The sequence below is a fragment of the Mobula birostris genome, chromosome 3, assembly GCF_030028105.1.
Source record: "Mobula birostris isolate sMobBir1 chromosome 3, sMobBir1.hap1, whole genome shotgun sequence".
Lineage (NCBI taxonomy): Eukaryota > Metazoa > Chordata > Chondrichthyes > Myliobatiformes > Myliobatidae > Mobula > Mobula birostris.
In genome coordinates, this window is record NC_092372.1 from 98,756,390 (window position 1) to 98,828,478 (window position 72,089).

Here is a 72,089-nt window from a genome sequence, read left to right on the forward strand (position 1 = left end):
TAATGACAAAATATCTAACTTCTTCTGCAGAGTACTTAAGGCTTCCAGAGATGTGCAAATACCAAAATCAACACAAGAACCTTCTGGCAGTATCCATTTGAATCCCAGAGTCTGCCTTAATGTCAACATGGCAGACTCAGCAGTAGCAGCAAAAGTAAAAAGCCAAGGAAGTGGGGTTGGCCCTTGTCCTCCAACAGCTTGCTCCTTGTGTGGTGTGGCAGCTGAAAAACAGCAAGTACGGCAGACATGCTGGGAATATGAGAGCTTCCCAGATACATGGCATTGACACTGACAAGGTGAGAAATCTTTTCTCATGGTCATATGTGAATCAGATATTCAAAGAATGATAGACGTCGAGCTCCAGGCACTATAAGGGAGCTCAACACACTGCAAATGCACTCTTTTTCACCATGAGAATGTCACAATCCTCACAAGTTTGCTCTGTTTAGGCTGATTCTTCTTTTCCATGGGCAGAGGTGACAATTTTTTCCATTGAAAGTCCTTCCTAATACCACAGTGGGCAGCAACCTATGGTGTAGCTCAGCCAGAGCCCCTACCTGGAATGATCTGGAGACATAAAGTTTCAAGCTGCAGTGCCTGATCAGGAAATCTCACACCTAGGTGTAGGATTGTAGATCTTCCTGCAGATCCCAGTCACCACTTGCTTGGAACTTAAATCTTTTTTTTTGTTAATTGTTTTCAAGATATAGGTATCACTACAAGGCCATCATTAATGTCCGTCTCAATCATCCTTGACCCGACTACCAGCCTGTTACAGAAGGGATTTAATTATTAACCACATTGATAGCTCTGGAGTCACATGCAGACCTGACCAGATAAAGACGTCAAATGTCTCTCCCTGTTGGGCCTTTATGAACTAAATGGCATTTTAAAAATTAATCTAATAATTTCATGGTCATTGGCAACAATGACACATCTTTTTTAAAAACATCCAAATTATAAACTAAGTTTAAATTTGAAATTTGTACTCAGGTTTCTGGATCAATGATCCCTCTAATTTGTTTTCCGGCGGGGTGGACCAACCATTGCACTGAGCAGGAAATTTTTACATGGCCTGAAAACTGCATGGCACTTTAATAAAACGTTATAGAAAATTTCAGCCATACTGCAACAAAGGCTACCTATGCAGGAACTTTCAGTTACTGTGTAGCCACACACCCGTGCAGCTTAGAGTGAACAGTGCTCTGAATTACTAGTTCAGTAACAACTGCTGTATCACCATCTTACCCCATTGTCCCTCACAACGCTAAAGATAGCAGCATGGTGCATGTGAAAACTCTTTGGGAATGAAATCTGCATGAATCACTGTAAAACCCATATGCTACAGTGTCTTTGCCAATGTTTGCCCTATGTCTGTTGCCCCTTCCTGCATTTCAGATATGAGCAACATATTCAGTATGAGTACCACAGAAGCAACAGTAAAAGAAGTAACTTCAGACATCGTCCACTCATTCACTTCAGAACCTTCTACTTCCAGACAATACACACAATATGCTGGAGGAACTCAGCAGGCCAGGCAGCAACTATGAAAAAGAGTATAGTTGATGTTTCACCAGTCCTGGTGTGTGTTGCCAACATCTGCAGATGTTCTCTTTGCGATTGGACTTTCAGACAATGTTCCAGTAAGTATAACAATGACTTTGTTAGCCATTAAGAAATTAAAAATTAACAAAACAGCCAAATTAAATGAGCAAAGGACAGTGGAAGTAGACAAAACAAATGGTTTTTGTTGTTGCCATGTGGTAGAAGGTATGGAGGTCACTATTTTGTGAGATTGTTCTTGTGACAAACATTTTGCGAATTAATTCTTGGACGGATCCTTGCTCAGGGTTAGTGGATTAAAGCAATTGGAAGAGGACAAAGATAGCAAAGCCCTTCCGATAACCTATAGCAGACTGTTGGAAGAGCATTGTGTGTCTGTGAACTGATTGTAGTTATCCCCTTTGCTCAAGAGCCTGATGGTTGAGGGATAGTAACCTCAATCGGGCTCCTGAACAAAGGGGATCACTACACTCACTTGCGCATCTATTAGATTTTCTCACAACCAATAACCTCACTTTATCTTGTTATCTGATGTTCTCAATATTTACAATAAGGATATATAAATTTGCGTAAATTACAATAAGAGCATATATTTGCATAAATTACAATAATAATATTAAAAAACAGATTAGTGCAAAAGGAGAGCAAAGTACTGGAGAGCAACAGTTCTGGACTGTTCTGAAATCTGATGGCAGAGGGGAAGGAGCTATTCCTAAAATGTTAGAGGCCAAGCCACTGCACTACACTCTGCATTCAAAGTGCAGCGATGTGAATGGGTGACAAAGGTCATCTGGAGTCCAGGCTTCTTCTCTGTGCTTGAAGACCAGCAATGTGGACGGGTCATGAAGGACACCCCTGGATGTCAGATTGTCCCCGGATGGTGGGTTACAGGATTGGCAGACTATGCGATCAAGAGACTTGAGAAGGCACGAAGGCTGGTCAGTCAGCGTGCCCAGAGGTTGAATCTGGAGTTTGGGGTCCCGTTATCTGTTAGTCTGGGAGCCAATACCAAAGATCGAAGTCAGGTCAATCAGAAGTCTGAAAGTAAAAGCATAATGGTTGAAGCCTGGAAACTGGAGGTCTGTCCTGGAGTTGGACGACTACCTGTGTGTGTGCGTGGGTGAATTGAATTAAATTGACTTTATTACTTACATCCTTCATATACATGAGGAGTAAAAATCTTTATGTTACGTCTCTGTCTAAATGTGCAATGTACAATTATAGTAATTTATAATAAATATTATGTACAACTGGATAGTCAATATAACATAGAAATATAGTTGCGTCAGCATGAATTAAGCAGTCTGATGGTCTGGTGGAAGAAGCTGTCCCGGATCTTGTTGGTCCTGGCTTTTATGGTATGGTACCATTTCCCGGATGGTAGCAGCTGCATCGGTTTGCGGTTGGGGTGACCTACGTCCCCAATGATCCTTTGGGCCCTTTTTACACACCTGTCCTTGTAAATGCCCTGAATAGTGGGAAGTTCACATCTACAGATGTGCTGGGCTGTCCGCACCACTCTCTGCAGAGTCCTGCGATTGAGGGAAGTACAGTTCCCATACCAGGCAGTGATGCAGCCAGTCAGGATGCTCTCAATTGTGCCCCTATAGGATGTTCTTAGAATTTGGGGACCATACCAAATTTCTTCAACCATCTGAGATGAAAGGGGTGCTGTTGTGCCTTTTTCACCACACAGCTGGTATGTACAGACCACGAGATCCTTGGTGATGTTTATGCCGAGGAACTTAAAGAGTGAGGAAAGTGGTATGTTTTGCTGTCCATTGCTTTGCTGCTTATTGTGTTCTGTTTTGTTGTGTTCCATGTTGTTTTGGCCAAGTACTGTGGACATGCTATGTTGGCAACACTTGTGGCTGTCCCCAGTATATCCACATGTCCGTCAACTGTTAATGCAAATGATGCCCTTCACTGTGTGTTTCGATGTACATGTGATAAGTAACTGAATCTGAATAAATCTGAGTGTGCATCTTCAGGCTCCTGTACCTTCTCCTTAATGGTAATAATGTGAAGCGGACCTGGTGAAGGTACTTCTGACCAATACTGCCTTCCTGAGGCAATGTCTTTTGAAGATGAATTTGATGATGGAGAGGTTAGTGCCCATGATGGAACTGACTGAGTTTACAATCCTCTGAAGCTTTTTCCAATCCTCTGCATTGGTGCCACCATACCAGACTGTGATGCCAGCCAGAATGATCTCCACAGTACATCTGTAAACATAACAAGAGATTCTTAAACACAAGAGATTTTGCAGATACTGGAAATCCAGAGTAACACACACAAAATGCTGGAGGAACTCAACAGATCAAGCAATTCCATATTCTGCCTCCCTTTTTACCCTTCCCTTCTTCTAACCTGCCCATCGCCTCCCTCTGGTGCCCCTTCTTCTTCCCCTTTTCCAATGGTGAACTCTCCTCTCCTATCAGGTTCTTACCTCTTCTGTCCTTTGCTTCTTTCACCTATCACTCCCCATCTACTCACCATCCCTCTCTCTCCCCCCACCCACCTTTCCCCTTACTCGATTTCACTTGTCTCCGGCCAGCTTGTACTCTTTCCCCTCCCCCACTATCTTATTCTGGCTTCCTTTCCAGTCCTGATGAAGGTCCTCAGCCTGAAACGTTGACTGTTTATTTCCCTCCATAGATGCTGCCTGACCCGCTGATGTACTCCAACACTTTGTATGTGTTGTTGTGAAATAACTTCATTCTGTACATAACACGTGCTGAAAAGTATGTACTGCATATATGTGAGCACATATGACTGCAGAGAGTTCTAAGTTAAATTTTGCAATTGTGCAATTCTTACAAAGTAAATGTCTGTGTTAATGTGTTTTCCATCCCATAATCATCAATTCATCAATTGCTTTTCACACAAACACGTGCAAAACAGCAAATTTTATAAGCCATTGTTCTGGAGAAATCTCTTCAGATTGCAGAGGCTTTAGAGAAGATAAAGGTACATGTTGCAAAAAAAGAAATCAATTGTCATCAGATTTCATGAGGAACATAAACAATAGGGAAAAAGTAGTTGGACAAAAGTCAATTTTAGAAGTAGAACTTCAGTTACTAATAACATTAAAGTTACTAAGGCTGGTCAGTCACTATTTTAAAACACCCAGTGAAAATTGTCTCGGGAGGATTTAAGATCAGGCTGCTCATTTAGCAGTTCAGCTTACACTTCATTTTCCTCAACTCTTATACTCTAGTTTCCTGCTCTAGCCTGGTAGGATCTCTGTCAAGATCAAAGGATATGGCTTCGTGATTTTATACTTGCTAAGATTGTTTGTCATGCCAGAACATATTTTTGAAACATAGAGGGAGGATACTCAGCGCATTGAATTTATGCTGGTTCTTAGAGCAGTACCAAAAATCCGATTCTCTCTTTAATCTATTTTCTATCTAATGCCCACCAACTCTCCTACAATGCTTCTGTGCTCGGGATAATTCACAGCAGACAATTCAGCTAACAACCAGCATATTTGTGGAATCTAGGAAGAAACCCACACAGTCAAGAGAGAATGTGCAAACTCCTCATACACAACACTAAAGGTTTGAATCAAATCAGTTTCCTAGAACTTATCTCGGCGTGTCATCACCTTGTCATGGTGGAGAGGATTGTGAGTTCCTATGATCCCAAAGGAGCAATGCCCTCTGGAGTTTAGCTACTGGTAAGGTCACCCTTGGTGGTAAGTCAGAGGGGTTGGTTCCAGACAAAGAGTGATCCAACCAAGACTTCAGTGGCAGAGCTGGTGGAAAATGATAACTCATCACAATGGCGGTGAAGATGGAGAAGGGCTACAGCAGTGAGGGGACCCAGCCGTCCTGCACTCCATGGCACCGGACCCTGACCCTGAGCTGTCAAGAACCGTGAGGTGACTCCCCATGTTAAACAAAGTCACACACAGCCATTCTCCATTAAGGGAATCCACCCTAACATCCTGGATACGTGGATCCTCCATCAGTCCCTACAGCCACCTGAGAGCCCACAAATCGACTTTAGGAGAACATCATACTCTTCTGGGGTGATCTCACTACTACGAATTGCTGAGAAGTGATCAATAAAAGTTAACACAGTTGGGTGACAGAAAAGAGATAAACATTAAAAAACAGCTAATGATGAGACAAGAGAGATAAATAATAGCTGCCACTTTGGATCTGACCTATGTTAAACGAAATAAAGGAATTCTGACACTGTCAGGGGAAGAGAAAAAGTCCACATTGGTTACATTTTTAAGTAACACAAAACATACTGATGCAAATCTTAAATCTATCATTGATTGACAAAAGAATAGAAAAAAAAACAATTTGATATGCTATCCTGGTAGTACACTAAACAATCAGATCTTACAAGTATAAATCAAACCATGGCTTTTATGATACTTAATTTAATATTTCTGACAGTTTATGGGCCAACATTAGAAATAGGGCAAAAAATTACAATGTGAGATAATTATAAAAACACAGATAGTTTATTATTGTTCGTTCCTAATTGATGAAATTTTGTGGAAGTCCAGTATGATGTTAGATGGCTGACTTCTAATAATCTTAGAGAAAATCAGAGAGGTAATTAATGCTGCCCTGCAAAGTTGTAAAAATCCATAGAACCAATGAAAACACTTAAGAAAATTACTTTGAGCTTAAATTCTAATGAGCAAGGCTGCCATCTAGTGAAGGCGGACTCAATTGAATTATTCAAAATGATGACAGTTCCTGGTTCATTAAAAGTACTGAGTTTGGTTCCAAAACTGCAGAAGGAGAAAAAAAATCAAAACCAAGTAAAGCCACCGTTTTTACTACTCCTGCATAACTTGATATCTGAGCAACACACACAAAATACTGGAACATCGACTGTACTTTTTTCCATAGATGCTGCCTGGCCTGCTGAATTCCTCCAGCATTTTGTGTGTGTTGCTCCAGCAGCTACAGATTTTTCTTGTTTGTAACTTGTATCTGCCTTGCTCCAAGATGTTCTGTGACTACACTGGACAACAAAGATTTTGTTTGCTGAATGCATTTGGATGTACCTTATGGATTTTGGGTTGCTGATCATAAAACTCATCATGAAATTTCCCTACCACGCACCATTTTTTGAAATCACCTTAATTTGTTATTTCAATTCATAATTCATTTCAGAGTAACTGATGCCAAGATTAAGGAAGGCATTTTTATTGGTCCACAAATCAAACAGGTCATCAATGACAGGCAACTCAAAGAGCTTCTAGTGGGACCAGACAAGATTACGTGGAAGGCATTCAAGGATGTTGTTGAAATTTTTCTTGGCAACTAAAGCATTAAACTATGTGCATCTGGTTGACAACATGTTTCAAGCATAAAAAGTCATGAAGTGCAACATGGCACTAAAGATTCATTTTCTGCGTTCCCATTTAGACTTCTTCCCTGCAAATCTTGGCACTGTTCATAATGAGCATGGTGAAAGGTTTCACCAGGACATTGTAATCAATGAGAAACAGTACCCGGGCAACTGGAATCCATTAATGCTGACTGATACTGTTCGACACTTAAGCGAGATGCCTCAGAAACAAAGTACAAATGAAAACCATCAACTAAACATTATTAGCTTAGTTGAACTATTTCAAAGCGTCAGCACTGTTATGCAATTAAACACATTATATTCAATAAAAGTTAATTACTTGTTTCTCCAAATTCCTGTGTGATACAAGTAGTCTGAAGTTATAATTGTGTTCAGCTTCAAGTGGTCTATCATAAACCAAAACAAAAATTCTGAGGTAACAACACTTTTGAAAAATTTGTTGTCCAGTGTTATTTGAAACAATGTTATTTCTCCTAAATCACACCTATTCCAGATGCAAAACATGCCTAAAATACCTTTCAAAGAGATATATAATGATGTGAATATGTATTATCACTTTTTTTTTCTATGGTTAGAACACAAAATTGAATTTATAGAGCAAAGAGCTGACTACTCTGAAATTACTCTTAATTTGTTATTATGCACCACAGCCTTTGCAATAATGCCCTCGCATGCGGAACAAGCCCAAAAGAGATGCAAAAAATTCTGAACAGCGACTACAACATGAATCCTACGCACTATAAACATTTTGTACCTTAAATGCAGTCAAATAATATCAGTCTTCTTGAAATTGCTGTAGTCCAGATGACAGGATTAGTTTGGTATAATTAATTAATTACATTATAACCAACAGGATTGTAGAAAATTAACTATCTGCACATTGATCTGTATGGTCCTATCTATGTTGCCTGGAACTTAGATATTTCAGTAGGAGTCTCTGCCTAATATAAATATGATTGACGAGGTTTGCAGTGACTAGGAAGGGGAAGAGCAATTGCGACCAAAAGTTATCCCAGGTCTTGTTTCCATATCCAAAGCCTGGAATTATGACAATGGGTGCATCAATAGCAGTTGTGGTCCTGCTATGAAACTGAGCTGAGGTTCATTTGTGAAGAGGTCTGGATTGCAGCCTGAATGATCAAAGAATTGAAAATCGTTAATAATCTTTATCAAAAACTTCTTCAATTCTGTTCCTGAAAAGGCCACTGCAGCAGGTAAGCATGACTGGATTTTCTGGTATTCTAGCTCTATAAGCCACTTGTGATGCCACACTGTGTGGCACATTGGGTGGCAACCTCGCCATTTCTTTAGCATTTGTCTGTTTTTGACGAGGCCAGGTTGCTAGCTTGACGCTCAACACAGCACGGGTGGAAAGCATGCAAGGAGTCAGCCCCGGGATCGTTCATCATGAAGTCCGGTGCAGATGCCACTACACCACTGGCTGGCTCACTATGATGCACACATAAACATAACTATAAATAGGATTACTTTAATCTGTATATTTTGGGAGCAGTCAGTGTTTTTTATTTAATATTTCAATAATAATTGAATAATATTGTAAATATATTGTTTGGTTAAGCATTCTTTATTGTTTACATAGTTCATTACATAAAAGTACATGAATGCCACACATCATTATGTCAACATGTCATATGTGTGCATCATTATGCCACCATGTCATAAGTGTGCACCTTGCTAAAAAGTAAAAACAAAGTTCACATACATCTTTTGGGCTCCCTTGTTTTCTTTTGATTAGTTTTATGTTTTGGAGTTACAAGTTTGTGAGGGACACTGATGTTGTTCGAGGTCTTTTTTGGCAGGAGCTGGGAGAGGACAGGAGGGAAGATGGCCGAGGATGCTGTCCCTTTTGCACAAGGTGCTTTGTGCGCGTGAATGGCTTCAAGGAGGAAAGACCAATAGTCCCATGGGAGACCCATTTGTTCAAGATGGATTTTGAGTGACATTCGGAAGGTGGTGTGTGATTTGACACAAACCGAGGGTCCAGCTCGTGAGTGACAGACAGGTTCAAGATGAGTTCCAAATTAAATACACATTTGACTGTTTAAGAATAATGGACTCTTTTTGCTTTTTTCTTTCCTTCCTTTAATAACTGTTTGCTTTAGTTATGTTCTTAAATATACTTCTTTATAATTGTATGGAGTGTACTGTTATTTCTTTCCAAAGGGTGATTGCTGGGGGCAGTAAATCATGCAGCATTCACACAAACCAGGGTTTAGGTGGGCAAGACTTCTCAACCTCAGGGATTTGACAGGACCAAAGTTGTATACACCCTAGACATACAAAGCCTGAGAAAGGTGGGCTTCTCGTCGTAGAGTCCAGTGGCTGTTAGTGAGGGTCTAACGAGTCGCATTTCTAGAGATGCCAATAAAAAGGGAGTCCCAGGTGAAACTTGGAGAAAATGCAACCAAGTAGGACATATACAAAGAGGATATCAGGCAGACAAAAATAAACAGTCTGCTTGGGGAAGAGAAAAAGATACAGTCAAGTTGCAGTTGCAAAAGGACCGTGCTGTTGATGAAAAATTTGATAATGGTGAGAGTGACGCAGAACTGAGCAACCTTGAGATTTGCCATGTGAAAACTAACAAGAGACAAGCAATATGGCTTACACCAGAACTAAACGGCAAATAAATTAAAGTGGAATTGTACACCGACTCGACTAATTCAGTCACTCCACAAAGTGAGTTTGAATGGCATTTCAAAGGTACTGAAATGAAGCCTGAAGATATCCTTCTAAGAACTTATACTGGAGAAAGACAACTCCTGTGGGAAAGACAAGCATAACAGTTAAACACAACAACCAACATGTCACATTGGGCTTGTATGTGGTAAAAACAGGAGGGCCAGCATTGTGAGACCATAAATGGCTGAGACAATTACAACTTGATTGGAGATCCATTCACCTCCCCTGAAATAGAGACAACAGAAGGCAACTTAAGAAAGGTGCTGGGTGGTGCCCCAGCAAAGTGTTCAAGGATGGTACTGGAAAACTCAGACATATGGTGTTAAATGAAAATGCCACACTGAAGTTGTACAAAATCTGTTTGGTTCCTTATATCATTCATGATAAACCAGGAGAACAGATTAATGTAACACTGAATGAACTTCAGTCATCAGAGAGAGAAAGCTGGTTTTCCAAGTATTCACCAAGAATGACAGGAATTTGAAATCTAATCATAATGGTGGAATATGGATTACAGTAGACCTAGGGCCATTTGTCCCATGAGTGTGCCAATGGCACTGCAGGGTTTAGGCGTTCTGTCCTCCCTTACAATGTTAGGAATTCTTCTGCCGATACAAATTCTCATGCAATATCCTTGTCTTTTCCCATAAACAGTTTTCTTAAATTAAAGTCACTCCTGTTGGGACAGGGTAGCCAGGACTAGAACACGTTGTGGGCATGCAGCATGGACATCTGCTTCCCCTTCCAATAGCCAGGTGGCAATCGTAGGGGAAGAGGTGTGCAGCCAAGATAGCAGCTGAGTACAATGAGTAAATTAAATTATAAAATGCATAATATTTAATTTAGTGTTTTATTAACTTTCTCTATATGAAGGGCATTTTATGTTCAGATATATAGATTTGTAATTTAGCTATTTTAATGCTGAATAAAGTATTTGTTAAATCTTCACCGTGCAATGGAAAGGAAAAAAAAACTACAGGATAATGAACAGCTTAGTAGAGGTGTCCTGATGGATTTCACACCACGCATTAGCGTCTTATTGTCATCCACAGCATTCCATTCAGACTACACAAAATGCAACTAAGTGCCAATCATTGCTGCTAATTTATTTACTTTCACCAGTATGAGACACAGCTTCATCCTTGAAGTCAAAGTCAAAGTCAAAATGAAGATTATTGTCATAGGCACAGGAATACGTATGCACCAGTGCAGTGAAACACATACTGCAGCAGCAACACAAGCATGGAGCATCATACAAGTAGCAAAATATAAACATAAATTACACACAAGTTTCTACAAAAAAATACAATTAGAACAAAAAGTAGTCTATTTTATTGCAAAGTGGTCAAGGTGTTTAACTGCAGTAATTAGGGTTTTGCGGGTCGATCGAACAACTGAATGGTTGAAGGGAAATGACTGTTCTTGGACCTGGTGGTATAAGGACTTCAGGCTTCTGTACATTCTGCCCAATGGTAATTACAAAAAGATGGCGTAGGCCAATGGTGGGGATCTTTGATAATTGATGTTGTCTTCTTGAGTTTCGGGCAAATGGGGCTCTTCAGCTGTGGTTGGCAGCTCACCTAGGAGAAGAAAAACTCTGGTCTCAAACCTCCACTGCCTTGTTGCTCTAGCCACACATGAAGAGGCTTTGGGAGTAAACCCCGAGGAACAATCCAGCGCTGGAGTTCCTAATGCAACACTGGCTGGCAACTCCTGTGCCGCTGGTGCCAAACTGTTTCCGTCTCTGCTTTTTCTTCAGGTTCATCAGCTGCATGGAGAGGGGGAGCCTGCTACATGGCCAATAGCTTGCTCTCCATATCATACTGCCCTGGCTTACATACTGGCTTGCATATCACGTAGAGAGCAGGGACGCAACATTCATGGTCAATCCCAATTAACGGAGGGCCTTAAACCTCCTTGAGGCAGTGCTTCTTGTATATACCACCAGTGGTGGGGAGGGATGATGCAGACTACAGCTTCTTATGTTCCTGCATATTTGAACTGATGTACCAGACAATAATGCAACCAATCAGTTTGTTGGGGTGATTGATGATAAGCCAAATCTCTTTAACCTCCTATGAAAGTAAAGACACCGGCACTTTCCTTACAATTGTATCTATGTGCTGGGCCCAGTGCAGGTCATCCAATAAGTGAAGACCCAGGAATTGTAACAGTGTGGCAACTGATGGGGGAAGCACAAATGTTTTAAATTTCACGTGTGCGGAAGGTTGAATACACTCACAGGAAAGACAAAGCCTGACTCTGGCCTCGATCTTTGCATTCCATTTCTGATAAATATGGAAGCTTTCACTCAGGAAGGGTTGTGCAAGACCTGTTTATTGGTGAATACATGTTACTTTGTCTCTCAATGTGCATAAAGATACTATGTTTTGTATAATCAGACTGCATATGGACATCAACTGTTAGGACTCTACCTCTTTGAGGTAACCATTTGAATAAATGTGTTTTGCTTTGACCTGTGAACACACAATGTGCGTGATTCTCTTGCTCCACATAAAAAATAATCCATTTCTGTTACCCTTGCTTGCATTTTGTTTGTAGGTGCAGACATACAAATGAATAGTCTGCTAAGATCACTATGTCTTGGATCTTGCCTCCGATTTTAAATGATCTCATGCAGCTATTCAAGCTACATATTTGACAATTGAATGGATCAGCATCTGTCCATTACGCGAATCTCAAGAGAGAATTAAGAGCACTTGTGAAAATGACCCTCGCAATACAGCATGAAGCCAAATTTACTGTGCGCCTTCAAATATCCCAGAGACATAAATATGAATAGATGCTTAAGGAAAGAAGTCTTTGCCATCCAAGGATTGAGAGATAGGAAAGTCTAATTTTGAGTAGGCTAATGGTTAGTTTCAAGTCCGTATTATTGTCGGAGACCCATTTATCTCTATGTTTTGCTATGATAGCCTGGAACTTAGGGGTTAGCTAGCGACCCCTGCCTCCCCTCCCCTCCTCCACATCCGTTCATCAGGGCAGTATGTCTCCTGAGGAAAGGCGGAGCTCTGCGAGCTCCCAGGGTGCCTTGCATTCACCGCAACAAACTTTAAATGACTGGCAGCCTTACACTTCAGGAAGTGCTCCAGGTTCTGTACTTGAACTTGAAGTGCCACAACAATAACCCAAACATTGGCAAAAGCAGCAATGCTACAAATTCAAGCTTTTTAGTCTCACCATGTTCTGTGCAAAAGTAGGAGAGGGAGTAATTTGTAGCACTGGACATCAGTAGCCTTAGCACTGTTGCAGGAGTAGCAAGCTGAAAGATACAATGCAGCCATATGGAATGACCCAGAAACTAAGAAAATGAGAGTGACGATGATGTCAACCCTGAATGCACAGGTACTAATGAAAGCCTGAATGTAGATTCCCTTCAAGCTGCTTGGTTTTGCTGACAATGCTCTGTAGAGTGCTTGATTTAGGAAGGCAAGTCATTTAAGAACACTGGAATTGGATAAGGAGTACCAAATAGTAACGAGCCCTTCTATATTTTCTCCCTCTGGGACCCTGGCCTTTGTGTTTATCCAATCTCAGGTCTTTGAGCCACATTACTAGTTGCTTAAAATCTGCAATGGAGGTAAAAGTCAGTAGATACAGTATCTTAATTGTGATTTTGAATACATGTTAAAACTCTCTGGTTCAACATTCTGAAGTCCAGCAGCTTCTGTGTTCTGTTGAATCTATTAGACAGATCTATATTGATAAACTAATTCTGACCATTATTGAAGGTTATCTAAGATCTGTATAACTTGTACACAATTAATATACCATGCAATTAACTTGTTTTGCAATCTCAGCCAACAGTGTTTCTGACTTATGGAAACTTTGGTTAAGGCATACCTACCAGAACCCTAACATGACCTGTGAGATGCCTATACTTGAAAAGAAAAGTTCTTCTGCTCAGAGGATGATGCCTGGGGACAATTTCTGTGATCTGGGGTTTTTATGTCTTGGTTCCAGTCAGATTCCAAAGATGCTGGACTAGAGAGTTTCAATCACTTAACTAATTAACTGGTAACCTTTAGTGCTGTGGAACTGAATGGAGAAATTGCAAATGAGACAAAATGCATGCCTTTAAATTGTGTGGTTGTAGCATTAACAACATTGTGAAAATTTGTTTGGTTGGTGGTTGACTGATAGGTGAGTTCCAGTTAAAATGCAACTCAATTTCACCTGTCAATGTTGAAAAATAAGGTGGCATGAAGATTGAGATAATGATGTGTACATCTTGTGCTAAAAATCTAACACCCTTGCAATCAGAAACCAGTCCAGGTCAACTTTCTAAAGTAACTCAGAACAACCTGGAAAATATAGTTTTTCCTTCCCCCTTCAGAAAAAAATTGGATTGTCATTGCTTGACAATGTTGAATTTCTAGGCCTACGTGAGTAGCTATTGTACCAGTATTGAGACAGTGCTGTTTCCACAATGATGTTTTAACAGGCTCATGATCCCATTACATTTCTCTTTACTGGAACAGAATAGCAGCTGGAGATGCAGAAACACAGGATCCTCATTGCTGCCTGAGTGATTTATTCCTTAGAGATTGTTGCTATTCATCTAAAGCAAAACAAGGCCTTCTCCAACATGTGATTTCAAGCAATGTACAGTAAGTTCCATTTCAATTTTTGACATGCACTTAGCTAATTAATGGTTCAAGAATCAAGATTGTTTAATGTAATTTCCATTACACAAGTGCAAAGGAGAACAAAATTATTATTACTCTTAATCCAGTGCAGCACAAAAAACACAATAAGAAAAAGAACACAATAATAAAGAACAATAAATATAAATACATTTCTTATATAGAAATTGATTGCATGTACATAAAGTAACACTAGGCACAAGCGAGTCTGTATGTCAGGTGACTCTGACAGGACATGATAAAGCAGTGGCAGTGGGTGGGCTGGGTTAGTGGGTAGAGATGTTGATCAGCTTTACAGATTGGGGAAAGTTTTGAGTCTGGTCGTTCTGGTATGGATGCTACTTAGCCTCTTCCCTGGTGGCAGTGGGACAAACAGTCCAGGAGCAGGGTGTGTGGGATCCTTTATGATGTTACCGGCTTTTCTAGTACCTTTCTGTGTGTATGTCCCTGATGGTGGGGAGGGCTGGTGATACATTGGGCAGTTCTGACTATCTGTTGCAGAGCCTTCCTGCCTGGCACTGTGCAGTTTCCATACCATTCAGCATGTTAGGGTGCTGTAAACTGCGCAGCTGTAGAAGGACATGAGTATAGATATGCAAATTCCAACTTTCTTCAGCAGAAAGTAGAGATGTTGATGAGCTTTCCTGACTGTGTACAATGTGATCTGGGTCCGTGAGTGGTTGTGTGAAATGTGCGCTCCCAGCAGTTTGAAACTGCTCGCAGTTGCCACTGCTATGTCGCTGACATAAAGAGGAATATGAGTGGTGAGTGTTCTGAAGTTGAAAACTGTCTCCTTTGTTTTATTGACTTTGAGAAGAGGCTATTTGCCTGGCACCAGGTCTCGAGCTCTTCCACCTCCTCTCCATAGGCTGTCTCATTGTTGTTGGTGATGAGATCGTGCCATCATCAACATCGTGCTATCCTGACAATGTGAATAGGTGTTGGCCATGCAGTCGTGTGTGAGCGGAGTGTACATTAATGTCCTCAGCACACAGCCCTGGAGGCAGGGGTGTGCAGTGTTGTGGATCATGGGGAGGGATGAGTGATGGTGCATCCTGACTGTCTGAGGTCCGTTGTTAGGAAGTTCAACATCCAGTTGCACAGTGGTGCACTTAAACTGAGGAGTAAGAGTTTGTTCACCAACATCTGTGAGACAAGTGTTGAATGTTGAACTGAAATCTGAAAACAGCATTCTAACATGTGTCCTTGTTTTCTAGGTGTGACAGGGCCAGATGCATGAGCGGTTCTGTCAGTAAGCATATTGTTTAGTGTCCAGTGTGGCAGGGATGGAGTTTTTTATGTGCTACGTTACCAGCCATTCAGAGCACTTCATGATGATTGGCATCAGTGCCACTGGGTAGTAGTCATTTAGAAACATACAAACATAGAAAACCTACAGCACAATACAAGCTCTTCGGTCCACGATGCTGTGCCGAACATGTACTTACTTTAGAAATTACCTGGGGTTCCCCTTAGCCCTCTATTTTTCTAAGTTCCATGTGCCTAACCAGGAGACTCTTAAAAGACTCTATCATATCCACCTCTACCACCATCGCCGGCAACGTTTTCCATGCACTCACCATTCTCTGCATAAAAAAACTTACCCCTGACATCTGCCCTGTACCTACTTCCAAGCACCTTAAAACTGTGCGTTCCCATGTTAGCTATTTCAGCCCTGGGGAAAAAGCCTCTGACTATCCATACAATCAATGCCTCTCATCAGCTTGCACACCTCTGTCAGGTCACCTCTCATCCTCCATCGCTCCAAGAAGAAAAGGTCAAGTTCACTCAACCTATTCTCATAAGGCATGCTCCCCAATCCAGGCAACATCCTTGTAAATCTCCTTGCACCCTTTCTATAATTTCCACATCCTTCCTGTAGTGAGGTGACCAGAACTGAGCACAGTACTCCAAGTGGGGTCTGACCATGGTCCTATACAGCTGTAACATTACCTCTCGGCTCTTAAACTCAGTCCCACAGTTGATGAAGGCCAATGCACCGTATGCCTTCTTAACCACACAGTCATCCTGCGTAGTAGCTTTAAGTATCCTATGGCCACAGACCCCAAGAACCCTCTGGTCCTCCACACTGCCAAGAGTCTTGCCATTAATACTAAATTCTGCCATCATATTTGACCTACCAAAATGAACCACCTCACACTTATCTGGGTTGAACTCCATCTGCCACTTCTCAGCCCAGTTCTGTATCGTATCGATGTTCCTCTGTAACCTCCACACTATCCACAACACCCTCAACATTTCTGTTATCAGCAAATTTACTAACCATCCCTTCACTTCCTCATCCAGGTCACTTATAAAAATCACGAAGAGTAGGGGTCCCAGAACAGATCCCTGAGGCACACCACTGGTCACCAACCTCCAAGCAGAATATGACCTGGCTACAACCATTCCTTGCCTTCTGTGGGCAAGCCAATTCTGGATCCACAAAGCAAGGTCTCCTTGTATCCCATGCCTCTTTACTTTCTCAATAAGCCTTGCATGGAGTACCTTATCAAATGTCTTGCTGAAATCCATATACACTACATCTACTGCTCTACCTTCATCAATGTGTTTAGTTACATTGTCTGTTACATACCTCCTGGGTATCTGGTGACTGTCTTATGACCATGATGTAATTGAGTTTCTTGTGATGGTAGAGTGATGTAATTTTCCCGCCAGTGTGAGGTCACATGATGGCATGTTCTCAACAGGTATATAACCGGAAACCCCTGTAGTTACGCAGTTGATTTGTTGTTTAATTCATCAGTTACTCCGTTATGCTGCGTATTCGTCTCATGATGCAGTTTCGTTTTAAAGTGGAGTTTTACTTTCTATTGTAAGTCTAGTATTGGAGAGTGAAGATCTTACTAAAGTACGGGAACTTGAAGGATTGAATAAAGTTGGTGTCGTTCGGCGGTTTCATAAAGGGTTGACCTTATTGAATCTTCATTCAGAAATAGTGACCTACATCTGAGATAACTCCTGTAATATCAGGAAGGTTTTTGCAATGTTCATTCGCCAGGAAAAGGTCAGTTCCTTTAAGCCATTTTATTTCCTTCGTCGTGAATCCTTTGGACGGGATCAGCAGTAACGTCATGTCTTCGAAGAAATCTGTTTCCAAAGAAGTCTCTGCTTATTGACTGTGTAAATCACTTGGACTATCAGATTTACTATTTAAAGACAGTGTTTGAATTTACCACTTTAAGAACTGTTCTAGAGTTGCCGTATAGCAGTTAAATTCCGGTTAAGTTAGTCGTTTAACTACTTTTCGCTATTGTTGAGCTGAGTTTAATAAATGTTTATGTTTGTTTTTAAAACCTGACTCAATTCTATATTCATTGTTGCTGGTCACGTGACACCTCAAAAAATTCAGTCAGGCTGGTAAAGCATGACCTGTCTTTGGCAAAGCAATGCTGACTTCCGAATTATATTACGCCTCTCCAAATGTTCATAAACCCTGCCTCTCAGGATCTTTTCCACCAACTTACCAACTGCTAAAGTAAGACTCAATGGTCTATAATTTCATGGGCTATCTCTACTCCCTTTCTTGAATAAGGGAACAACATCTGCAACCCTCCAATCCTCTGAAACCTCTCCTGTCCCAATTGATGATGCAAAGATCTTTGCTAGAGGCTCAGCAATCTCCTCCCTTGCCTCCCACAGTAGCCTGGTCTCGGTGACTTATCCAACTTGATGCTTTCCAAAAGCTCCAGCACATCCTCTTTCTTAATGTCTATATAGTCAAGCTTTTCAGTCCACTATAAGTCATCCCTACAATTGCCAAGATCCTTTTCCTTAGTGAATACTGAAGCAAAGAATTCATTAAGTACTTTTGCTATCTCTTCCGGTTCCATGCACACTTTTCCACTGTCACACTTGACTGGTCCTATTCTCTCACGTCTTATACTCTTGCTCTTCACATACTTGTAGAATGCCTTGGGGTTTTCCTTAATCCTGCTTGCCAGGCCTTCTCATGGCCCCCTCTGGCTCTCCTAATTTCATTCTTAAGCTCCTTCCTGCTAGCCTTATAATTTCCTAGATCTCTATCATTACCTAGTTTTTTGCACCTTTCATAAGCTTTTCTTTTCTTCTTGACTAGATTTTCAACAGCCTTTGTACACCATGGTTCCTGTATCCTACCATCCTTTCCCTGCAGAACACCAAGCAAATATCCCCTGAAATTTACCACATTTCTGCTGTTCATTTCCCTGAGAACATCTGTTCCCAATTTATGCTTCCAAGTTCCTGCATGATAGCTTCATATTTCCCCTTACTCCAATTAAATGCTTTCCTAACTTGTCTGTTCCTATCCCTCTCCAATGCTATGGTAAAGAAGATAGAATTGTGATCACTACCTCCAAAATGCTCTCCCACTGAGAGACCTGACAACTGACCGGGTTCAATTCCCAATACCAGATCAAGTACAGCGTCTCCTCTTGTAGGCTTATCTACATATTGTGTCAGGAAACCTTCCTGAACACACCTAACAAACTCCACCTCATCTAAACCCTTTGCTCCAGGGAGATGCCTATCAATATTGGGGAAATGAAAATCTCCCACATTGACAACGCTGTTATTATTGCATCTTTCCAGAATCTGTCTCCCTATCTGCTCCTCAATGTCCTTGTTACTACTGGGTGGTCTATAAAAACCACCTGGTAGAGTTATTGACCCCTTCCTGTTTCTAACTTCCACCCACAGAGACTCAGTAGACAATCCCTCCATGACTTTCTCCTTTTCTGCAGCCATGACACTATCACTGATCAGCAGTGCCACACCCCCACCTCTTTTGCCTCCCTCCCTGTCGTTTCTGAAACATCTAAAGCCTGGCACTCTAAGTAGCCATTCCTGTCCCTGAGCCATTCAAGTCTCTGTAATGGCCATAACATCATAGCTCCATGTACTGATCCACACGCTATGGTCATCCACTTTCTTCATGGTACTCCTTGCATTAAAATAGACACATCTCAGACCATCAGTCTGAGTGTATCTCTTCTCTATCACCTGCCTCTCACACTGTCTACAAGCTTTCTTGATTTGTGAGCCAAACGCCCCTTCCTCCGTCTCTTCAGTTCGGTTCCCACCCTCCAGCAATTCAGTTTAAATTCTCCCCAAGAGATTCTAGTTTGAACTCTCCTGAAGGTGTGGAGTTCTTTGGTACGGGGATGATTGTGGCTGATTTGAAGCATGCGGGGACAGCAGCCTGGATGAGTGAAGTGCTGAAGTTGTCCATGAAGATGTTAGCGAGCTAGTGTGCACACTCCCTGGGTACTCATCCTGGGATGTTATCTGGTCCAGCCGTTGTACTGGGGGTTGACTCTCTGCAGAGTCCTTCTCACGTCTGCTGCTACAGACGGTGGCTGCTCACCTGGGAGAGGGGTAGCTTTCATGGCTAGAATTGCGCTGCCTGCCTTGCAGTATGCATAAATGTTGATTAACGCATCAGGGCATCAGTGGTACAGCTGACACTGTGAAGTGCCAGGAGCGGAAGGGTGATGTGGGTGCAGACACATCCAGTCCTGAGAAGCCAGGCAACATCATTTGTTTCCAAACAGTTGGTTTATTGATCATTGCATAATGACCCTCTGGTGTTTCCCCACTCCCTCCCCTCTCCCTTACCCTTTTCCCAACCATGATATGATATACATGCCTCCAAACAGTAGCCAGGATGTGGGCTACAAAATACAATGGGAGATAGAAAACACGTCAAAGGGCAAAATTAGGATAGTCACGGAGATTTCAATATGCAGGTAGATTGGGAAAATCAGGTTGGTACCTCGATCCCAAGAAAGAGAATTTGTTGAATGCCTACGAGATGGCTTTTTAGAAAAGCTTGCGGTTGAGCCCACCAGGGGAAAGGATATTCTGGATTGGGTGTTGTGTAATTAACCGGATTTGAATAGGAGATTATGGTAAAGGGCCCCATAGTGATCATAAAATGATAGTCTTCACCCTGCAAATTGAGATGCAGAAGCTAAAGTCAGATGCATCAGTATTACAGTAGAGTAAAGGAGATTATAGAGGCATGAGAGAGGAGCTGGCCAAAGTTGATTGGAAAGGGGCACTAGTAGGGATAACGGCACAGCAGCAATGGCTGAAGTTTCTGGGAGCAATTCGGAAGGTGCAGGATAGATACATCCCAAAGATGTGGCATTCAAAAACAACATAAAAGCAAAATAGAGGGCATATAATAGAACAAAAATTAGTGCAAAGTTAGAGGATTGGGAAGCCTTTAAAAACCAATGGAAGGCAACTAAATAAGCCATAAGGAGGAAAAGATGAAATGTGAAGGTATGTTAGCCAGTAATATCAAAGAGGATATCAAACCTCTTTTGGATATATAAAGAGTAAAAGAGAGAAGAGCGTAAATATTGGACCACTGAAAAATGACACTGGAGCAATAGCAATGGGGGACGTGGAAATGGCGAATGAACTAAATTAGTATTTTGCATCTGTCTTCACTGTAGAAGACACAAGCAGTATGCTAGAAGTTCGAGACAGTCAGGGGCAGAAAATAATTCACTGGACTAGATGTACTACACCACACGGTTCCGAAAGCAGTAACTGAAGAGATTGTGGAGGTACTAGTAATGATCTTCCAAGAATCACAGGATTCTGGCACAGTTTCTTGATTTGTGAGCCAAACGCCAAAGTTACGAAAGCTTATGGGGTGTTAGCTTTCATAAGTGAGGGATAGAGTTTAAGAGTCGCAATGTAATGTTGCAGCTCTATAAAACTCTGGTTAGGCCACACTTGGAGTACTGTGTCCAGTTCTGATCGCCTCACCATAGGAAGGATGTGGAAGCATTGGAAAGGGTACAGAGGAGATTTACCAGATTGCTGCCTGGCTTAGAGAGTATGGATTACGATCAGGGTTAAGGGAGCTAGGGCTTTACTCTTTGGAGAGGAGGAGGCTGAGAAGAGACATGATAGAGGTGTACAAGATATTAAGAGGAACAGATAGAGTGCTTAACCAGCGCCTCTTCCTCAGGGCACCACTGCTCAATACAAGAGGACATGGCTTGAAGGTAAGGGGTGGGAAGTTCAAGGGGGATATTAGAGGAAGGTTTTTTACTCAGAGAGTGGTTGGTGCGTGGGATGCACTGCCTGAGCCAGTGGTGGAGGCAGATACACTAGTGAAGCTTAAGACACTACTAGACAGGTATATGGAGGAATTTAAGGTGGGGGGTTATATGGGAGGCAGGGTTTAAGGGTTGTCGCAACATTGTGGGCCGAAGGGCCTGTAATGTGTTGTACTATTCTATGTTCTATGTTTCAGGGGATTGGAGAATTAAAAATGTCACTCCACTCTTTAAGGGAGGGAGGCAGAAGAAAAAAAATATATATGCCAGTTAGCCTGACCTCAGTGGTTTGGAAGATGGTGGAATTGATTGGTAAGGATGAGGTCTAAGGGTACCTAGAGGCACATGATAAAATAGGCCAAAGTTAGCATGGTTTCCTTGAAGGAAGGCCTACAAATCTGTTGGAATTCTTTGGGGAAACAACAAGCAGCATAGACAAAGGAGAATTGGTGGGCTCTGTGTACTTTGATTTTCAGAAGACCTTTGACAAGCTGCTGCACCTGAGGCTGCTTAACAAGATAAGAGCCCATGTATTACAAGAAAGATATTAGCATGGATAGAAGATTGGCTAACTGGCAGGAAGCAAAGAGTGGGAATATAGGGAGTCTTTTTTGATTGGCTGCCAGTGATTAGTGGTGTTCCATAGGGATCGGTGTTGGGACTGCTTCTTTTTACATTATATGTTAATGATTTGAATGATGGAATTGATGGTTTTGTGGTCAAATTTGTTGATTAGATGAAGAAAGGATGAGGGGTAGATAATGTTGAAGCAGAAACTGCAGAAGGACTTAAGACAGATTAGGAGAATGAGCAAAGAAGTGGTAGATGGAATACAGTGTAGGGAAGTGTAGAAGAAATAAAACCGAAACGTCGACTGTACCTCTTCCAATAGATGCTGCCTGGCCTGCTGCGTTCACCAGCAACTTTTATGTGTGTTGTTTCAAATTCCAGCATCTGCAGATTTCCTCGTGTTTGCGGAAATAAAAGTATAGTCTGTTTTCAATATGGAGAGACAATTCAAAAATCTGAGGTTCAAAGGGACTTGGGAGTCCTCATGCAGTCAGTGGTGAAGAAGGTAAATGCATCTGCAGAATTCCTCGTGTAAGGTAAATGGAATGTTAACATTCGTTTTGAGAGGACGAAAATACAAAAATAATGCTGAGGCTTCACAAGGCACTGGTGAGGCCTTTGGAGTATTGTGAGCAGTTATCTAAGAAAAGATATGCTGACATTGGAAAGGGTTCAGAGGAGGTTCACGAGAATGTTTTGGGTAAGAAAGGATTATCACAGAGGAGAGTTTGATGGTTCTGTGCCTGTACTCCTTGGTATTTAGAAGAATGAGGGGAGGATCTCCCTGAAACCTATTAAACATTGAAAGACGTAGATAGAGTAGATGTGGAGAGGATATTTCCCATAGAGAGGGAGTCTAGGACCAGAGGGCACAGCCTCAGATTAGAGGGGCTCAGATTTGGAACAGAGATGAGGAGGAATTTCTTTAGCCTGAGAGTAATGAATCTGTGGAATTCATTGCCAAAGGTAGCCGTGGTGTTCAGGTCATTGGGCATACTTAAGGCAGAGGTTGATAGGTTCTTGATTTGTCAGGGAGAGAATGGGGTGATGAAATGGTAGAACAGACTCGATGGGACAAATGGCCTAATTCTGCTTCTATCTCTTATGGTCTAATTTTTTGTATACAATAATTTGAGCTAATATAGCATTATTAATGAGGCCAAATTTAATACAATGGATACAGTTAATTGGGCTATCGGTTAATCAGGGCAGCCATTTAAGAACAAAAACTAAATTGAGAAAATAGCCAGGATTCCCTTCATTTATTTGGGACTCTATGTCACTTATTCGGTGCAGGGCAGGAGAGAGTTGCTAGATTCTAACTAGTGTCAGTCACGTGCACTTGGATGCTCATTAGACACTACTCCATGCTTAGAGAGATCCCTTTTTAAACAGCATCAGGTGCCTGTGTGTGTGTGTGTTCAAAACACAGTGATTTTTGTCACTGATATGTTGGCGAGAAATAAGCAGCAAGACAATTCCAAACTATTTCACTCACCGTGGATTCAAGCATTCAGGCTTGGAGAGGCAAAAAATGGCTGGAAGTGGAAGGACTTGCACAAACCTTCTTCATGTCAAGCCACGTAACAAATTGCCACTGCTGTTTTTTTAGTGTTGAGTTAACACTTCAAACATCGGTCAATCATTTGCTTTAAATTACTATTGCAAAGTAACAACATTTCATGCAAAAACAAGGCTGAAGCATTGGCAACCATCTTCAACTAAAAGTATCAATTGTAAATTCACTTTAGCCTCTATCACTACTGGTGTTACCGTTCAGCCAACTTGCCTAATAAGAGTGGATCATCTGAAAAAGTGGATGATGCATAGAAACAACCAAGACTCTGCCCTGACAATATCTCAGCTGTAACATCAAAGATATGGTCTAGAATCAAGTACAATTCCATTCCAGCTACCTTTACATTGGGAAATGTAGCAATTCAAGTAGGAAGCCCAGCACCAACTTCAACTGTGCTTACCCTATTAAGGAATTAAGGATAGCGTCCATGCTAGCGTTTTTAATTGTGCTGCATTGGATCAGGAGCAACAAAAAAACCCACAAAGAACAAAGAACACCATAATAAAAAAACACAATAAAAATAAATATATAACTTATATAGCTAGATCGATCGTATGCTAGGTATAGGAGTGTCCCTACATAAGGTGACTGACAGGAAATGATAAAGTAGAGGTAATGGGCAGTGTGGAGGGGTTAGTAGCTGGAGCTGTTGATCAGGCTTGCTGCTTGGGGAAGTGACTTTTTTCCGAGTCTGGTGCTCTTGGCGTGGATGCTACCAAGCCTCCTTCCTGACGGAAGTAGGCCAAACAGTTCATGAGCAGGATGGGTGGGATCCTTCATTATGTTACTGGCCTTTTCCTGGCACCTTTCTGAATATGATGGCGGATAGCCTGGTGCCTATGAAGCACTGGGGCAGTTTTGATTACCTATTGTAGAGCCTTTCTGTCTGTCGCAGGGCATTTTCCGTACCTTACAGTGATGCAGCATGCTGGGATGCTCTCTACTGTGCATCTGTAGAAGGATGAGAGTATAGATGTGCATTTTGCAGCTCTCTTTAGCCTCCTCAGAAAGTAGAGGCATAGATGAGTCTTCCTGATTGGGTGGGAACTATGAGAGGTTGTACGATGTGTGCCTTGGCAAGAGAGGTTTCTACTGCTGTGCTGCTAATGTAAAGAAGAGTGTGAGTGGTGTGAGTTCTCCTGACATCGATAACCATCTCCTTTATCTTGTTGACATTGAGGAACAGGTTATTTGCCTGGCGCCAGGCCCCGATCTCTTCCACCTCCTCTCTGTACGCCATCTCATATGACAATCTCAATAAAGAACTATATCCAATTACTTTTGAAGGAAATGAAAACAACACTATATGATGAGCATAATTTATTTAAAGCCATAATTGTTCACTTACATTGATATTGCAGTCTTAAATTTCCAGATCCAGAACAATCAGCATTTGACAATAAACACTACAAAAGTTCAGCATGGACATAGAATAAGATGACAATTTAACAACTGATAAATTTGAAGACTTTTAAGACAAAGGTTAAAAGGTACTGCAGGATTTTACATAATTTCATTCCACTGTACAATGATTTTTCCCAGCTTATTCAAAAATATTACTTCATGCTATAACTTATTTTATAATAACTGCTACAACAACATAATCAGTTATGCTGTTGGAGGTGATCATTTAAAAGGTAATAGATTCTGTGAACAGGCATGAAGATTGAAGGACTTATCTGTGGAACATAAATCTGTTATTTCAGAAAATTATTGTCACAGAGTTAAGGAGTCAATCTGGAATGTTCTATACTTAAAAACATATCAATTGTTAAAGCAACTTACTTCTTCAGTATTACCGACTTACATACAGTAAAATTGTCACTGAGATAACACTGTAGTTATTTTAGAAAAATGCAATATAAAAAAAATGAAAATTGTGTTTCATGTTAAGAAAAAGGACAAAAATGAAACTTGAATTAATACAGAAAATTGAAAATTGTACTGAAACATTGTTATTGTAATAATAACACTGAAACTACGCCATTGCTGAATTATTCAAATCTTTTTTTACACACAAAATGGTGCATGTAAAATATTTAGACAAAAATTAGGTACAAAATAAATAACATTATTTGGATATACAAGGAATGTAATTTTACAACATTTTTTATCACCTATGTTGCCACATAACTATGTTATACGATGACATTTCAGTTTTAAAGTTTCACTTTATGAGTTTTGAGATATTAAGATGTTTTGTGAACAAAATAACGAGGAAAATTATTACAAAGTTCAAATATGTTTAAGAGCATTTTCAACCCAATCAACATTTCCATGTTGTATGCACTGCAACTATGCTTTTCTCATCCCTCACTCACAGAGACAGCACACTCTTCTTCCTCTTTCAACACTGATGTCCTTGGTTTTAATTGATTAAATAACCATTTCACAACAATTAGAGTAATTCGGACAATGATTCGTAAAAGAACAAATGCAAAGGGAACAACAATTTGCATCAAATGAAAAATTTGTGTGCTAAATCTACTTAAAATATATGTCAAGCAGAATGTAACAAATGCAATAGAAGGATAAAGTGAAAGCTTGGCAAACATAAATGTATGCTCTTTGCCCCCATAACGGATATGGCGATGCAAGGTTTCCTTCTCATTGTAAAGTGCTACAATCCATATTGCAAATTGAAAAAGACTTGCAAGAAAAATTATAACACAATTAATTTGAATTGCCTCAATTTCATTGTGTGACTTGGCAGCAAATTCATGAGTGAGCCTAAAGGCCAATGGAAGTCCACCAATGAAAGCGAGAGAGAGAGTATTCAGAAGGCCCATTAGTCTTGTTGTCTTAGTGATGTAGAGAAAGAGTGAATGATGCACAAACCAAAGAAGGCCAACTGTCACAAATGAACCAAAATATGCTAAAAATTCCGGACCATACTCACTAAGTGCCTCGAAGAGTTTACCATGGAACTTTTCTGCAACTTCTTTAGAATCAGGAACATTGTCCTCACTGAAATAACAATGTGCCAATAATGTTACAAGAAAACTCAGTCCAATAGTGCCATGACCATCACTTTAGCTAATACATGAATTGACTCTGCATTTATCATAAAAAAAACTTTCTTGCCAATGAAATTAAGAAAAGCCAGAAAAGAAAGAAGTAGAAATGTAGATCTGAAAAGTGGATCGATTAGAAAGCTAACACATGACTTATTCACAAAATACTATGTTATGAGCCAATTTTTAAAGATAATGTGAAAGGTAGCAAAATAAACAAACTTAGAGATCAAGCTGGAAAGAGAACATCGACGTAGCTAAAAGCTCTGCCATCACGGAAGGAAGAGATGGTTCAGAAGGCCAGCATTAAAGAAATTCCATTGAGGAAAAGATATGGAATAAAGGAAGATATATAGCTTATGGATTGATTTATAGATCATGACAGTTTTAAATTTGAGACATAAGAGACTGCAGATGCTAGGATCTATCCCAAATAAAAAAAAAACAAGCTGCCAGAGGAACTCAGTAGGTCAGGCCCAGCATTTCTGGAGTCAAAGGTTGGTTGATGTTGTGGATCAAGACTCTGCATCATGGCAGTGTATAAAGGGAAGATAACCAGCATAATGAGGTGAGGGGAGGAGTGAAACTGGAGCTGGCAAGCCATTGGTACATCCAGGTGAAGAGGCAGTGTAGCAATTGTCATCCAGCTTCTGTTGCTATTTCCACCCTTCCTTTCTTCATCTGGCTCCAGCTGCCCACCAATCCCACCTTTCCTGTATCCATCTATCACTTAGAAGAGAAAATCTGCAGATGCTGGAATTCTGAGCAACACATACACAAAATGTTGGAGGAACTCAGCAGGCCAGGCAGCATCTACGGAAAAGAGTACAGTTGATGTTTCAGGCCAAAACCCTTCTCCAGTCCTGCTGAAGGGTTTCTCCGACATTTTGTGTGTGTTACTCCATCCATCACTTGTCGGTCAATCTTTTCACTAGCTACCTCCCCTTTACACACCAAGTTCTGATGCAGGGTTTCCAACAGAACTGCTGACTATCCCACTGCTGCAACAGACGCTGCCCGACCCACTGAGTCACTTCAGCTGCATGTTTCTTGCTACAGTTTTAAAAGGAATGGATTACATTAGGGAGTGAATACAGATCTACAGTGGGGAAATGAGAGACGCAAACCTCACGTGTTTTAAAAAGCTGGAATGTGTAGCGGGTGGAGAGCAAATCACTTGAGTCTAAAAGATAACAATTTGTAAAAGAGTTACCTTACTATATAATTTAGACACCACTACTACTTAATAAATAGTCAGTCATGATTATATTTAATAGTGGAAGGATGAGGAGCAGCTTAGCCTATAAAATCATGACTCATCTAATACTGGCCTTGTCTTCAAATTCATTGGCATTACCATTGCTGAATCCTACAATACCGATACCCTGACAGTGAACAATACATCACAAACTTATTCAAATGCTGTGGCAACTGAGCCAGCTTCTTCCTCCACCATGAACTCTCCATTGAGTGAATAGATGTAGCTGCTACAGCACACACAAGGAGCCTGATGCTGTCTACAAGTTGAACAGCACCTCTCCATTTAATACTTCATGCAAGCTTCCTGTGGCTGCAGCCAGCACTATATACACAATAGTTTATAGTAAACTGCTAACTGTTGTGGTATTTCTCAAACCTGCAAACTCAGACAACCATACAGACAAGAGCAGTAGGGGTAACACTTAGATCTCAAATATCCATTATTGATTATCACAACTTGAATACGTCTTGCTTTTCCTCTATCCTCACTGGGCAAAAATCCTGGAATGTCCAAGCAATCAACATTATTGGATTACCTTCTTCACACAAGTAGCAACTGTTCAAAGTTGGCTTCAACGACTACTGGGAAATGAACAGTAATCACTAAAAAATCACTCTTCTCCTATAAAGATCTCATTATTGTACCACCCTTTCAAAATCATTAATCCACTTTTAGTAAAAGATTCCTTTCAGCTACGTTAAATAGCAAAGCTCAGTTTTGGCAATGCTGATTTAATTGCAAGGAACACTTCCAAAAACAGTAAGGCCAGAATAATTCCAGAAAAAGGAAACTGAATACTGTACAGCTTCATTAATTTAATTGTGTATGTTTTGATTTCATGATCCTGGTTTACATAACAGTTGGATGTTTAATATTTTGATGTACCCACAAGAAGGTTTTACTTCTATTCTTTCTTTCTACATTTGAAGCTTTGTTCACTTTCTATCTGTAGGATCAAACTAAGATTTCTCTAAAAATGTCTAATAAAGACATTTCTCTAAAAATGTCTAATAAAGACATGGCTAAGATTTCTCTAAAAATGTCTAATAAAGACATGGCTAATTCCTAAGATACCCTTGTTCTTTATTGGCTAAACCTGTATGACATACTTGCTAATGGTTAACTATCCTTTCTTGTCCTCAGACTAGTTGGTCACAAAGCCTCCCTGAATCACTGAGGCAATTTAACACTGCTACTCATCACATAATTCAAAGTTCAAAGTAAATTTATTATGAAAGAACACACGTCACCACATACAACGGTAAGATCCATTTTCTTGTGGGCATACTCAGTAAATCCACGACCATAATAGAATCAATGGAAGACCACACCGACAGTGCAGACAACCAGTGTACTAAAGACAATAAACGGTGCAAATATAAAAGACAAAAAAAGCAATAAATATTGAGAACATGACACTAGGAGTCCTTGAAAGTGAGTCCATAGGTTATGGGAACAGGTCCGTGATGGGGCAAATAAAGTTGAGTGAAGTTATCCCTTTTAGTTCAAAAGCCTAATGGTTGAAGGGTAATAGCTGTTCCTGAACTTGGTTTGTATGGGTCCTGAGACTCAGTTACAGAGTAGAATGCTATGAATTCTCTATGAACTCTCTACTTTCCGATGGTTGTTCCTTAGCTCATAATAATACATTTGTTATTGTTTATGATCTATTGTAATCCATGACTCTGAAAAAACAACTTTACATTTTAATTTTAAAGAGGGATTAAAATATTATCAGTTATTAAACACAGATAAAAAAGTAAAACAGTGACTTCAAATTTGACTGAACAGATCAGAATACTGCATGAGTAAATCACTATGTTAGATTATGTTTAATAATTCTCTGCAGAACCACTGCAAGAGCAAATTCATGGCTCAGCATGTATTTGACTTCTATGCCTGAATATTACCACTTGGAAATTGGAGATGATCTGCTGTTCACGTACCAGTGAATCTCACATTCTGCTCTGGTAATAATCTGGCATTACACTAAAAATGATCTACCTTGATTAAGAAAGCAAATGATTTGTTTATGTTTATTACTTTTTGTTTACTTTCTAGTAGTTTTGAGCTTTTTAAAACAATTTTTTGTTTTTAGTTCTAAAATATTATTTAATTTTATTTGACTTATCTTTAAGTGACTGACAGAGATATTTAAAAGCGGTTTAAAAGGCCTTTGACAGCTGTAAAATGTTGAAAGGCTACCAGGACATTCCAAAGCTGAGTTTCAGTATCCACTGCGTGTGGTCTAGTGGCCGCCATGACCCTCTCTGGAATGACATGGCAGCTAGGACTCCAAGTCACACAATATTACAAAGCCACAAATGGTATATGCAGCTCTGGGAAAAGCACAGGAGTTGGGAGGTGGGAGGTGGGAGGTGGGAGGTGGGGGGTGGGGGGTGGTGGGTGGAGTTGGTGGTTAGTGGACAGGGTAAGCAGATCAGATTCAGTGCAATCCAGCCCATGGAAGGTGTCAACAAATGCAGAAAGAGTACTTCAGTACCATTTTCCTTCTACTTCTAATGAAATTGTGGTTAGCAATGTTAGGAAACACTGTTCAGTGTTAAATTTGGGTGATTAATCCATTAAAGGCTTCTATAATATCTCAACACACCAGCAAAGAACCAGCTAAGAAAGCAAAATATGGTTAAGTGGTTAAAAACTCTAATGATGCACACAGTGTAGATACATAGCTCACCATATATCTAAGATAAGAAGAGTTGCAACAATAGCATACACTCCATCACTAAAAGCTTCTACTCGCTCTTTGCTCAGCGGCTCATTTGGATGAAATGTGTAAAATAGCACTCTTTGTATTTCTTTTCGACCTTGGAAGGAAAACAAGATACATAAACAAACATTTGCATCCTTTTTATTTTAGTTACAATGTATTTTTGCAATCGGAGTAGTTAATCACAAAGTTTTCATTAAAACTTACCTAAAATTTGTGTTCCCTTGGCTTATGCTTGAACTATTTACATACTACTTCTTACCATGACACTATGTTTCCCAAAAGAACGTAAGTATTTTAGTTGTAAACTCTCCACGATTACTACATTAATTACCTACTGACATTGACAAGAAATGGGAGGAATGGAAAAGCAGTTTGCTGTTGCATTTCCTTTAAACTTCACTTTCTAAATATGATTATAGAGCTATAAACACATTGGAAATGCCAGAAACAGACTTTGCATGATCTTAATAGTTCACATACTCACCCTTAATTTTGTTTCCACACCACTGTGTAATCTGAGTAACGTATGGGAGAAAGATGACAAGTGCAAGCACTACATATGCCTGTGAAAAATAATGTTTTCAATAATCAAATCAATGTGAGATCACGCCACAATGCAGCAAAAGATACCTGTAGTAATTTAATTTACAAGAGAAAAAACAAAAGTTGAGTCATACAGCACAGAGGAGCTATTTAGCTCATTACACCATCTGCCCAATAAAATATAGCCTAGCTTGGAGGGATCCTATGGCACAGATTTCATCTGGGAAGCATGTCAGACTTAACTGGCAAGCTCTTGCACTGTCTAAGTCTGCCTATTGTATATCCTAAAGCTCCTCACATAACATTCCTCTGGCATCTGGCTGTCTTGGCCTTGCATTTACCAAATATCAAAAAGATTGTTTTTGAGGACATAAGACTGTTTCTGAATATGCCTCTCACTTACAAGCACACATCTAAAGACTACTAAAAATGAAACACAGAAATACATGGAACCTTACTTATTATTTCACCATAGGATCCTTCCCAGTTCCAAGCAGAGCAATGTGCAAACACCACAGAAACAGCAACTGACGACAGGATAAAATTCCTATGCTGTACCAATTCATTGCCCACCATGATGACTATGCTGGCCCCTCTACTACTTTAGATTCTGCAGGAAGCATTTCCATCATAAGTTTGGTAAAAGCAGATTTGTGGTTCACCACTGGATTTAATGAAGCGTCTAGTGTCAACCACAGAACATAGTCAGTAGCCATTAACTGTGCAGGAATTCAACTTTCCCATGTTTACATACATTTGTGCGAGAATCCCAAATGTATGTATATTTACAAGGGAAGATAGCCCCAGTGAACAATGCGACAAACGGGAACGTCCGTCAGACAGTTCATGAAACTATTTCGTTTATTACTTCTTTTTTCAAATATGATTCTGCTACTGAGCTGTGTGCGATTGGAACCTGTGATTTACATTTTGATGATTTGTTTTTGGACTGATTGAGTGATCCGGCACTTTGCTGTGTCTGAAGGAGTTTGGTGAATTTTGGAGCAGAGTGTGCAGCCTGGAGACTCAGGTTTCTCACTGATTAAAATGAGCAAGATCGAAGTCAATGAGGATGAAAGCAGAGGGCAAGTGGGTGTTCAGCGTCATCAGCCAATGTTTTACCAGTCTCTCTCTCCTTCTCACTTGCTGCCAGACAAAGGTGCCTCATTTGACTGACTGGCTCCCTCTCCCTCTTGCTCACTTCTGCCAGAGGAAGGTGCCTGTGTTTGACCGGTCTTTCTCTCTCCCTCTCGCTTGCTACTGTGGAGGAAAGTGCTTGCGCTTAACTGGTGTCTCTCTCTCGCTCTTGCTCAGTGTCTCCAGAGAATGGTGCTGAAGGGGAATAAAGGAGGATAGTAAAAGCTTCTTTAGGTATGTTAAAAGGAAAAAAATAGTTAAGACCAAAATTGGGCCCTTGAAGACAGAAGCGGGTGAATTTATTATGGGGAACAAGGAAATGGCAGACACGTTGAACAGGTACTTTGGATCTGTCTTCACTAGGGAAGACACAAACAATCTCCCAGATGTAATAGTGGCCAAAGGACCTAGGATAATGGATGAATTGAAGGAAATTTATATTAGGCAGGAAATGGTGTTGGATAGGCTGTTGGGTCTGAAGGCTGATAAGTCTCCAGGACCTGATGGTCTGCATCCCAGGGTACTTAAGGAGGTGGCTTTAGAAATCATGGATGCATTGGTAATCATTTTCCAATGTTCTATAGAATCAGGATCAGTTCCTGTGGATTGGAGGGTGGCTAATGTTGTCCCTCTCTTCAAGAAGGGAGGTAGAGAGAAAACAGGGAATTATAGACCGGTTAGCCTGACGTCGGTGGTGGGAAAGATGCTGGAGTCAATTATAAAAGATGAAATTACGACACATCTGGATAGTAGTAACAGGATTGGTCGGAGTCAGCATGGATTTACGAAGGGGAAATTGTGCTTGACTAATCTTCTGGAATTTTTTGAGGATGTAACTATGAAAATGGACAAGGAAGAGCCAGTAGATGTAGTGTACTTGGACTTTCAGAAAGCCTTTGATAAGTCCCACATAGGAGATTAGTGGGCAAAATTAGGGCACATGGTATTGGGGGCAAAGTACTGACACGGATTGAAAATTGGCTGGCTGACAGAAAACAAAGAGTAGCGATTAACGGGTCCCTTTCGGAATGGCAGGCGGTGACCAGTGGGGTACTGCAGGATTCAGTGCTGGGACCGCAGCTGTTTACAATATATATTAATGATTTAGATGAGGGAATTAAAAGTAACATTAGAAAATTTGCCAATGACACAAAGCTGGGTGGCAGTGTGAAATGTGAGGAGGATGTTATGAGAATGCAAGGTGACTTGGGCAGGCTGGGTGAGTGGGCAGATGCAGTTTAATGTGGATAAATATGAGGTTATCCACTTTGGTGGTAAGAACGGGAAGGCAGATTATTATCTAAATGGAGTCAAGTTAGGAAAAGGGGAAGCACAACGAGATCTAGGTGTTCTTGTACATCAGTCACTGAAAGCAAGCATGCAAGTACAGCAGGCAGTGAAGAAAGCTAATGACATGCTGGCCTTCATAACAAGGGGAATTGAGTATAAGAGCAAAGAGGTCCTTCTGCAGCTGTACAGGGCCCTGGTGAGACCACACCTGGAGTACGTGTGCAGTTTTGGTTTCCAAATTTGAGGAAGGACATTCTTGCTATTGAGGGAATGCAGCGTAGGTTCACAAGGTTAATTCCCAGGATGGTGGGACTGTCATATGTCGAAAAATTGGAGTGACTGGGCTTGTATACTCTGGAATTTAGAAGACTGAGAGGGGATCTTATTGAAACATATAAGATTATTAAGGGATTGGACATGCTGCAGGCAGGAAGCATGTTCCCGCTGATGGGTGAGTCCAGAACCAGAGGCCACAGTTTAAGAATTAGGGGTAGGCCATTTAGAACGGAGTTGAGGAAAAACTTTTTCATCCAGATAGTGGTGGATATATGGAATGCTCTGCCCCAGAAGGCTGTGGAGGCCAAGTCTCTGGATGCTTTCAAAAAAGAGATGGATAGGGCTCTTAAGTATAGCGGAATTAAAGGTTATGGGGATAAGGCAGGAACTGGATACGGATAGTGGAAGATCAGCCATGATCACAGTGAATGGCGGTGCTGGCTCGAAGAGCTGAATGGCCTACTCCTGCACCTATTGTCTATTGTCTTCTTTGAATGGGTTCCATGGCGTTTCTTTGTTTTGTGGCTGTCTGTGGGAAAAAGAATCTCAGGGTTGTATAACGCATACATACTTTGATAATAAATGTACTTCGAACTTTTGAAGTGAAAATAGTTCTTCACAGAATGCTGGCTTTTTATATAGAAGATTTGAGCTATTATAATCTCTTACCTCACCATTGTACATAGAAGTTAATGAATATGCATAACTATGTAATACAATTTGACTGTAATATTGAATTTATATTATCATTAGTGCTAAATTTACACTTTGATGAGTGAGTAGTGGTAAAGAAAGTATGGGTGCACAACTCATTTTTTTATTCATATAACTATGGTCACTTCTGCATAAGTTTGGAATGAAACCTTTAATGGAACATGTTTCACAGAACTCTGTAAAAGACACTCTATTTGACGGCAGAAATAAAAATCTAGTGTTCCTTTATGGGAGCTCATTTAAGCAAAGTCAGTTTCTCTCAGTACAGCTGCTCATTAACCTGCTGAATAATCCATAATTTTCTATTTGTATAAAAGTGTACTCAGGGTTTATAAGGACTGAAAATTTCTGGTGCTAGAGGAGTTGCTTTTTCTCATTCCCTGGGAAAAGAGATGAAACAACCACCAAACTGAATTTATGACCCCACAAAAATATCAATCATCTTGCAGTATTTTAAAAACTACCAATCCTGTCAAGGAACTTTCTCCCCTTTTATTAGTTGCCCTACCACATGCTGCAGATGCAGCCTGCAGCTACTTGTTCAGGACTGCAGCATCAGCTCACTCTTGTTGATGGCCCTCTAAATCCAAGTTTACTCTGTTTCCTTGCTACCTTCTGTAATGCTGCTGCCACCACCTAAAAATATTATTTCATTAGCTGAGGGATCTGGCAATCAACTGGCGGGTTTCTCGATCATTTTTGACTGGTACCACAGAGAGTTCATGTGTGTGGACTCAAGACTCCCTGAGCAATCCCCTTCCAACTATCTGCTGATGTACTACTACACCTGTTGAAACCATGATGGAAGACCATAAATGGTTGATTGTATGTTTATAACTATGAGTTGCCATGGAAAGTTTTTTCAATTTAGACATAAAGCTTCAGAAGTGCAAGGAGCACATTGTGGAATTGAGTGGTTACGTGTACCTTTATTATGCCTGAGTCTAATGCAAAATCTACATTGAGTAGCTTATCAGTTTACTCATTATGCTTCGATGAAGCTGTTTTAACAATTGTGTGGCTCGTCTGGCCATATCAAAGGTTAGTTCAGAATCAGCCACATTCTCTTGATGTGGTGTCAAATATAGTTCAAACCTGATTAGCTTGGCAAATGCCCTTCCTTAGCAGCAAGCCAAAAAACTTTTAAAGACTTTGTGTTGGCTTCATGTTTGCCTTCACTGAAACTGTCTTACTCCAGATTATTTAATTAACTGAACTAAATTTCCCAGATGTTATTTCTAAACTGTGAAGCTTAAATTCCACCACTGTATTCGGGAAATTTCATTATCAGTCCTGTAATAGAGCAACTAGTTAATAATGGTTCAGCCAATGTGATTAACAACATATTAAGACTTTTGAGTACAGGTGGTAATTAGTCAGAGAAGTACACTCTCTAGGAAAATTCTCAATTCTATGCAAAATAATCCGCAATGCCACGGTGGGGTAGTAGTTAGTGCGACGCTATTACAGTTTGCAGCGTTAAGAGCTCAGAGTTCTATGTTCGATTCCAACGTTGTCTGTAAGGAGTTTATATGTCCTTCCTGTGAGCATGTGGGTTTCCCCTGTGTGCTCTGATTCCCTCCCCAATTCCAAGGGCAGGGCAGTTAGCAGGTAAATTGTCCTGTTATTAGCCTAAGGTTAAATAGGGCTGGAAGGGCCTGTTCTGCATTGTACCTCAATGAATGAATGAACGAATTAATTAGAACTCTGTATTTGGAATGCAAATAAACCCTGAATTTTTATCTTAATTGAGTACTTTAATCTTCTGTAGAAGATTTTTTTAGGCTCCTGAGGTTACCAGAAAAGCCTCAAGAAGATAGCTGTCAATCAAATTTGAATATTATACTCTACTAAACAGGGTTTAGAAATTATGAGGGGAATTATTCCTTTCAAATTATTCAATCTCTAATGTGATGCATTATTTGTTGATCAAATTTCATTAAATGCAGTGCTATGGCAATATACCTATATTACAGAGACAAATACGAAAAGCTCTTCACACATTTCATTATCTGTACTTTGCCAGGATAAGCAGTATGAATCCAGCCCATAACATTCAACATCTTAGTTTGATTATGACATTTTCTTTGATAAGTTTACTGTAAGAGCTTTCTGCTCATATTGGACAATGTCAGTTGTGAGAGTTAAAACAAATGAGGCATCCGGGTAATTAGCTCTTCTAAATAAATCAGTACATCAACATCATCTGAACCAACAACTTTCAGCAGATGAAGTACTTCTGTGATAGGCCATAATGTAACCAATTGAATTACTGCATGCACACATATCATTAGTCCTGAATTTGTTTACAGGAATATTCTTTTCAAATATGGTTCTGGATTGACCAGTTGTATACAGATTCACAAAACGAAACTTACCACTGGACAATAGATGAACGATATGATTCCTGCTATGAAGAACAGAGCAGGTGCTCGTAAAGTCACCTTTAGAATTTGGTACTTATATGCATTTCGATCTTCTATTGCACAAACATGGGCATTTAATAAATAAGGTTGGTGGAATCCATAAATTACAATTATAGCCTGTTAAGGAATTAAAGGAAGAAGTTAGATCTGTTACTTTCTCTAACATTATCACATGAATATGACAGTTAATATCATCAAAAGCATACATTTTTTGAATGTATTCTTGTTTCTCTGTGACTGAATCACTGTGTTCTGCATTCTGTTACTGTATTACCTAGTACTACCTCAATGCACTATTGTAATGATTTGTTTTGTATGGACAGTATACAAAACATGTTTTTCACTGTACCTTGGCATGTAACAATAATAAACCCACTTACCAATTTGTTTCATTTATGTAGACTTGCACAAATGGAAGCAGGATATACTCAAGGGTATCAAGGACAAGCCAGGGAACTACAAGCTAGAAGCCTCACTTTAGTGGTAGGGAAATCACGAGAGGGAATACTGAGGGGCAGAATCTACCATCACTTAGACAGACAAGACTGATGATAATAAATTGGGGTGCCTGTTGACAGTGTAGAAAGTTACAATGAATTACAGAGATCTTGATCAGCTAGGGAGATGGGCTGAGGAATGCCAAATGGATTTCAACTCAGATAAGTGTGAGGCGATACATTTTGGACAATCACACCAGGCCATGACCAACAGAGTGAATAGCAGGATACTGATGAATCTCATTGAAGAGAGGGACCCAGGAGTACAAGTGCACAGTTTGCTGAAAGCAGAATGGTGGTAAAGGTGGTTAGTGTGCTGGCCTTCATCAGTTAAATCATCAAGTTTCCGAATGGGGACAGTATATTGCCGTCCTGTAAGTTGTTGTGAGACCACACTTGGAGAACGTGTACAGTTTTGGTAATCCTGTTACAGGAAAGACATTGTCAAGGAGAAGGGAATACAGATTGACAAGGAGACTGCCTGGACTAGATGGCTAGAGGTATAGAGAGAGGCAGGCCATGCTAGATCTTTATTCCTTGGAGAAGTACCTCATAGAAACTTATAAAATCATGAGGGGCATGGATAAAATGATCAGTCATAGTCTTTTCCCCAAAGTTGGAGAATCTAAAAGGCACAGACACATGCCAAGAAGGAGAATTTAAAAGGGACCTGTCAGGTAACTTCTTTACACAGCGGGTAGTGAGTTGCAGAAATAATTGCGAGAGGTAGTGGTCGAGACAGGTGCAATTGCAACATTTAAGATGCATTTGGATAGGGGAAGAGCTTGGAAGGTTATTGGCATAATGCAGGCAACTGGCACTAGTTGGGCTGAAGGGCCTGTTCTGTGATTATACCAGGAATGGGAACTATGCTTGACATTTTTCCTTACTCAAAGATGCTGAGAAAAATTACATTTCCCTAACTATCAAGATATCTTTGTAATTCATTGTAACTTACTACACTGTTAACAAGCCACCACCCCCACCCTTCCACACAATTTAGTATCATCACTAGATGAGAAAGTAGAAGGGTGGGTTAGGAAGTTTGCTGATGACACAAAAGCTGGGTGTATTGTGGATAGTCTGGACGGTTGTCAGAGGTTACAGCAGGACATTGATAGCATGCAGAACTGGGCTGAGAAGTGGCAGATGGAGTTCAACCCAGATAAGTGTGAAGTGCTTCATTTCATTTTGCTTCTCTATTTACTTGGGAGACAGACACTTCTATAGAAGTGAGGGAAAACAGCAGTGAGGTTATGGACCATATATGGGTAAAGATAGTTAAAATACCCTGAGTCATAGGTGAGGTGCCAGATGACTGGAGTATAGCTAATTTCATTCCATTGTTTAAGGCAGGCTCTAAGAATACTTCAGGAAATTATAGGCTGGTCTGCATGATAGAATAAGTGGTAAGTTATTGGAAGGTATTCTAAAGGACTGGATATATAAGTATTTGGAAGGACAGGGACTGATTATGGATAGTCAACATCGCTTTGTGCGTGATAGGTTATGTCTAACCAATCTTATAGGGATTTACGAGGACATTACTAGGAAAGCTAATGAAGACAAGGCAATGGATGTAGTCTACATGGATTTTATCAAGGCCTTTGACAAGTTCCCACATGGGAGGTTGGTCAAGAAAGTTCAGTTGCTTAGCATTCAGGATGATGTAGTAAACTGGATTCAGCAGAGAAGCCAGAGAGTGGCAGTAGATGGTTGCCACTTAGATTGGATGCCTATGGCTAGTGGTGTGCCGCAGGGATCAGTGCTGGGCCTATTATCATTTTTCATCTATATCAATTGTCTGGATGGTAATGTAATAAACTGGATCAGTAACTTTGCAGATGACACCAAGATTGGGAGTATAATGGACAGTAAGAAAGGCTAACAAAGCTTGCAGCGAAATCTGGACCAGCTGGAAAAATGGGCTGAAAAATGGCAAATGGAATTTAATGCAGGCAAGTGTGAAGTGTTGCACATTGGGAAGATAAATCAGGGTAGGACTTACATGGTGAGCGGTAGAGCACTGAAGAGTGCAGTAGGACAGAGGGATCTGGGAATATAGATTCATAATTCCTTGAAAGTGGCATCAAAGGTAGATAGGATTGTAAAGAGAGTTTTTGGCACATTGGCCTTCATAAAACAAAGTATTAAGTACAGGAGTTGGGATGTTGTATTGATGTTGTATAAGACATTGGTGAGGCCTATTTAGAGCATTGTGTGCAGTTCTGGTCACCTAACTACAAAAAGATCTCAATACGATTGAAAGAGTGCAGCAGTTATTTCCAAGGATGTTGACAGGACTTGAGGGGCTGCATTGTATGGAGAGATTGATAGCAAAAATGAGGGGACATTTGATAGAGGTACACAGAATTATGAGGGATATAGATAGGTTAATTTTAAAGAGTTTTTTTCTGAGGTTGGAGGAGACTGGAAAATTGCAAATGTCACTCTACTCTTCAAGAAGGAAGAGAGACAGAAGAAAGGAAATTATAGGCTAGTTAGTCTGACCTCAGTGGTTGGGAAGGCGTTGGAGTCAATTGTTAAGGATGTGGTTTTAGGGTACTTGGAGGCACATGATAAAATAGGCCGTAGTCAGCATGATTTCCTCAAGGGAAAATCTTGCCTGACAAACCTGTTGGAATTCTTTGAAGAAACAACAAGCAGGACAGACAAATGAGAGTTGGTTGATGCTGTGCTTGGATTTTCAGAAGGCCTTTGACAAGGTGCCACACGTGAGGCTGCTTAACAAGCTAATGTATGAGCCCATAAAATTACAGGAAGGATTCTAGCATGGATGAAGCAGTGGCTGATTGGCAGGAGGCAAAGAGTGGGAATAAGGAGAGCCTTTTCCAGTTGACTGCCAGTGATTAATGGTGTTTCACAGAGGTCTGTGTGGGACCGCTGCTTCTTACATCATACGTCAATGATTTGGATGATGGAATTGATGGCTTTGTGGCCAAGTTTGCAGACGATATGAAGAAAGATGGAGGGCAAGTAGTTTTAAGGAAATTGAGGCTACAGAAGGACTTAGACAGACTAGGAGAATGGGCAAAGAGGCGGATGAAATACAGTGTTGGGAAGTGTATGGTTATGCACTCTGGAGGTAGGAATGAAAGGGTTAACTATTTTCTGAATGGAGAAAAAAAACAAAAATCTGAGGCACAAAGGGATTTGGGAGTCCTTGTGCAGGATTCCCTAAAGGTTAATTTGCAGGTTGAGTCTATGGTGAGGAAGGCAAATGCAATGTTAGCATTCATTTCAAGAGGATTAGAATACAAGAGCAAGAATGTAATGTTAAGACCTTATAAAGCACTGGTGAGCAGTTTTGGACCCCTTATCTTAGAAAGGATGTGCTGAAACCGGAGAGGGTTCAAAGAAGGTTCACAAAAATGATTCCAGGATTAAACATCTTGTCACATGAAGAGTGTTTGATGGCTCTGGGCCTGTATTCACTGGAATTTAGAAGAATGCAGGGTGACCTAATTGAAACCTATCGAATGATGAAAGTCCTTGATTGAATGGATATGGAAAGTTTATCTTTTGTGGTGGGAGAGTCTAAGACCAGAGGACACAGCCCTCAAAATAGAGGGTTGTCCTTTTGGAGCAGAGATGAAGAGGAATTTATTTAGCCAGAGAGTGGTGAATCTGTGGAACTTGTTGCTACAGGCAGCTGTGGAGCCAAGTCTTTATGTATATTTAAGGCAGAGGTTAATAGATTCTTCATTAGTCAGGGCATGAAGGGATATGGGAAGAAGGCAGGAGATTCGGGCTAAAAGGAAAATAGATTAGCCATGATAAAAAGGGGAAGCAGACTCAATGGGTCTGCGTCTATATCTTATGATCTTATGGAGATTAGAACTGGAGGTGAAAGGTGAAATGTTTAACAGGAACGTGTGGGGGAACTTCTTCACTCAGAGGATTGTGAGCATGTGGAATGAGCTGCCAGCAGAAGTGGTGGATGCCGGTTCAATTTCAGCATTTAAGACATGTATGGGAGGGATATGGAGGACTATGGTATGGGTGCAGGTCGATGGGAATAAGCAGATTAATAGTTCATCATGAGATCATCACCAGATGGTGAAAGGCCTACTACTGTGCTGTAGTGTTCTATGATGCCGTGCTGCTCTCTGGGTTAAACCATTCCTCGTCAATTCCTTCCTAAGTCTCCTGATTCCTTATCTTAACTATAACAACTGGAAATATAGATCTTTGCTAAAGGAAAATTTCTCACTATCTACCCTATCCTTGCATTTCCTGATTTTGTATACCTCTGTAAAGTTCCTCCTCAGCCTGCTCTGCTTAAAAGAAACTAAATCTAGCTTATCAAGTCTCTCCTCATAGCTGAAACACTGCAATGCAATGCTTTTGTAAACCTCTTCTAAACCTCCTCCAATGCAGTCTTCATACAGAATGATACACAGAATTACACACAGTGTAATTCTATCTGGCATTTTCCTGCCCATCTTACCAATGCATCAATATTGCTCTGCAGGAGGCAACTACCCTCCTCTAACAACAAGGCAGCATGGCACTGATTTATTCTAAGGAGCTCATGTATCCACGGGATGCACGTTCGAGTCAAGAACCACGTAGGTTGCTTTCACTGGTTTGGTATGTTAGTCAAAATATATTTGGCACAGTTGATTGTCTCAGATAGACAATTATCTACATGAGAGGCTTTTATATTCACATGTCAGTTAGACATTGAGGGAATAGAATCTGGTTGTGTACGTCTTCGAGTTGATAAGAGGTGCTTACAAAGCAACCTTAACACTGGAGAAGCCTACAAACTTGACTATTCTACCTGCTGCTCTCATAATAAGTAGGAAATGTCTTAACTTGTCTTGTAGTAAAAACTATCTAGCATTTCCCTTCAACAGCAACAAACCATGATAAATTACAGGTACCTCATCTTAAATCCATACAGTATATCTTTGGCGAAACACTGTTTATCTTGTTTTAGTTTGACACTGAAAATGTAACAGGTTGCCTATTTTAATGAAGTTATTTATATTGAAAATGCAGGGTTATCCTCAATGAGGTTCAGGTAGGAGTTGCTCAGTGAAAATCACAGATTAATATACATCCGGCTGAAACACTCTTCATATCAGCTTTCACCCTCTCTAACAGCTTATCCTCAGCTGGGTGCCCTCCATTTATTCTTCCAGCTATATTACAAGGGTAATGTCTGCTACTGCATCCAATGTAGAAGCCTTCTTCAGTTTCTGGCACACTGCTTTTTTGTAAATTTAGCAAGTTTCCAAAGTTGAGAAACACCAAATACCTGTACAATCATGATAGCTGCAAAATGCCAGTGATCACTTTAAATAGGATTGGTAAGAATTCTTCCTCCTTTTGAATGCAAACAGACAGATGCTCATTTACAGGAAATCTGAGAATTCAATGATACTGTAAGTTGCCTATTCAGCATCCTTCTGGCAGGCATTGGTGTTACACACATTAATGCCCTATTCCAAAAAGTGGCTTTGTGACTCATGGTACAAATATGTACAGCTTCACAATATTAATCACTTTCTGCCAGATTATCATGTTGCATTAAAAAAGCATTTAGTTTGTACCTGAATTAATCCAATGATGATTGCACAAACACAAAATGACAGGATTCCAAGTGTGTCGTCTGGAAATGAAGCCATCAGAGAAAACTAAAAAAAAGAACATTTCAATTACTTAGACATAATGATATTTTCAGAATAGTTGTAGAACACCAACAACGATCTGGGGACATAGGTATTAAGTTACACTTTGAAATATTTGTTAAAACCTAGTAAATGCATAGTCAAAATTCAACAGTGATATGAATTACATGTATTTATAATCCCAAGAACCCACCAAATCACAACTTAACAGAATTTTTTTTACAAGTGTTTTATGGCACACAATTATTCATTTAGAAATTCAGGACGTCAACATAATATACGTTTTCCAAAAAGCATTACATTAAAGAACTGCCATTTTATCTCACTTTGACATAGTATTTACTTACTGTATAAGGCAAGAAGGTTATGAGCATCATACATGCCTAAAAGATAAATATTACATCTATTTAGCTGAAATACTGAGACTGCATAGATTTTTTTCTTCAAGAGTAGATTAAAAGTATACATTAAAGAAAATAACTGTAACTGGAGCCAGGACTCAATTTGACCTCTGGAATATCTGAGAACATGTAATAGTATGGACTGTCACTCATCCCACCGGCTTCATTTCAGATACAGCTCAGTTCAAAATTCTATTTTAACAATGGCTAAGGTATTATTCGTAAAGAGACTAACCCAACTTCAAAATTTCATTCAACACACATCAAAGTTGCTGGTGAACGCAGCAGGCCAGGCAGCATCTGTAGGAAGAGGTGCAGTCGACGTTTCAGGCCGAGACCCTTCGTCAGGACTAACATTTCATTACAAAGAAAGCATGGTCTCACTTGGCTCCATATTCATTTTAACTGGTCAGTATTTGTCTGTTGGCTCCACATCACATTGAACCATATTTTGATATGTAGAATTTGATCCACTACCTTCTCCAAAATGAACTACTGAATCTGGTGAAAGTAAGTCATCACAAAGAACTGTGAGCACCATTTAAAGGTCTATTACATACAGCACTGTGCAGAAGTCTTAGGTACATATATATAGCTAGGATGCCTACGCTTTTGTACAGTACCGTATTTGTCAACGTGGAGTGAAGTGCAAGTTTGTAAATCTGGTGGGAAAGGTGTGGGTGGAGCACCACAGAAGGACGGTGGGAGAGGTCGTAGAGAAGGAATGTCAGGGTGAAGTGTGACCCGGGTACAGACACACCCAGCCCTGAGACACCAGGCAAGGCCACTTGATTCCAAACAATCGGTTTATTGATCATTACAGAATATCTCTCTGGTCCTTCCCACTCATTCCCCTCTCCCTTCCCTTTTTCCCAAATATGATTCCACTCTCCTTGCCTCCTTTCCATTCTCAATCTCCAATAGAGGCCATAGCAGAATTAGGTTTATCATCACTCACATACGTCAAGTTTTTTTTGTGGCAGCAGTGCAATGCAATACATAAAATCACTACAGTATTACACAAAAGTCTTTGGCACCCTAGATATATATATATATATATATATATATATGTGTGTGTGTGTGTCTAAGACTTTTGCACAGTACTGTATTACTGTTCAGTCATGAAAATGAATTTTGAAAGTCAGCTAGTGATTTGCTGGACAATGCCAAAAATACACCAGTACCAATTGACATTACTTCTAGAATTTTTCCCGAGACCTCACACAACAGTAAATAGTGTGTATTCTTTCTTTCTTTCTTAATGGATATCTTAAATGAGTCACAAGGAAAAGGGAGATCTTGGTGATGAGAACATTACTAGGTTTCTCCCTTGACCTGCATAACAACGGAAGAAGGATGAGAGGTTTTCAAGAGCTGCACCAGTTGGTGTAGGAGAGAGGGATAGGGGGCCGACGGAGATTCATTTCTTTCTGCTGGCCTGTATCATTGCTTCTCCTTTGCTTCACTGTCACCCGGATCTTGTGCTGGATCTGGGAAATCGCTGCACCTTTCTCACTTGGTCTCTGGACTACTCTAAGATAAACCACTCTCATTCAGCTTACTACAAGTGCTCGGTTGAAGCACCTGAATGGTAAACTTGGAGGTACCTATTTTAAAACAAATCCAAATTACAAAAATCAGAATAGTAGTATCTAAATTGCCTGCGAAAACCGATTTTCTCCTAATCATTCTTGTCGTCAACCTACTGTTTTCCAGTGGAAAACCAAAGACTTTCATCACAGGTACTATTAGTGGAGTCAGGCCAGGCACTGTGGGTGTTCTGATCACCAGTTGGTTGGGAGTTTTCAAGCATTGATTAAGTGGAGCTTTCCTTTTTTTTGGGAATCCTTCAATTTTGATCTTCTGCAGCAGCACTTCTTATGTTACTCATTTAGAGATCAGGTTGATAGAGATGGCAGACCCAATAGATGGCTGATCATCCATCAGTCACCAGCATCTATCATGACATGGCTAACAAGTACATCCGCTACCCCTATTGCTTAGAAAATGATGCAATCTGACAAATACTTGGATCACTGGGGTTGAGATGATGCCTTTTATTTGTTTCTCCAACACAGCAGGGTGCTAGTTGTGACAAATTCTTGGGCTAAGCACATCTTCTGGAGGGAATGTTTTGAATACTTTGCATGATTATTTAAGTGTAGGTAATATATGCCGATATTGCCATTAAACCTTATTCACAAACAATTTGATAGTCATTGGATGAAGATAAACAATAGAACAATTTTGCTGATATTTCTAACTTGGGCCACTGGACCTTATTATTACAATTAAAGTGGCAACTGACTAACATTGATAGAGGATTCAATCTGGAGCCTTCCAAATTTCTGTAGTATAATTAAAGAACTATTATTAGAGATCAATATGAAATCTATTGCAATGTACTATGTCTTCACTATATGTAATACCAAAGATACAAAAGTGCAATCATTTTACCAGGGACTAAAATTAAGTAGGATTTAAAAGAACAGGAACTGACCAATAAGTTGTTAGTACACCTCTACAACAGTTAAGAATGCTTGGTTTATTTTAGATTTAAGTTAATGAAATATTTCAAGGCAGGTTGTCATGAACATTTGATACTCACCAAGTTGAGAAGTGCAAGAACATCATCTATTCGTTCAATAACCTGGAACAATCTATAAAAGTGGTGAGAGATTTAAAAAAAAAACTATGTTCAAAAGTGATATATTATTCTTTAGAAAAACTGTAAACAGAAGATTCTTGCAAATCAGAATAAAGTATGTCATCATATTCACAATTGGTTAAAAATAAAAACCAACATTATCCTCGTTTAATTATACATTTGTATTACTTTTACTTCTAAATTAGAAAATTATGAGTTCAATTCCATCTCAGAATGTAAAATTAGTGACACGAAAGAGACCTTAGACACAGGAATATGGAGTAACACACAAATTGTTGATGGAACTCAGCAGGTCAGGCAGCATCTATGGAGGATAATGGACAATATTTTGGTTTGAAGTCTTTCTTCATGAATGGAAAGAGGGTAGAGGTGGAGGTGGAGCTGGCAGTGAATCAGATGAGGGGGAAGAATATACAGATGGGTGAGGGGGGAGTGGGAATGATGTAAGGACCTGGGACATGAAAGTGACAAAGGCTGAAGAAGGAAGTATTTGATAGGAGAGGACAGTGGACCAAATAGTAAAGCGAAGGAGGTGAAGAGTTCAAGTTGGTGTTGCAGTGTAGCATTTGAGGAAACAGTGCTGTCTATGACCTGGTGTCTTTCATTTAAAACATGAAAGCAAGAACACTTTTCTTTACTAATATAATTTCATGTATCTTGAATTATCAGTGCAATACTATTTGATATAACTTATAATAACAAGAGGACCTGCACTCACCAATGATGTCCGTTTTGCACAATAACTTATTTTTACTTTAACATTAAACTGCTGTGTAGTACTAAAACAATATTTACCTGATATGTGACGCCCAGGCCACTGTCACTATTAGAAACGTCATGATGTAAACAGCAATTTTGGTTGCAAGAAGTTGTTGCAGACTTTCTTCCAGTTCCTGGGAATAGAAAATACAGTGACCTTACCTGGTATTAAAGTGAATATAATTATTCTATGGCATAAAAACTCAAAGTGCTGGAAGAACTGCACAGGTTAAGCACCATTCGTGAAAAGAGGAAGAGAATTTATGCTTCAGGTCAGACTCTTCATCACATAGCGTGCCTGGCAAGGAACACCTGAATGGTTAATACCAAATTTAACTGTAAATGTGAACTTATTAGGATCATTATTACTGTCAGCTACCTTAGTATTTGATATGAGGTACAACTAATACATTTTTAAAACAAAGGTACAAATTCTACTTCTTCATATCTGTTCTAGATCAGTAGCTTTGGCGCTTATATTTATTTTTTTCTAATGTAAATCAACTATCTCTTTGGAATAAAGGGATAGTTAATCCCTAAGAAGTACTTGATTGATAACAAAAAAAACTTAATGCAGTAACTTTTAGGTTCTTAGAACATAAAATCATTTACATTTATGTCACTTTTGAAAAGTAGTCACTGTTATTTTGTTGCCAATGAATCAATCAATTTGTGTGTAGTAACGCCTCAGAAAAGCAAAGTGACTTAGGCCACGTGACTGAGCAGGGTATAAGGAGAAATGCCTACTTTTCTATTACTCCCACCAAAGTTGGCACCTGTGGTTTCAAATTTTATCCAAAAGCCACCAGGTCAGAGAAATGCTACCCTGAAATACAACAGTGACTTGAAATACTTGATTAAATACTGGAATGAGGACAAAACCAATAAATTACTAACTTAAGAACAGAAGTAATTATTATGAAACCAATGTCAATGCAGATATTTTCCCAACATTCTGCCTTATTAGAAAGGGGGTGAAATTCCAAAATTCCATTAACATCATTCTGTTCCACATTTTATCTTTATCCTAATATAAAGATAACAAAATTAACTGTCTATTAATGCCACGGTAGATAAAGTAACATGCAGGGACACAACAATTATATTAAACAATTATAGTCAGATTCTGAAAGCTACAATACCTGGTCTGTTCTAATTTTTGTATGGCTTACAGGCAAAATCTGAAAGAAAACACAATTACGAAATTATAAATGCAGATGTTGCTTTATTGTAAAATTTAAAAAGTTGTGAATAAAACTGGACTACATTGTTATTCAACAGGTCGAAAAGATAACTTACTATAAATAAAATTGCATTTCTGGTATTGTATCAGCAAAAACTGGTGGATGAGCAGACAAAGTACAGTATATTTTCTTCCTAACTAAAGTCTGATAAATTCTTAGTTACACCACACGAGAAGGCATGTGTAGAATGCCCTCAAATTATTGGGGTAAAGCTTGCTGCAGCATGACAACTTATAATTAATGTCATCAGACTTTTATTAGCATGTCTTGACTTGAAATGTTTTGCACAGCAATTGTCAAATGAATGAACTGTGACAATTGCAAAAGGTCATCAGGTAACTCAGTCCTATGTCCTTAACCAACATAAATAAAAGAATAAGAAAGAAATAGAGAAACAAGAAAACAGGGAATGTGCCAAATCAGGTAGAGAAAGATTTGGAGGGAAACAAGGACTCAACCAAAAGAATTAAAAGAAAAGAATAGAATGTTAAATCTCTATTAATGTCTATATACAGGAATAAATCAGTCATTTAAAGTGTTTCAATTTTAATGTAGGTAGATTAAATTTATTATAATAAGGCTATCACAATTGTAATTGTTATATATAATTTTCTATGATGAGTTTAATATTAATTAGTGTGAAAATTTAACAGTTTGAAAAAGGTAGAAAAATTAAAGGCAAAATGTTGTTTGTGCATAGCAAGTGGTAGAGCAATGTAAAATGACCAAAAATTCTGGAGATTTGAAAATCCCGAGATCTCTCTTAAACATCGATTTGTTGACCTACTTTTGTAACAAAATATGCAGTTTGCAGTAACAAATCATCATAGTTACAGCAATATCTAATTTATTGCTTTTCCACATCAACCATAAAAATAAATCACAGGAATAATAATACAGAAACAGGCTGATAGACTCTATCAATCCATTTTTGTGTTTATTCCATTATTCTTTCTGCACACTTTTTCTCTTATCCTTTTATTCTTTGTTATTTTAAGGACATAATTACTCTAAGTCACGCTGGCTGACAAGAGTTCTGCTTTAATTTTTAACACTGGGAATTCACCCCATAGTCTCACAACTGCTTAAAAAGGTTGTTCCAATTCACCACTCTAAAACTCCAACATTTGAGCTTAAATCTACACTGATTTGCCTGTTGGTCTTGGATCCGAACAGAATTGGTTAGGTAACCAATGCCCACCATACTTCAGAAATACCAAATACCGTACCTCGGATATACAGCATATTCCAGAAAAATACAGGCATTAACCGTGCCATATTTAACTCTATTTATACTGATTCAATTGCAGCCTCTTAGTTGAATTACTAAATAGAACGGATGTTGAAGTATTTCTGGGACAAGGATAATTAGTTGATTATTTAAAATCCTAGGCCTCTTCTGACCCTAGCTCATATTTTCTATCAGGTTATCTTAATATATATGTCCCTGCGACTTCCCAACTTAGATCACCACTTTAAGCAGAAAATGAGACTGATGATGGCATTAAACCCTCACAACTATACTGAAAAAGGACCCTGCAGGTTTACTTTTTGCGTGCTCAAGTTAGGTTAAAGTTACAACAAGGAAGCATATATTCAACATAGACAGAAAATGCAAAAAAATATTGTAAAAAGAGAAGCAATTATTAAATGATGTCAATAATTTGTCATCAGAATTTTTAGCATATTTTAAATTTTATCTCTATTTTACTTTCCATAAATGCTCAATATTACTGACATTTTCTCTTTCAGATTTTGTATTTCCATCATCTGTAGTATTTTGGTTTTTGGCAAAAGGTACATAAACATCAAACATAATCCAGTAATTATCCTAGTCAACTTCTCTATCATTTTCAAATTCTTGACATTCCAAATGTGTGGCAGTGTGGTGTTCAGAATAAAGCAAAATAAACTAATCAGTGATTTGTAAAGGTTTAGAATGGATTCCTTGCTTTGTGTAGTTATGACAAATTCAAACTTACAGTCATTTGCCATTGTTAACAGCCAGGTTCCTCCATCATTTATGAATAACAATCAACTTGCAATTCCTCAAATTAGATTATACTGCCTTTACACTTAACAACATGAAGTTGTGCATGCCTATTCATCTTTCTATGTACTGCTGCTGTCCTAGCTATTTCATACATCGTTAAGTTTTGGATCAGCTGCTGACTTCAAAACTTTATTTTCTATTTCTAATGAAGATTGTTCATTCCCTAGGAAATATCACTACAAACTTTGTGCTAGTCTGAAATGCATCTGCTAAGTCTCTCTCTTTGGTCCATTATTGATGTCTACCCTTTGTCAATTATGGACCTAAATAGCACTCTCTGTTTAATCCATTATGATAGTTTGAATAAATCTATTGTGGAACCTGAACAGATGTTTTTCCTAAATCCCGTAACATACACCATTGTGTTTAGATGCACTTAGAATTAGAGTAAAATAATATGCTGGGATTACACAACAAAATGATGTAGAGTATGTGTCAGACCCAGTCCAAGATGAGGCCGAACAGGAATGTCCATTGAGGTTGTGGCTCAGATTTAGTTGTTCCTCAGGTTCCTAGGAATGGTCTTGGGGACAGTGTGGGAAGTGAGGGGTTGGGATATAGTTTAATTACAGGGATGAGAGAGAGTTAGTGGTCAGTGGCAAGAAAGAAAGAATTAGGGACAGTATAAGGTGGGAATTCAGGTCGGAGTGCTCCCCAAATGAAGATCAGCAATTCCCATGATCATATAGCGAGGTTGGTGGGCCCAAAAGATGTGGGCTGGTGACTTCTGGCCAGGTTGACAAGTCCCAAGGTTGGAAGTCTGTGCAGAGAGAAGGTATGAGGGTTGGTGAACCCCCAAGCTTGCTCGTCCAGGGGTCAGAGGTTCATGCAAGTCCAAGGCCCGTGATTGAGGAGTCAACAGCTGGAAGCCAATGGTCAGATTTCAGAGGTCAGAGGCCCAAAGACTGGTTGTCTGGGCCAAGGACTGGTGGTTGGAGGTGTGATATCTGCCAGTCAGGGGCCAAGGACTGGAAGTCCGAGACCCAAAGGCGACTTGTCCTGGGGCTGAAGGCCTACCTATGTGTGAGAGTGGATGGGAGGGTAGAAAAGGGGCTTGTTTTGCTATTGTTATTTTGTTTTCTTCTTCTTGTTGCTCGTGTTGTTCTGAACACTGTGGGAATGCTATGTTGCTCCAGGTATGTGCCGACACTTACAGGCTGCTCCTAGCACCCTAAGGTTGTGTTGGTTGTTAATGCAAACAACGTATTCAATTGTACAATTAGGCCTCTGTAATTAAAAATTGTAGGGCAACCAACTGGTAGCTCTAGCTTATTGTAGTCAATGACATAGTTGTAAGCTCAGCACAGCAAACTTCAGTTGGAAAGGGTGACTTCAGGGAAAGAGACTGTGTTGGTGGTGAGGAGAACCAGCGTTCACACAAAATATAGGCCTAGAACGTATGGTAAACTTTGATCATCACCATTCCTTGTTGGCTGTTAGTAAGTACATTGTTAAGTTTTCTATATGCCTCTTTGAGGGACGAAAATAAAGCACACACAATCCTATCATGAAACGGGGAACGTTTCATGCCTTACAAGGCGCAGATTAGAAGTCTGTGTGGGGCGCCACTCCTCGCATAGACTAGAGCAATGTGTGATTAAGTGCCTTGCTCAAGGGCACAAACACACTACCACAGCTGAGGCTCGAACTAGCGACCTTGATGTAACTAGACGAACGCCTTAACCACTTGGTCACGTGCCCAACACATGAAACACTAAACTTAAATATCTATTAAAATAGTCACTAACCAGAGCTGCCTCCTCCCATGTCTACCCCATTAATATAAGATTATGAAATGAGATTAGCTTTATCTCAAAGGGAGAAAAAAGCTTATAGCAGTTGGAAGTCAATCGTCTCAACTCCAATATATAACTGCAAGATTTCCACAGGATAGTGCCTTAGATACAATCATCTTTATATCTATTATAAGATCAGAAGTGGGTTGTTTACTGACCACTGCACCTGAGTGTTAGGTAGGGAGAAAGCTGAATCACCTTATAACCCTGCATTCAATGGCAGTGCCACTAGCAAGTTCCAATCAACTTTGACAAAAATGCAAGCAGATTAGTCAAAAATCTTAGAATAGGTCAGAGACTACTTATGGTATAGTCTTTGACTAAAACCCTGAGAACTCAAAGCTTTTCCAGATCCATAAGGCATGATGGAATGCCTAGATTGGTATTGAAGTACTTTGACAGTATTCAGGACAAAACTCCTCATTTAACTGGCTCTCTATCCATCCTAAGTGTTCTGCCTCTCCTCTACTGATACAACAGTAACTGCAATGTGCACCATCAATGCACAACAGTTAGTTGGCTAGGGTACTCCAACTACACCTCACAAACCTGTGACAACCACTATTAAGGACAAGGATTTTCTGTGCATGGAAACACCACCTGCAGCTGGAAATATTGTTACGAGCTCTAAATGCCGGAGCTACTTCTCCAACAGCACTGCTTCAAGTGTTTCAAAGTCGATTGCTTTTGAAACTTGCTTATGCCTTAGCAGGCCACCTCAGAATCAGTAACAAAGATGGCTCAGTAGTCACATATTAGCTAGAGCAGATGAGAATTGGGCACCACAGTCGCACAGCAGTTTGCGTGACGTATTACTGCTTGGGACATTCTGGAATTCACAGTTCAATTCCAACACTATTCTGTAAGGACAGTGGAATTCTCCCTGTGGAATGCATGGATTTCCTCCAGGTGCTCCAGTTTCCTCCCACAATCCATAAACATACTGGTTAGAGGGTTAAATGGTCATTGTAAATTGTCCAGAGTAGGTTTGGGTTAATTGGGCTTGTCGGGGGTTGCTGGGGCGGTGCGGCTTGAAGGGTCGGAAGGGCCAACTCTGCATTGCACCACTAAATAAAATAAAGGATGACAAATTTTCGCCACTAAAGGACAATGTTGTAAAAAATGGGTTCACAAAACTGGCCGTGCCTTCTTCTCAATGCTGCCAACAGTCAGAGGTACTACCTGACACAGCATCCAGAAGACACTAGGAACAGGCCTGAAGTACCACACCTCAAGGTTCAACAACAAACTTCTTCCCTATTGCCATCAAGTACTAGAATGATTTGACAAACCCTTAACACAACTTTGGTCAATATTTATACAATATTTCTCTCTCTCTTTCTCTCAATTTGCATTAGAGCTTTTATATTGTCATGTCAAAATTAATTAAGTTTATTTTAAAAGACAGTACCAGTCCGAAATTAAGTTTGGAAGCTATTGCAGGTGATGCCCTTAGACCCTGCCTAGATTTGTTTTTGAGAGTATTTGCAGACTTTTTAACCTCTCCCTGCTTTAAGAAGACCACTCTCATTCCGGTACCAAAGAAAAAAACAAGACAAATTGCCTAAATGACTGCCATGCAATGGCTCTGACCTCCACCATTCATAAAGTGCTTTCATAACACTTGAGAGGCTGGTCATAGCATGAATTAACTCCAGCCTTCTAGACACCTTAACTCCCTGCAATTCACCTACCACCAAAACCAGTCTACACCAGACACCATCTCCCTGACCCTACACTTATCACTGAAGCAAATGGATAATAAGGACTAATGATTATTGACTACAACTCCACCTTTAATTCTATAATTGCAAGCAAACTCATCACCAAACTCTGAGTCCTGAGAGTCAACACCTCCCTCTATAACTGGATCCTTGGCTTCCCAACCAACAGATGGCAATCAGTAAGGTTAGGTAGCAACACCTCCAAACCAATTATTCTAAACGTTGTGCTCCACAAGGTTACATCCTCAACCCCCTTTTTAATTCCCTATATACTCATGACTCTGTGATCATATTCTGCTCTAACTCCATCTACAAGTTTGCAGGTGATATCACCATAGTGAGCCTTATCTCAAATAACGACTGGTCAGAGTAGACCTTCATCACACGGCGTCAAAGCAACAACTTTCCCCTCAATGTCAGTGAAACAGAAAAGCTGGCCATAGACTTGTGAGGGAAACAGTGCACATGCTCCCATCTACATCCCCTGTGCTGAGACTGAGAAGGTTGAGATTCAAGTTCCCAGGAGTGAACATCGCCAATAGCCTGTGCTGCTCCAATCACGTAGATACCACGGTCAAGAAAACTCAACAAGACCTCTAAATCCTCAGGAGGCAAAGAAATTTGGCATGTCGCCATCAATCCTTACCAATTTTTATTGATACACCATAGAAAGCATCTCATCCAGATGTGTAATAGCTTATGTGGTGATTGTTTTGCACGTGATTGCAAGAAACTGTAGAGAGTTAGACACAGCTCTGCATATCACAGAAACCAGCCTCCCCCATCCCGCCAATGACTCTGTCTATACTTGTCCCTGCCTCAGTAAAGCAGTCAACATAATCAAAGGCCCCACACACCACAGACATTTTCTCTTCTGCCCTTTCCCATCGGACAGAAGATATAAAGCATGAAAGCACTCACCACCAGACTCAAGCCAGCTTCTACCTTGCTGTTGTAAGACCTTTGAAAGATTCTTTAGTACATTTACATGGACCCTTCACAATCTACCTCATTATGAGTTTGCACCTTATCCTTCACCTGCACTGCACTTTCTCTGTAGGTGTCGAACTTTATTTTGCTTTATTGCTATTGTATTTCCCTGTTCTACCCCAATGCATTGTGAACTGATCTGTATGAACAGTATGCATGATATGCTTTTCATTGTATCTCAGTGCAATCACAAACCAATTCTAATTACGTTAACTTATGTTTGGCATTGTTGTAATGTACTGTGCTACTCCTGCAAAAATCAGATTTTCATTACATTTATACCCTGCGTATATATGTTTTTGACAATAAATTTAAACTTAAGTTCATGCAGAGGTTAGTTCCCAATGACTAGTCTGATTTAAAAAAAATACTAATAAGTACATTTCAAATCCACTTGGGTCTCTGGATTGTTAGTCCAAGTGACAGGATGACTATTCCGATACAGCTATTCCTAATTTTTTTGAAAGGGATGATTTTCAGTAAATATTTTGTTAAGTGTATTTTTATAAATGGAAAAGGCTGGAAAACGTATTATGGGCATTTTAATAAAGTCAAATCCCGTCAATGGAAAATGGTACTCGTACTCATTAAACTAGTGTGCCCATAAATCCACATAGTTTAACCACAATGTCACCAAAGTACACACATCCTTACAGCTGTTCCATTGTGAACTGTCAGCTACAGTGAACAGTTCAGATTGTCCCTGCCTTCTGCACCTATGCATTGCAACATGGAAGTTACGAATGAGCTGGAGATCAGTTGCAAATGCATCTAATCTCCTGCTCCAATCCTGTACTCACATTGAGGACACAGGTCTGAGGGGCCAGATGCACTTTGTACCAACTTTCAGTTTCTGCACCAGTGAATGGTTGGCATATGAAGTGTAACCCATTTTATTTGATGATCTGAATTTGAGTTCAGATTTATTTTACTAATTCTTAACACTTTTAATTAGTTTCTAAAACATTAAAGCAATCTAACATTTTAAATTATTTTCTTTCAAGCTATCTTTATGTGTCTTCAATTCAGTCAGAAGATCGACCTCAAAATTCTCTGCTGGAATCCCAAATGTTCCAGGTAGTTCACTCTTTTCGGCTGAATTGCTGTAAGTAGTGATGTGAGCACGATTTGTCCCATTAGATGTTTCTCTCTATGCACATATTGCTGACCTGCTGGATGCTTTCCCCATCTTTATTAAGATTTAGATTATCTGCGGTGATTTGCTATTAGGTCACAGGTTGGGTTGGTTGTATGATCTCTGAGTTCATAAGATCTAACCACTAATAAATCTGCCAGTCCACCTGAATATTTATTAAAATCACATTCCCACTAAGAGTATTTTACAATGCCGATCTTTAAGAATTACCAGTACTTTGCTGTGCTTTAAAGGGCTTAAAAGATGATTATAGGAGTAATAGCACAATAACCGAAATTCTTTAGATTCAACCCTCTCCATATTTTATTGCAGGAGTTGCATTTGCCATTTAGTCAAATACTGCGTGTCGCTCCCTGAACATGTTTGTGAGATTTCCTTGCTAATGCTATTGGGTAATACGGAAGTTCATCTGTGAGAGAAAGATTGCGCATTCATTTAAATCAGAACTGAAACTAAGCTGAAAAGCCACCCCTGCTGACTGTCACTGCCCTTCTTACCATGACAGTGGCTATGATAGAAATCAGCGCATCACTGTACGCCAGCAGCCGGTGCGACGACTGCTCGCTGCCGTGACCTGGACGGCCCTCTACACGCCCCGTGTCCGGACTCGGGCTGCCTCCGGACTGCCCCGACTCGTCCTCCGCTGCAGAGCGGACCAAGGGACTCGCCTCCTCCTCGATGCCCTCCCCGTGCCCATGCCGCGACACAGACATCACACCAGCCGCGAACCGTCAACAGCGCGCCCTCCAGCGTTCCTCACACTTCTCCAGCCAACTCTCGCCCTCCGCGGGGGCGAGTCACGCTCCGTTCGCGCCTGCGCGCGTGCACACGCAGGGCTGGCCGTGATGGGGCGCGTGGGCGGGATGAGAAGTCTCGAATCGGTGATGAGGGACGCGCGCGCGGGGGGAGGGGCGGGGCAGCTAATGGGAGGTGTGAGGGCGCGCGCTTCACGCCTGCGGGCTCTGTGCAAGGTGTGAGTTGGTTGCCCGTCGCCGAGGCAGAGTTGAGTTGATTTAGCCCGTCGGCCTGCTGAGGGTTACCGCCCCTTCTCCGTTCTCTAGTATACCAGTCTTTCTTTGATCTGATTTTCTGCCATCTCTTTACTGTTGAGCCGCAACCTTGCACCTCACCTTCAATGTGTGCGAGTGGAGTTAAGCTTGAGAAGAACTCTCATCTGAATACACTCTTGACACCAAGGTCGCCCTAACCTCAGTAGTCACGCTACACTATGTAAACAACAGGCGTTTCTGCACACATTGGGAGGCAAAACCAAAACATTTTTTATTCTTCAAAAGATACAAGGAAATTAGATTTGCAAGACTAAGGTCATCTACCAACTGCCCTGTCTACACCATGCGGTCACAGAGAGGCCCCGGAAAACATGGACCACTTTTCACTGAGTCACCTCTTGGTGAAGGCAGGCATCAGTGATGAAATCAGCATCATCTTAAATTGCCCGCACAGCCTTTGGTCAATTGAGGGAAAAGAGTATTTGAAGATCAAGACAGCAAACATAAGAATCATACAGTTTAGAAATTGACAAATTGGCCCACTATGGGAAACTGGTCAGTGGTACCCACCTGCATTAATCCCATCCTTTAGCACTTAGTCTTCAGTCTTCATGTCTGGACAATTTAAATGTTTGGCTAGACACTTACTAAATTCTAGTAGTGACTCTGCTTCCACCATTCTCTCTGGCAGTTACTTCTAGATAGTCACCATTATGGGTGAAAAAGGACCCCTCAGGTCCCCTCTAAATCTCTTCTCTCAAAGTGGCACAAAATTCATGACCTACCAGGTGGTAGTGATTCCTAATCTCATAAATACATCTGAATATGGATTACCTACAACAGAAATATCAAGACACTAGAAGATTAGAGTGATTAAGCCCATCACCCCTATCGTGGCATGGGCTGTTAACAGCAGCTTGGCAGAATCCTCTGTCTTGGGCCAGTCTTTCAAGTTGTACCCTGGGGTAGTTCATCTTCAAAGATCTTTCCTCTCCCAGGGATGAGATCTTTGGATCTTCTGCTGGTGTTTCTGTAGCTTTAAGTTTTTATGGGATGGGGTTGCTAGTCCCATGTCCAACCCTCCTTTTGCAGTTGGGCTGGGGGCTGTCCATAGTGGAATTAAGACAATAGGCGAATACCAGCAATTCTGTTTCTAATGTGACGAGAATACACATAAATTAAGATGTTTGCTGGCCTGGGCTAGCAACAGTGGCATCAGCAGTTGGTCTGCCACCTGTCCTCAGGGGAGGGAGAGATAAGGCACACAATGAAGCAGCATTTGGAGGTGTTAATGAAGGAGCCATCAGTCTGGGTATCGTCAAGAGCGGCTCCCCCTTTGAACCCTGAACTGTTTGAAGTGATGGACAGGCGATCTGGAGATGTGTAATGAAGGGACGGGAGAGAGAGCTGTCTAGAGCGGCTCCCCCTTTGAACCCTGAACTGTTTGAAGTGATGGACAGGCGATACCCCAGCAGGGGGATAAAAAGGGACAGGTTCGCTAAGGCAGCACACACACGACACCCGAGGTAACGAGACCCTGGAAGCGGTGCGCCTCTCACAAGTCGGTGGGAAGTACCGGGCCATAAACGCACAGGGTGGAAAGGTACGATCAGCGGGAACCCGGTGTGTGTCCGCCCTCGCTTGGGTGCCGGGTTCACTGCAGAGGATCGACCGCATCTGGAGGAGGGGTCACAGTCGGTGACCTCAGGTGACATCACAAAGGACCCGCCCAAAAGCTGCTTGTGAGCAATATCGCCGGTCTGTGAGTGGAAGCCGTTCTGAATGATCAGTCGTTCCCGTTCTCTCTCTCCCTCCTCCCCCCCCCCATTGTCCATCGCCATGGCAACGATTACTGCGAACTGAACTAAATTGGACTGAACTTTGTGTCACTTTGAAATTGGTCATTTACCCCTAGACAACGATAGAGCTTGATTGATGCTGTTATCTTAATTCTGTGCACATGTGTGTTTATCATTGCTGAACTGTTACATTTATTATCCTTTCGATTACTGTGTTGCTTGTTTCTTTAATAAAACTTTCTTAGTTCTAGTAATCCAGACTCCAACTGAGTGATCCATTTCTGCTGGTTTGGCAACCCAGTTACGAGGTAGGTAACACTAAAAAACCCTTCAAAGTCAATGGATGGATAAGCAAAGCAGCATCTGCTAGGCCAACATCCCCAACACTGAGGTCCAGTTGGGTACAATAGGTGTGCAACATTATTTGTGTGTCTGACGTCAGGCAGGATATATTTTGAGCATTGACATAGGAGAAAATTAATATGTAAACAGATAAAGATTCAAAGCTTTCTAGAATGCTTGCAACATTCCCATCTGGGAACCCCGGCACCATTTTAAGTTAAGAAACTATCAGTATGGTATGGAGAACTTCAAAGTCATACATTGAGAGCACGCACAAGCCAGGCATAAGTGGCAGAAACAGCATGCCACTCCCACAGCAAACCACCTGTCTTCCCCATCAAACACTTCCTGCTCCACTTATGGATGGGTCTGCATCCCACTTTGGTCTCAGTCTCCTCAGAACTCTCAATACTGGAATAAAAGCAAGTCATTCTTGACACAAAAGGCTGCCTATGAAGAAAAAGATGAATGTTCAAACAAAAGTAAACATTAGAATACTGTAATTCATGTTTCTTTATGGGGGAAACTTAGATAGTGCGATGAAATCAGTTCAAAGGATAGAAAATAATTTCTGAGGGCAGCTGAAGGTTGTTGGTGTTTGCAGAGAGATTACCCAGTTGGATTTACCTTGAATATTTGTTGGCATCACAGACTAATATTTTTGATGTGTGTGGATGACCTGACCAAGCCAATACTTTAGATCAAAATCAGAATCAGGTTTATTATCACTGGCAGAAAATAATCTGTAGATGCTGGGATCAAAGCAACTCACAGCACGCTGGAGAAACTCGGTAGGTCGGGCAGCATCAGTGGAAATGATGAGTCAACGTTTCGGGCCGGAACCCTTCGTCAGAACTAAATAAAGAAGGAGGGGGAAGGATTTGAAGAATGCTTGTAGGTTCAGTTGAAAGACCAGTAATTTGAAAGACAAAGGGGTGGGGGAGGGGAAGCAGGGATGTCATAGGCAGGAAAACAATGGATAGTAGAAGAAGGAGGTGGAACCATGAGGGAGGTGAGAGGCAGCTGGGAGAAGGGGCAGAGTGAAATAGGGATAGAGGAAGGGAGGGGGAGGGAATTACCGGAAGTTGGAGAATTCTATGTTCATACCAAGGGGCTGGAGACTACCTACATGGTATATGAGGTGTTGCTCCTCCAACCTGAGTTTAGCCTCATCATGGTAGTAGAGGAGGCCATGTATGGATGTATCTGAATGGGAATGGGAAGTAGAGTTGAAGCGGGTGGCTACCAGGAGATCCTGTCTGTTGTGGCGGATGGAGTGAAGGTGCTCGACGAAGCGATCCCCCAATCTGCGTCAGGTTTCATGGATGTAGAGGAGACCGCACCGGGAGCACCGGATGCAATAGATGACCCCAATAGACTCACAAGTGAAGTGTTGCCTCACCTGGAAGGACTGTTTGGGGCCCTGAATGGTGGCAAGAGAGGAGGTGTAGGGACAGGTGGAGCACTTACGCTTACAGGGATAAGTGCCGGGTGGGAGATCCGTGGGGATGGACGTGCGGATAAGGGAGTCGTGGAGGGACTGATCCCTGCGGAAAGCGGAGAGGGGTGGAGAGGGAAAGATGTGCTTAGTGGTGGGGCCCTGTTGAGAGTGGCAGAAGTTGCGGAGGATAATGTGCTGGATCCGGAGGCTGGTGGGGTGGTAGGTAAGGACAAGGGGAACTCTGTCTCTGTTGTGGTTGTGGGAGGATGGGGTGAGGACCGAAGTGCAGGAAATGGAGGAGATGCGGGTGAGGGCATCATTGATGATGGTAGAAGGGAAATCACGATCCTTAAAGAAAGGACATTTGAGATGTCCTGGAACAGAAAGCCTCATCCTCGGAGCAGATGAGGTGGAGATTTATCACTGGCATGTGTCGTTAAGTTTGTTAACTTAGCAGCAGCAGTTCAATGCAATACATAATACAGAAGAAAGAAAAAAATCAAATAATAATAATAATAAGTAGATCAATTACAGTATAAGTATATTGAATCGATTAAAAATTGTGCAAAAAACAGAAATAATACATATTAAAAAAGTGAGGTAGTGTTCAAGGGTTCAATGTCCATTTAGGAAGCAGAGGGGAAGAGGCTGTTCCTGAATCGCTGAGTGCCTTCAGATTTCTGTACCTCCTACCTGATGGTAACAGTGAGAAAAAGGCATGCTCTGGGTGCTGGAAGTCCTTAATAATGGATGCTGCCTGTTATGTTACTTCTGTTTAAACGTAACGTGGGTTACAGTAAAGAATCATATTCTGGAAGAATTAGAGAACTTTTATTTACAGTAATAACCCCGCCACGTGCTGAAACATTCTGGCAAACCTTGCGCATGCTCATTGCTGTCCAATCATGTACTGGCACATCATTGCACGTGATATCACCACATGTTCCCTTCCTTAAAAAGAAAAACAATTAACAACATTAATCAAAGCAAATATATAATTCAACAAGTCTCAATCAGTCTCTCTGAGGGTTTACGAAAACGAGTAGACCTCCTAAGTGGTACACACAGATCTTGTGTCCTTGTTATTATTTACATGTTTTGTCTTGTCTGCATCAGCTAACTGAATCTCTGAAGAATCACATCTTCCTTTCCTTAAAAAATAACAACATTAACCAATAAACAAATCTGTATCAGCTAACTAAAACTCTGAAGTTGGCTCTTCGCTATCTGGGCCACGACTCTTCTTGTGCTGCTGCTTTTTCTTCTTTTCTGCTTTAAGATTTTCTTTATGTATCTCAACTAAGCTTTTTGGTATACTCTCACATGCCTCCTGGTTAGAATCTGGAACCTCAGGTAAGCAGTTCACACTATCCTCCTTAGCAATCTGCTTCCCTGCTTTTGTTTGGATTGTATCTTTCCTAATTCCTTCCACTTCCATTTGTAATGAAATGTGAATCTTCTTTTCTTCATCTAATTCATTCATTAACTATGTAGTCTCTTTTTTATGCTGAGACTTCACCATTTCAATAGAACTTCTTGATTCCTTCACTTGTGCTTTCACTTCTTCCCTATACTGTGCCCTCTGTGAGCGTTCTTGCTCTAGACAGTGATTAGACTGAATCCATATTCTCTCCGTGTCTCTTTCATTATCACTTGTATTGAAGCAACCTCTTCCTGTCATTGCTTTTTCACATCATCAATTGCCTCCTGTTTGGTCATCTCAGACACTGCAGCTACTGCTTTTATATTCTCCATGTCACCACTTTCATAAAGTGCATCTATATAAAATTCCTCACATTCATCTTCAATCACTGCATTTATTTGTTTCATTTCATTTTCCTTCTTTCTATTTCTACAACAGCGTGAAAAATGATTAATCTTACCGCAGTTGTAGTGAATTTTGCCATATGCAAAACACTGATTTGGACGGTTTTCCCACGCACAGCGATCACATGTTTTTTTTCCAAATGCCGTCTTGCTCTCAGTCAGTTTTGTCGATGTATTATTATATTTCTTGATATATTTGTGCTTTTTTACAGCATTTACGTTGCAGTTTTCGCCAATAAGCTCTTCAGCCTGTGACATTACGCGCATTATCTCGAATGCCACAAACTAGTCTATCTTTAATAAGAGAGTCTGTGAGCAATCCAAACTCACATGTTTTACTACGCTTTCTTAACTCAGTAACATACTGATCAATTGTTTCAGCAGCTCTCTGTGCACATGTGAAGAATTTATACTGCTCATACGTTAAATTACGCTTAGGTATGCAAAATACTTCAAATCTGTCCATTATCAACTTTAAATTGAAATTATCTCCATCTTCAAAAACAAAATTATTGTATACCTCTACTGCATCATTCCTGATTACATGGAGCAAAAGTGCAGCTTTGGTTTTTTCCAATTTTTCTTCATAATCAATTGCCGATAAGTACAGTTCAAACTGTTGCTTGAATATCCTCCAATTCTCAGCTACATTGCCAGTCAGCTGAAGTTTTGGTGGGGGTTGTAAACCTTCCATTTTACCGTTTACAGTTCAAACTTTTTTCTTCTTTTTTTTGATTATCTTTGATTCTCGATTCTCTCTTATTATTCTTCCAGAACCACTTCTGACACCATGTTATGTTACTTCTGTTCAAACGTACCGTGGTTAACAGTAAAGAATCATATTCTGGAAGAATTAGAGAACCTTTATTTACAATAATAAACAAACATGTCTTAACCCCGCCAAGTGCAGAAACATTCTGACAAACCCCACGCATGCTCAGTGCTGTCCAGTCATGTATTGGCACATCATTGCACGTGATATCACCACACTGCCTTTCTGAGACACTGCTCCCTGAAGGTGTCCTGGGTACTTTGTAGGTTAGTACCCAAGATGGAGCTGACTATATTTACAACCCTCTGCAGCTTCTTTCGGTCCTGTGTAGTAGCAATCCCCTCCCCCACAGACAGTAATGCAGCCTGTCAGAATGCTCTCCATGGTACACCTATAGAGGTTTGTAAATGTATTTGTTGACATACCAAATCTCTTCAAACTCCTAATGAAGTATAGTCGCTGTCTTGCCTTCTTTATAACTGATATGTTGGGACCAGGTTAGGTCCTCAGAGATCTTGACACCCGGGAACAGGAAACCGCTCACTCTCTCCATTTCTGATCCCTCTATGGGGATTGGTATGTGTTCCTTTATCTTAGCCTTTCTGAAATCCACAATCAGCTCTTTCGTCTTACTGACGTTGAGTGCCAGGTTGTTGCTGTGACACTACTCCACTAGTTGGCATATCTCGTTAAATATTTAACAATGGTTGTATCATCAGCAAATTTATACATGGTATTTGAGCAATGCCTAGCCACACAGTTATGTGTATATAGAGAATAGAGCAGGAGCTAAGCACACACCCCTGAGGTGCACCAGTGTTGATTGTCAGCGAGGAGGAGATGTTATCACCAATCCGCACAGTTTGTGGTCTTCTGGTTAGGAAGACAAGGATCCAATTGCAGAGGGAGGTACAGAGGCCCAGGTTCTATGACTTCTCAATCAGGATTGTGGGAATGATGGTATTAAATTCTGAGCTCTAGCTGATGAACAGCATCCTGACATAAGTGTTTGTTGTCCAGGTGGTCTAAAGCTGTGTGAAGAGCCATTGAGATTGCATCTGCCGTTGACCTATTGCGGTGATAGGCAAATTGTAATCTGAGGCATTAGTTCAGTTTAGTCATAACCAACCTCTCAAAGCATTTCAAAGACCTGCAGGTCACTGGGATAGAGGGTACATAGAGGATATTTTAAGTGAACAGAATTGTAGCCAATGAAATTTAACATGAAATTATGTAATGTTGTATGTTGGAAGGAGAAATAGGGTGGACAGTTCAACAAATAGTGTTGAAGTTGTTAAGGTACTGTTGAGGAGTTTAGGTGAAAAACTTAATTTCATATTTTTAGGCATGAAAGTAGTTGATCGGGAGTTAGGCTTACATAGGTATAAAGTATTGCAAATGGTATATGTATTGTATGCAGAATTTTTACAGTTTTAGTGACTGTATTATGCGTTCAGAAAGTTTCAGGGGCAAAACTATGAAGTGCCTTTGAATAAGCAAAACTCATTTTTAGACCATAAGACAAAGGAGCAGAATTCGGTCATCTAGCCCATCAAGTCTCCTCCGCCATTCAATCAAGGCTGATTCTTTTTCTTTCTCCTCCTCAACCCCATTTCCTGGCCTTCTTCCAATAACCTTTGATGCCATGTCCAATCAAGAACCTATCAACCTCTGCCTCAAATACACTCAATGACCTGGCCTCCACAGCTGCATGTGGCAACAAATTCTACAAATTCACCACCCTTTGGCTAAAGAAATTTCTCCACAACTCTGTTTTGAAAGGGCACCCCTCTATCCTGAGGGTATGCCCTCTTGTCCTAGACTCTCCCACCATGGGAAACATCCTTTCCCATGGTGGCCTACTTTGTCTAGGCCTTTCAACATTCATTTCAACATTCAAAAGATTTCAATGAGATCTCCCTCATCCTTCTGAATTTCAGCAGGTACAAACCCAGAACCATCAAACGTTCCTCGTATGATAACCCTTTCATTCCTGGAATCATCCTTGTGAACCTTCTCTGGACCCTCTCCAATGCCAGCATATCTTTTCTAAGGTGAAGAGCCCAAAACTGTTCACAATAATCAAGGTGAGGCCTCACCAGTGCCTTATAAAGCCTCAGCATCACATCCTTGCTCTTGTATTCTAGAGCTCTTGAAATGAATGCTAAGATGGCATTTGCCTTCCTCACCGCCGACTCAACCTGCAAGTTAACCTTCAAAGTGTTCTGCACAAGTCCCTCTGCCTCACAGATTCCTGGATTTTCCCCCGTTTAGAAAATAGTCCACACATTTATTTCTACTACCAAAGTGCATGACCATGCATTTTCCAACATTGCCTTTCATTTGCCACTTTATTCCCCATTCTTCTAATCTGTCTAAGTCATGCTGCATCCTTCTTGTTTCCTCAACACTACCTGCCACTCCACTAATCTTCTTATCATCCGCAAACGTGGCAATAAAGCCATCCATTCCATCATCTAAACCATTTATATACAGCATAAAAAGAAGTAGTCCCAACACCGACCCCTGCGGAACACCACCAGTCACTGGCAGCCAACCAGAAAAGGATTCTTTTATTCCCACTCGCTGCCTCCTACCAATCAGCCAATGCTCTAACCATGTTAGTAACTTTCCTGTAATATCATGGGCTCTTAACTTGGTAAGCAGCCTTATGTGTGGCACCTTGTCAAAGGACTTCTGGAAGTCCAAATATAAAACATCCTTTGCATCCCCTTTATCTATCCTACTTGTAATCTCCTCCAACAACTCCAACAGGTTCGTCAAGCAGGATTTTCCCTGAAGGAAACCATGCCAACTTTGTACTATCTTGTACAGTGTCACAAATACTCCATCACCTAATCCTTAACAATTGCCTCAAGCATCCTCCCAACCACTGAGGTCAGGCTAACTGGACTATATTGGGACCAATATCCTGGTGGAGAGGTTTGCAAAAGCTACTGGTGAGAGTTTAAACTAGAATTGCTGGGGGGTGGGATACGAACTGAAGTGACGGAGGAAAGGGAGGTTGGCTCACAAATAGAGAAAGCTTGAAGTCAGGGCGAAAGAGAGGATAGGCAGGTGATAGAGAAGAGACGCACTCAGACTGATGGTTTGAGATGTGTCTATTTCAATGTGAGGAGTATTATGAATAAAGTGGATGAACTTAGAGCGTGGATCAGCACTTGGAGCTATGAGGTTGTGGCCATTACAGAGACTTGGATGGCACAGGGGCAGGAATGGCTACTTCAAGTGCCAGGCTTTAGCTGTTTCAGAAAGGATAGAGAGGAAAGCAAAAGAGGTGGGACTGTTGATCAGAGATGGTGTCACATCTGCAGAAAAGGAGGAAGTCATGGAGATGTTGTCTGCAGAGTCTCTGTGGGTGGAAGTTAGGAATAGGAGGGGGTCAATAACTCTACTAGGTGTTTTTTATCGACCACCCAATAGTAACAAGGGCATCGAGGAGCAGATAGGGAGACAGATTCTAGAAAGGAGTAATAATAACAGGGTTGTTGTGGTGGGAGATTTTAACTTTAGCATTTACTGTTCCCTGTGTAGTCCATTTATTTTTGTCTGTCCTACATGCCCTTTGCAGGTGTCCTACTTTGTTGCATTTTCTGCAAATCTTACCCTTAAACCAGCATTGGTCTGGTGTATGTGAGCCCCTGCTACAATGGTAACACAATTTGTTTGGCCAGGCAGGTTTCTGTTTAAATTTTGCAATTTTTGTTCACACTCACTTACAGTCCTGATTGCAACTCAATTGCATCTCTGTCTGCGGTTTCCATTTGAAACAGAGTTTTCAACTGTGTTTTTAAAATATGAGTTGTGATTCAGTTAGGAGCCGTTTTTGAATGCTTTCTTGTGAGATACCACAAATTAAACAATCTCTCAGTGCATCATTAAGACCATTAATAAACTGACAATTTCTTCAATTGAGCCACATACATTGAAATTGACTTCCCTCCTTTTTGATTCCACTTATGAAACCTAAAACATTCTGCAATAAACAGAGGCTTTGGTTCTAAATATTCCTGTGCTACTTTGACAATATTAGCAAAACTCATTTCTACTGGTTTGTTTGGAGCAGTCAAACTTCATAGCAAACTGTATACCTTTAAAACCAATGCACTCAGCAAAATTGGCTCTTGTTTCTCATTAGCTACTTCATTTGTTTCAAAATATTGTTGAATTAGCTCAGCATATATATTCAAGTTACCTTTTGAGTAATCAAACATCTCTATTTTTCAAACATAGCCAGTCATTTCTGCTTTTTTTAATGATTATTTCATCCAGTACTCATTCTTTACTGTATAAACCTGTTAATTCTTCTGTTTTCGGACTTTAAAAAAAAACTTGATTTTGTCTTCCCTTCTGAAGGATATGTGCTGCACTGCCTTCTTTTACTCGACAGTCTCTGCATGTGATGGGCTGTTTCTTTTAAATTCGACCCTTCCTCACTTCAAATGTCTTACTGCATTTCAACAGATTGATAGCTGTCTTAGGTTCATTTTAAAAATAGCTAATTGCCAGTGCTATGTTTGTAACTTAAAAGTATTAAACTAATTCAAGGGTAGACATGGGAGTCCGAAAATGTGGGTCTATCTTCGGGTTTACTTTAAGTGAGATTCCCACACATGACATGGTAGTATGAAGATGTATGCAATTCATTATTTATACATATAACTTGTAACAAATTATTTAAAGGAACAAGAATGCTTAATCAAATATATAAATACAAGATTATTCAAATATTACTGAGGTATCAAATACATAACAGATAGTATTGAATGCCAAGCTGTAGTCAATGAAGAACATCCTAATGTATGCATCCTCACTGTCCAGATGTCCCAGAGTTTAGTGAAGAGACTATGACATTGCATCTGCTTTTGACCTAATGTAAGCAAATTGGAACAGATCCAATTTGCTTAACAGGTAGGAGTTGGTGTGTTTCATCACCGATCTCTCAAAACACTTCATCACAGCAGATGTAAATCCTACTGGAAGACTGTTATCAAAGCAGGTTACCACATTCTTCTTAGGTACCTGTATAATTGAAGCTTGAAGCAGGTGGATACCTCAGACTGCTGAAGTGCAAGGTTAACACTTCAACCAGTTGATCAGCACAGGTCTGTAGTACTCAGCCAGGTACTGGCTCATTTGAGTGTGTAATGGTATATGTGTGTATGGTTGAAAAGTTTTGTTTTCAAGAAGTCAGTTTGGAGAATAATCCATGCTTCAGAACAATTTATGAAGGACACTTTAATGAAGAGCTATTTCACTTCTCCTTGCCACCAAATTCAAACGGAGAAGTGGAAAAGACATTTTGAATGTAAAAGATACATTGAAGAAACAGATCAAGGAAGATCAATTGAACATCATAATGAAAAATGAATTTTTTAGTATTTCTGCTGAACTTTAAAACAATGTCACTCCCCACTAAAGAATATACATCTGTGGATGTGTCTTTAATTGAAAATTCACAACATATCTGAGACTTGCTTTGCTCAATTTGGAAGAGTGGAGGGAAGGAAATTAGGAGCAAATTTAATAATAGCAACTAGGAGGGCAGAAGTTTCAGTCTGCATGTTGGAGCTGGTATACTGAGCCTTCCTGATAGATCAGAGACAAGATAGGCCATGTAGCCCACTCGTTAGTACTTACGGTCTGAAGAGTATCAAGAAGACTGTGTAATTGAAGATGGTGCTGAAGTGAATTCTAAACCTCATTGTAGGTATCTCCAGCTTGTTTCATATCACACTGGAAATACATCTGGGCATGTTCCAGCACGAATTGTGTTTCTGTAATTGATACATTTCTGCAATAGCCTGTATAGTATTATCATTCGTTACCCGACCCAAGGTTTTAGCCTCAACGGATGAAACTTGCCTTTTGGTGCAGCTCACAAATCAACCAGATTTCTATAAAGCTCCCTGTGTGGTTAGGAACCATATTTATACTTTATTCACAATTTCAGAAACCTGGGGGTTGTCTACTCATTCTGAAACTACAATTTGATCATCACTACTGTCCGTGGTACATCTGCTTTTTTTTTCAGAAGACATAAAGCTTGGGTGCAAAAATAAAAGGTAATATGAGCAAGAACTGAGGCAAAAAGCATGGGAGCCCCATCCCTGTCATGGAAGCTCACTCATATTCTGGATTCTAAAAGTGACTTTTTGCCTTTTACTTTAAGCAGACAAGATGAGGCAGAATAGGCACCTGAATTTGGCATCATTGTAATTTCCCTAAGGGTCAACCTTTGGTAGGTTTTATGTTTTGGGCAATGCTTCAGAGTTTGGAGCTTTTCATGCTCATCATTCAAATTATCATCATGACATGAATCTCTTCATTCCCAGTGCAGATATCCTGGTGGTTTATCTGACTCATTTGACTTAAGCCATAGACAGTTGACAACATATTTAAAAGGAGCACCTTTTCCTTCTATTATTATGGAGGACATCTGTGTACTTCTGATACATGGACAGGAAGTTCTCAGTACTATCCTGAGTGCTATTTAGATACCTTTTTGGGAGTCAAGTTTCAGGCAGCTCCACAGGAGCTGTATAAGTTAGATAATTTGAAAATTAAATATATGAAAAAAGGATAATTCATTGCTATTTTATATATACAGAAGAAAAAAATATATTTAGAGCTATACAGAAAGAAACGTACTTACTGTAAAAGGTAATAAAGTTGTAGCTTTGATCTAACTGTCCAGAACAGATCATCACAGATCCACACCGTCACAGGACAAGTAGGGGATAGGATATACAAATATTTGGATAGATAGGCCCCGATTAGGGTAGTCGATATGGCTTTGTGTGGTATGGGGTGCCACAGTAGCATTGCGCTAATTGCCCCATGCCACTGTTACACCTCAGGGTATGGGAGTTTTAAATTTAATTCCGAAGTCATCTGTAAGGAGTCTGTGTGTCCTCCATGTAATGAGTGGGTTTTCATAATCTAAGCTTGCATATCAACACAGTTCTGAGAGAAATCCAAAGTGCTGGATCAAAACCCTGCATAAGGACTGAGAGTAGAGAGGTGAGATGGTTGGTATGAAGAGGAGAGGGTGAACGGTGAGACAGGAGACTGAAGTGATTGGTTGACTGATGGGTGGTGAAAGAAGATGAGGGTTCTATCAGGATCAGGGAGGAGAGTGAGAGAGTTGGAGTTGAGAGACAGTGGCAGTGGCAGATACTGGTAGCCCTTTGTATTTCTGCTTATCACCTTCCAGCAGCTCTCTCAGATCTTCACTGTCACCTTCCCCCCAACCTCATTCCACCTGACTCTCTGTTTTACTTCTCTTTGCTTCCATCTATCATCCACCTGCCATTGTCTATCAATTTCAAATCAAATTCCTCCTCTCCCCCACCTAGCACAAGCTGTCCATCTTCTTTGCAGCATTTTGACCCAAAACATCAACAGTCTTTCCTCCTACAGATGCTGCTTAACTTATTGAGGTCCTCTAACAGATTATTTGTTGCTCTCGATTCTAGCACCTGCAGTCTCTTTTACCTCTGAGAGAAATCCACCTCGTTAGAAATTTTTGGACAGGATCTCAAATAGAGATTATGATAACCCATTACAGTAATCAACAACTATCCTTAATAGATATAAAGTGAAGATGAGGAAGTCCTCTTATTCAATTACTGATTGCTTCAACTAACCTTTACACTGATGTTACGTAAGGAGAAATGCCAGATGTTTTCCAAAAGCAATTGCTTTGTATCTGTATTCTACAAGAGTCTACTTTGATTTTAGCTTCCATATGCTTCCTTTTCCTTTCTGACTAAATTTTGGACCTCTTGGGTTATCTAAGGTTCCTTCACCATACCATCCTTGTTCTTGCTCTTTTCCTAGAGATGCTTACCTCGAATTCTGATCAGTTGGTCTTTAAATAACTCAGATATGGATTTGTCTGACTGCAGCTGCTCCAAGTCAACATCTCTTAGCTCTTGTCTTATCCAGTCACAATTTGGCCTCTCCCAATTTAGTACTTTCCCACATATTACCTTTAATCGTAACTATCTCGAAGCATAATGAGTTGTGGTTACCATTCCCAAAACGTTCGCCCTCCATCAGGTCTGTCACCTGGCCTGCCTGCCTCATTTCCCGAAACAAAGTCCAGTATGTTATCTCCATGTGATGTTGCCAGAACCCCTCTTAGCTGGACTGAAGGTAAGTCCTCACCCCAGCTAAGCCTTTTTTTTTAGGAAGTTCCAATCAATACTGGGGAGGTTGAAGTCCCCCACCATGATAATCCTGTTGTTTCTGTGCTTTTCCATTATCTGTTAACATATCTGTTCCACCATGTCTCGCTAGCTAATGGGTGGTCTATTGTATAATCCCATCATTGTGATTGCACCTTTCTTAATTTAGAGCTCCATCCAAATTGCCTCAGTGTGTCCTCTTATTGTTGTTGTGGCATTCTCCTTTATCAATAGTGCAAACCCCTCCATCTCTTTTGCCCCCTCTATTACATCCAAAACAACAAAATCCAGGAATGTTGAGCTGCCAGTCCTGTCTCTCAGGCAGCAAGGTCTCTAAAGCATCATAATCCATTTACTGATCCAGGCTGTAAATTCATCCTCCTTATCCACTTTAGTCGATGTGTTGAAATAAAGATCACAGTCTATTGGTCCTATGACGTTTATTAGCCTGCCTCATGTCGTACTTTTTTTTCATCTTACTTTTCATACTATCTTTCTTACTGTCAAGCCTATCACCTGTGGCTCTACTGCTGTGGTTCCCATCTATCTGCCCTCCCAAGTAACACAAGCAAACTTCCCAGGGAGGATATTGGTTTGTATGGGTCATACTGAACCTGCCCTGGAAGAGAGCTCAATAATCCATAAATCTGAACCCTGCCCTCCTGCCCCAGCTCTTAGATTTAGATTAGATTAGATTAGATTATGAGGACACGCAGTCCTCTTTTATTGTCATTTAGTAATGCATGCATTAAGAAATGATACAAAGCTCCTCCAGAATGATATCACAGAAACACAAGACAAACCAAGACTAAAAAAAAACTAACAAAAACCA

At 40.4% G+C, this 72,089-nt stretch overlaps 1 protein-coding gene across 2 annotated transcripts; it reads right to left on the reverse strand.

The window, feature by feature from the left end:
- Positions 1–24,827: 24,827 nt before the first annotated feature.
- tmem175 (transmembrane protein 175) lies at positions 24,828–56,654 on the reverse strand. Of its 2 annotated transcripts, XM_072251897.1 has the most exons (10): positions 56,351–56,654; positions 48,033–48,071; positions 46,927–47,024; positions 46,072–46,123; positions 43,410–43,445; positions 42,985–43,068; positions 36,858–37,022; positions 31,004–31,082; positions 30,484–30,613; positions 24,828–26,477 (listed from the first exon to the last, which is right to left on the reverse strand). In XM_072251897.1, exons 1-10 carry the CDS (start codon positions 56,564–56,566, stop codon positions 25,817–25,819), a joined length of 1,560 nt encoding a protein of 519 aa, XP_072107998.1. In that variant the 5' UTR covers positions 56,567–56,654; the 3' UTR covers positions 24,828–25,816. The 2 variants fall into 2 exon arrangements, with proteins under 2 accessions (XP_072107998.1, XP_072107999.1); XM_072251898.1 differs by lacking the exon at positions 43,410–43,445.
- Between the last annotated feature and the right edge of the window lie 15,435 nt (positions 56,655–72,089).

Bases quoted from the DNA above. Each gene is read 5' to 3' on its own strand.
- tmem175 (XM_072251897.1), bottom strand. From the start codon at position 56,566: ATGTCTGTGTCGCGGCATGGGCACGGGGAGGGCATCGAGGAGGAGGCG. The intron at 37,023-42,984 runs GTACAAACTAAA...ATTCCTTAACAG, and splicing joins TCATCATTGGATTAATTCAG to GCTATAATTGTAATTTATGG. The intron at 30,614-31,003 runs GTGAGTATGTGA...TTTCCTTCCAAG, and splicing joins GTGTGGAAACAAAATTAAGG to GTCGAAAAGAAATACAAAGA.